Source organism: Pelmatolapia mariae, linkage group LG10_11 (genome assembly GCF_036321145.2).
Source record: "Pelmatolapia mariae isolate MD_Pm_ZW linkage group LG10_11, Pm_UMD_F_2, whole genome shotgun sequence".
Lineage (NCBI taxonomy): Eukaryota > Metazoa > Chordata > Actinopteri > Cichliformes > Cichlidae > Pelmatolapia > Pelmatolapia mariae.
In genome coordinates this window covers 48,091,895-48,162,293 of record NC_086236.1, presented here as the reverse complement: position 1 = coordinate 48,162,293, position 70,399 = coordinate 48,091,895, and the positions used below count along the sequence as shown (strand labels likewise).

General features: G+C 39.6%; 6 protein-coding genes across 7 annotated transcripts; 5 read left to right on the top strand and 1 right to left on the bottom strand.

The window, feature by feature from the left end:
* The first annotated feature begins 15,605 nt into the window (after positions 1 to 15,605).
* LOC134636691 (nuclear receptor coactivator 7-like) lies at positions 15,606 to 19,741 on the top strand. Of its 2 annotated transcripts, XM_063486794.1 has the most exons (7): positions 15,606 to 15,711; positions 16,523 to 16,715; positions 17,726 to 17,866; positions 18,010 to 18,162; positions 18,274 to 18,369; positions 18,497 to 18,570; positions 18,658 to 19,741. In XM_063486794.1, exons 1-7 carry the CDS (start codon positions 15,686 to 15,688, stop codon positions 18,794 to 18,796), a joined length of 822 nt encoding a protein of 273 aa, XP_063342864.1. In that variant the 5' UTR covers positions 15,606 to 15,685; the 3' UTR covers positions 18,797 to 19,741. The 2 variants fall into 2 exon arrangements, with proteins under 2 accessions (XP_063342864.1, XP_063342865.1); XM_063486795.1 differs by lacking the exons at positions 15,606 to 15,711; positions 16,523 to 16,715 and adding an exon at positions 17,084 to 17,442.
* Positions 19,742 to 24,902: 5,161 nt separating this feature from the next.
* On the top strand, positions 24,903 to 27,013 carry LOC134637346 (nuclear receptor coactivator 7-like). Its single transcript, XM_063487753.1, has 6 exons — positions 24,903 to 25,005; positions 25,283 to 25,435; positions 25,796 to 25,948; positions 26,060 to 26,155; positions 26,284 to 26,357; positions 26,445 to 27,013. The coding sequence occupies exons 1-6, from the start codon at positions 24,937 to 24,939 to the stop codon at positions 26,581 to 26,583; spliced, it is 684 nt and encodes a 227-aa protein (XP_063343823.1). The 5' UTR covers positions 24,903 to 24,936; the 3' UTR covers positions 26,584 to 27,013.
* A 10,562-nt stretch (positions 27,014 to 37,575) lies between these two features.
* On the top strand, positions 37,576 to 39,909 carry LOC134637501 (nuclear receptor coactivator 7-like). The gene is made up of 6 exons (XM_063487951.1): positions 37,576 to 37,678; positions 37,945 to 38,097; positions 38,435 to 38,587; positions 38,699 to 38,794; positions 38,923 to 38,996; positions 39,214 to 39,909. Exons 1-6 carry the CDS (start codon positions 37,610 to 37,612, stop codon positions 39,350 to 39,352), a joined length of 684 nt encoding a protein of 227 aa, XP_063344021.1. The 5' UTR covers positions 37,576 to 37,609; the 3' UTR covers positions 39,353 to 39,909.
* A 3,921-nt stretch (positions 39,910 to 43,830) lies between these two features.
* Positions 43,831 to 45,712, top strand: hint3 (histidine triad nucleotide binding protein 3). Its single transcript, XM_063488072.1, has 5 exons — positions 43,831 to 44,019; positions 44,466 to 44,583; positions 44,760 to 44,829; positions 45,146 to 45,272; positions 45,601 to 45,712. The coding sequence occupies exons 1-5, from the start codon at positions 43,879 to 43,881 to the stop codon at positions 45,646 to 45,648; spliced, it is 504 nt and encodes a 167-aa protein (XP_063344142.1). The 5' UTR covers positions 43,831 to 43,878; the 3' UTR covers positions 45,649 to 45,712.
* Positions 45,713 to 47,522: 1,810 nt separating this feature from the next.
* si:dkey-29b11.3 (actin-binding Rho-activating protein-like) lies at positions 47,523 to 48,521 on the bottom strand. The gene is made up of 2 exons (XM_063488073.2): positions 48,385 to 48,521; positions 47,523 to 48,028 (listed from the first exon to the last, which is right to left on the bottom strand). Exon 2 carries the CDS (start codon positions 48,018 to 48,020, stop codon positions 47,526 to 47,528), a length of 495 nt encoding a protein of 164 aa, XP_063344143.1. The 5' UTR covers positions 48,021 to 48,028; positions 48,385 to 48,521; the 3' UTR covers positions 47,523 to 47,525.
* A 456-nt stretch (positions 48,522 to 48,977) lies between these two features.
* Positions 48,978 to 62,806, top strand: trmt11 (tRNA methyltransferase 11 homolog). Its single transcript, XM_063486768.1, has 13 exons — positions 48,978 to 49,085; positions 49,455 to 49,520; positions 49,664 to 49,737; positions 49,866 to 49,947; positions 50,083 to 50,175; positions 50,261 to 50,395; positions 50,471 to 50,627; positions 50,716 to 50,796; positions 50,926 to 51,090; positions 51,540 to 51,612; positions 52,886 to 53,020; positions 58,206 to 58,326; positions 60,946 to 62,806. The coding sequence occupies exons 1-13, from the start codon at positions 49,008 to 49,010 to the stop codon at positions 61,084 to 61,086; spliced, it is 1,401 nt and encodes a 466-aa protein (XP_063342838.1). The 5' UTR covers positions 48,978 to 49,007; the 3' UTR covers positions 61,087 to 62,806.
* The last annotated feature ends 7,593 nt before the right edge of the window (positions 62,807 to 70,399 follow it).

The following is a 70,399-nucleotide window of genomic DNA, read 5'->3' as shown; positions in this document are numbered from 1 at the left end:
GAAAGCAGATCCTGACATGTGCTCCAGACAACTCCAGGGTGGCAACCTCAGTTTTAGATTCACTCATCTGCTTCCCTGCTCTCAACTCTTCCTTTTACCTGTGTCTGGGATGGATTCCTCAACCCTACTTGATTCACTGCTCCTGCCGAAATGACCATCGGGGCTGTTTTCCCGTTTTCCTTTTTTCATCCTAAATGACCTTGGGTCCAGTGAAGCCAGCAAATCTGTGTCTTTTTCAAATGATTTATTCCATATTAAACTGTTGGTCCTATCCTTGCCTATAAAGATTTCTGTGGATTGAGAAGTAAAATCAATGCACATTTGCATTCATTCACTGCAAACTGAAAAAATAGAAGCCATTCACGTTCAATGATTTTGCTATTATTTGTAGTTTTTCAAATTTTTCACACATCATTTATTAGTTATTCATTTAATTTTTTGGCATGTAAAATTTTCTAAAATTAATTTGCATTATTCGTTTTGATTTCCTGTGTAAAGGTGTTTCTTTATATCTCCTCTAGTTTATTTGTCATTTTATTTAATTTTTTTCAGGAAGCAGGAAGTTCTGTTGTGAGATGATAAGGACTTGTTCTTGACATAAGAATAGTTTTTCCAGTAGAACCAATCAAAAGCATGACTCAAACCTGTGGAATTTAACTTGTGTTATTTCCTCATCTTAATGACGGTTTTCACATGTGCTCAGCTCATACTCTGTTTCATCACCTCACTTATTATTTGTATTACAAACGACCGTCCTGTTTGTAATACAAATAGGAGCTCATGGCTGTCACACAGTGGCAGGTTGTTGATCACGAAATGCCTTTTGCTAGTCCTACACAGGGCTCTTTACTATTATTAATGCGGGATGCTACTCATTTACTCCAAGGAGAAACTACTACTTGTTACATTACTTTCACGTTTCTCTGTAAAATGACCTGAAACGCATTGTCTCATAATTACCAGTAAACAATATAAACCTGTAGGCATCAACCCAAATCCCTATGCTTATGAGGACACACATATGATTTTTCTCTTAGTACTTAAGTATAAACAAAAAGCTGAAAACAGAAAGCATAGATGAAAACCAGCACAAAGAAACAAAGCGATCCCCACAGTGATTCTGCTTTAGGGACATGAACAGGTCAAATCAGAGGCAGCAGTCTGACTGTTCATCTGTTTATTATCTTTTGTTCAGGGTCTGGCTGCTGGGCTGGGGTCGGCATTCACTCAGCTTTAACATCACTCTGGGTTCTTGGCTAGTTTAATGTTAGCATTCTGTATGTGTTAGCAATAAAATGAATGTGGAAAGTGTAATTCCTGCTTAAGGAATTCAGGGCAAATCTCATCCAACCCTCAGGCCCTGCCACCAAGGGGTTGTTTAATTTCCTCAGTGGCCTCATCTGTCGTAACGAGGGATCATGCTTCCTCTACAGGAGGTGTGTCAATGAGACTGAGGAGATTCTTGAATGACCGTCAGAAACCATTCCTGACCCAAAGGCACAGAGAGACAACCGTCTCATCCACCAGGCAACACCCAGACATACAGGCGGTCAGCCAAGACAATCTTTGAATCTTTTTCAAATATGCATGAAAGAGTAAAGCCAGTCACAATTTCATGGGCTCGCTGGTGCGTATAAGAATTGGACCCAAAAAGCCGACACGGGAGAAAAACAAAGTATAATAAAAAGTGAGCCTTTATTGTGGCTGAATATCACAAACAGAAAACAAGGGAAAAACAAGCTAAAACCCATACTGGGATAAATTAACATTATTCATGAAAACTGTGACAAAAACATGAATCTGGACAGGAGCAAGAAATAAACCTGAGACCTGGAGAAACATGAAGCAAGACAAACAGACGGCCTGACACTGAACAGAGGAAGACAGAGGACTTAAATACACAGAAGGGTAATTAGGGAAGTGTGAACACCTGGGGAGACACCGCTGACACAAATGAACATGACGCCACAGGGGGGAGTAAAACAAAACAAATTGAACGTGGAAACACTAGACTCTTCAAAATAAAACAGAAAACATGGAGAGGCGTAGACATGACAACACAAGCTTGACAATTAGAACATGAAACCAGGGGATAGACTAACGCACAGGCATACCTGAAAGTAAAACACCGAGGTTAAGACAGACTACGTGGAGGACAAGAAAAGACTTATAAATCCAGAGTTATAGATGAAACCAAAACTAGAATGAAACTCAACTAAATCCTAATGAATAATAACAACACAAGAACTAAACATATTTCCAATATAACATAAGGAATCAAAAATACAAAATAATCTCAAAATGCTGGGTCACAAAGAGCCGCTGATCCACACACTATCAGTGATAGTAGTGAAATCACCCTGTATTTGAAGACAAGTAGAAACACATGTTCTCAGTTTTGTATCAGAGGTTGAAGGATTGCTCACTACCAGAGATGGGCATTATACAGGATGGGCGTTATAACGCGTTACAACTAACGCATTACTGTAATCCGATTACTTTTTTCAGGTAACGAGTAAAGTAAGGGTTTTCTATCGCAAAAAAACTCATTAGATTACTGTTACTTTCCCGTAAGCACGCTAAACCGCGATTTTGTTTGTCAGGGTGGCTCATCAAGCATGGATAATATGGAGTGCGGGAGAGAGTACGACCAAACAGCGTTTAAAGCTTGAAAGTACTGACATTACTTTGAGTCTGATTCTGTAAAAAGTGACAAAAACATTAGCTGTACACTCTGCATGGGAATAAAACTGCTCTCTACAGCGATAAATTAAACTTCAAATCTGAGCAAGCACCTAGCATGCCTCCACAGGAATGTAAAATTTTCAGAGAAATCCCTGGATCCTCCCACTGACGTGACCGCTGCGGCTCCGACAGCCCCACTCCTGCTAAACAGGTGAAAATAGATTTAAGAGCGACAGGACTTAGTGCCGCTAAATCTTTGATTTTATTTATTTTTTGCTGTGTTACACTTGCATCCATTTGAAAGAATGAGTGTAAACACAAAAAAAATATTTAATTTTATATGCTGGAATATGCAGAAAATAGGTTTAAATGTTCAACAAATTTCTTCAAGTCAAAGACTGTTGCATATAATGTAATTTTTGCCTGATGCAATGTGCATAGAGTTAAAAGATTAAAACTCATAAAACAAGTTTTCAAAAGAGACTTTTTGATTCAATTTAATATGATGGATTATGCAGAAAAAACTAGAACTGGGCTGAAAGGTCTATTGCTTTATTATGTATTCAGGTTGTGTATCATTTTTTTTAAAGTAACTAAGCAATAAAGTAACTAATTACTTTTGAAAACAAGTAATCAGTAAAGTAACAGGATTCGTTTTTGGAGAAGTAATCTGTAATTAGTAACTAAATATTTTTTTCAAGTAACTTGACCAACACTGCCAACTACACAGAACATTATACTATATATGCTGTCCTTGGCGTTTGCATCTTCATAGTTCGACAGGAGCTTACACTATGCACTTTTCTTGACTTTACTGAAGCTCCCAAAAAGTAATTATCATCTTACTATAAGACTGCAAAAAAGCATAAACATATTGCAAACATCATTATTGACAATACTGTTTCTTCACTTGCCACAGACCAAATGCTTTGACTTGAATACAAAAGGAAACAGATTTACTACTGGCAGAGGTTCAGCAAGGTTCTGGAAACATTCCTCAGAGATTTTGCTCCATATTGACATGGTGGCATCACGTCCTTGCTGCAGATTTCTCAGCTGCCCGTCCAAATGGATGCAAGTTTTTTTTTTTTTTTTTGATGTGAATCACTTATCTCCCCAGTAGATGCCCTCATTGAGCTTCTAAACAGAATATTTGCGGCCTAGCACATATCTTCATACATTGATGTGCCGTGTATAATGGTACATAGTAAGGTACAGCTTTAGCCTGAATTTGTTAAATTATCTGAGCTAATTCAGCTTTGCTTTTGCTATTATTGCTCATTAGATGCTGATATCCCACTGCAGAGGACTTATTTGTATCTCATGTGTGCTGAATTTGTTTAAACTACAAAAGCAAAGCTGTTTTTTTTATGTAATATTCAAATTCCCTAAGTGACCTTATTTGTTTTGTGACAGGAAGTGACCTGATTTGGGGCTCCTATGGTTATACTAGCAATCTTTATTTTGAATATAACTTCTGAGAATCATGAATGTTACGTGCACACTCAGCTTCCAAAGTTTAGAATTTTTTTTTTCCCTCCTAAGTAATCCTAGATGTCATCTTATACACTTTCCTTACTGCCCCTTGGTCATAATGCTACTAGCACTGGTTCCAATAATGCTTAGATTTAAGCTTGATCCTTTTCAGTGTGGTCTTGTTGTTCTCTGCGAGCCCTGAGCATATTAATTCAGAAAACAAAAGCCTGGGAGGCTGTCCATGTGGCTTATTTACTGAAAAGCTGCAGAAAACCGGGGCTACGTCCACATTCCCTAAGCCTCTGTAGCAGGAAGGGCCACTCACTCTTTTTGAAAATGTTTTGTACATTTTTGTTGAAAGTCAGCTAACCCTCAATGTTAATGTTAAAGTCATAACTGCATTTTAGCCTTGTTGCATTTATCCATAAAAAGTGCTCACTGACAACACAACACTGGGCGGAAAGAGGTGATCACCAGTGTTCCCTTCACTGTCCTGCTCATATTTAACAGGTTTTGTCTGCAGGCAAACAAATCAGATAAAATCGCATAGCACTATTCCCTCCAAGAGTTTTATCCAGTTGGGTGTGGGATTAAACCTTATCTCAGAAACCATATCACCAATTTTTCATTAACCCCTTAATTCCTATTGTATCCTAGGAATTAAGGATACACAGTTTTTGTGAGTTTTTGAGACTTCAACATCATCAGTTTCTTCCCCCCTGAAAAACCTAAATACATTTTTAAAACAATGTCAGACAAATACAGGAAATGCAATACAAGTTAAAAGTCATATATGGAAATTAAAATGTAATTAATTTTTAAACAAATTTGTCAGATGGTTTAATAAACTCTCCATTTGCAAAAGACTAGAATTTTCTGGCAATTACTTCAAATTTCAGGCTTTAAGGGGTTAATAAGCTCAGACCCTGAACTTCCTCTGGCTCTGCCTCACCTTCTCCTCTGTGATGCGGCTGGCCTACACGTGGGACTAAATATTCATGCTAACAAGGAGTAAGAAAGCAAGCGCTGACCTATGACCTGTCCTAAGTATATGTTATTAGACTGGATCTGGGATTGAAAAACACAGAGCCAACCCATATGGAAAAGAAATAGTAAAAACGTATAAAAGACTTGCATAAGATGTGGCCTACTTCATATAGTGAATCATATAAGGCTTATATGATTTACTCATGAAAGTGGCCACTTTCTCATTACTTTCATATATTTTTTTAGTAAGTATCCAAAACACACAAGTTTCTTTTATATAATTTTTCAAGGGATCTTATATCTGTTTTTACTCTTGTATGCTTTTCATACAAGTTTCACACAAGACAGATATAAACTTTATAAGAGTTATATATATCTTTTCCATATGGGAAAGGACAAACTGTGTTGGTGTGTAAGTGACTCTCAGCCATGACTGAGCGAGAAATCAGTACTTAAGTGTTGGCCGAAATACATGTCCTGTTGTAGCATAGTCACTGACTGAAACTGTGATTGAATCCAAGCAAATATTTTTGATAACCATAATCAAACAAACCTTGTACCAAGAAATAAATTTATTTACAATAGATAATTGCCATTACGGGACGATCGTGGCTCAAGAGTTGGCAGTTTGTCTTGTAATCGGAAGGTTGAGCCCCGGCTCGGACAGTCTCGGTCGTTGTGTCCTTGGGCAAGACACTTCACCTACCGCCTACTGGTCATGGCCAGAGGGGCCGATAACGCGATATGGCAGCCTCGCTTCTGTCAGTCTGCCCCAGGCCAGCTGTGGCTACAACTGTAGCTTGCCTCCACCAGTGTGTGAATGAATAGTGGAATTGTAAAGCGCTTTGAGGGTCTTGAAAAGTGTTATATAAATGCAGTCCATTACTATTATTGTTACTCTGTGTATTTCCTGTAAAAAAACAGCACTTTTTTCAATCATAAAAAAATGGTCTGAACATGTTTTTGTGCTGTGGCTAAGAAAACCATCTAACATGAAATAGTTTTATAATATACAACATCATATTTCACTAAAATCTTCAACACTTCACTGTCCCAGTCCTGCATCCCGCCGTGCCTAAAGTCAGCCACAATTGTCCCACTGCCAAAGCGTACTAACATTAGCAGCCTCAATGACTACCGACCAGTTGCTCTAACACCTGTTATAATGAAGTGCTTCGAGAAACTGGTCCGACGTCACATCATGTCCTGCCTGCCACCCACACTTGACCCGCTCCAGTTCGCATACAGAGCGATCAACTGAAGATGCCATTGCTACAACGCTCCACACCACCATCTCTCACCTGGAAGTGCAGGGCCGTTACGCCAGGCTGCTCTTTGTTCACTTTAGCTCTGCTTTCAATACGATACTCCCGGACAGACTAATAGTTAAACTGCTGGAAATCGGACTTCCTTCTACCACCTGCCGCTGGATCAGATACTTCCTCTCAGACCGTGTACAAAGAGTTAGAGTGGGGCCTCATCTTTCCTCAGCCCTCAGCCTTAACACCGGCTCTCCACAAGGCTGTGTACTGAGTCCCCTACTGTAGACTCTGTACACACATGACTGTGTTAGTACCCACCCAGACAACTCAGTCATCAAGTTTGCAGATGATACCACCGTGGTGGGGCTCATCTCTGGGGGAGATGAGATGGCGTACAGAGCTGAAGTTCAGAGGCTGTCAGATTGGTGTGTAGATAACAACCTGGACCTCAATACCACCAAGACAAAAGAACTGGTAGTTGACTTCAGAAGGAGGAAGTCTGAGCTGCAGCCTGTCAGCATCAACGGGGAGTGTGTGGAAAGGGTCTCCAATTTCAAGTTTCTGGGTGTGCACATAGACGCAGACCTCCATGGAGCTCTAACATCTCTGCGGTTTTAAAGAAGGCCCAACAGCGTCTCCACTTTCTGAGAATCCTCAGAAAAATGGACCTGAAGAAGGAGCTGCTGACCGTCTTCTACCGCTGTTCCATTGAAAGTGTGCTGACATATTGCATTGGTGTGTGGTTCTCCAGCTGCACCACAGCACACAGAAAGGCACTCCAGAGGGTCATCAATATGGCCCAAAAAATCATTGGACATCCTCTTCCCTCCTTGAAGGACCTGTACAGCACTCGCTGTCTCAAGAGGGCACGCAGCATCCTACGGGACGGTACACACCCAGGACATCGGGTGTTTAAGCTGCTGCCGTCTGGCAGGAGGTTCAGGCTGCTGAGGTCCCGAACAAATAGACTCAAGGACAGCTTTTACAACAGGGCAATAGCCCTAATCAATGCAAATAGCTGACCTGACTGGCTACCTACCTGGACTTTTTGGGGGGGAGGTAACAACGGTAAAAACAGTAACAATAATAATATTTATATTTATAACAAGGTGCAATAACAATTAATGTGCAATAATAACAGTGTGCAATTCAAATACACTTATTCTTCTTTTTTATTACTAAGTTAATATACTGTGTTGTGTTGTTTGTGTTGTTTGTGTTGCGTTGTGATGTGTCGTATCGTGTCGTGTTGTGTTATATGTAGTGCCGACGGAGGACAGTTTTCCAATTTCATTGTACTATTGTACTATGTATGACTGTGCAATGACAATAAAGAGTTATCTCTATCTCTTATCTCTATATTATAGTACATAGAATCTACAGACATTGAATCAAAGAATCTATGTTATCAAGTAAGTGATGATTCTTTTAAACATATATTTTAAAGCCATCTCTCCATTTGTTAGTTTATGGTTATTTGATTGCAGACACATTTTAGATCCGTCTTGACCTTTTCAAACAACAGTGTTACTGCTCCCAGCACCACTGCTTCTCAGATAGGTGCCAGTACTTTACCAAATCCATTGATAAACCCAAAATGTGGAGCTTAGTTATGAAACAGCGTTTCTCCTTGTGTTCACTTTGTAATAATCTTAGTTGGTTTCTGGGTAAGTAGGCCCTGTTCTTAGCAGTGAGCAGAGATTTCATAATTGCTTCCTAATTGTTTAACTGTTATTAAAAATATACCTCCTCCGTGTATATATCTAAAATAATGAAATGCATAAAACTGTTTGATAAAACGTCTATATAGGAGATTTTAGTCAAACAACAAACTTATTGAAGATAAATGTAAACAATAGCATTGTCTTGTGAACTCCACATCCTATTTTAAAGAAAAAATTCAGGGAATATTACTTTTAGAGTTATTTAGGATAATAATATTTCCCAGACAGGAAATTATGCAACAGCTTTCAGAGGCTGGGAACTTCCAGTGGCCTGAAAAATAATCCTTGTTCAGCAAGAATTTACTGGGAATAGATGTGTCCCTAAAGCAACTTCACAGCAGATGGTGACCAGTATTTGCCAGTAGTTTCAGTCTCACATGTGTTTGAAAGGAATACCAACAAAACAGAGTTTTATTAGATGCTGGATTCAACATGCATATTTCATTCTTGCTTAAAATCTTTGAGGTGTATCTTTTCACTTTTCTGGCAAAACATATTGATTTGCAGTCATGCATCTGGATGAACACATCATACTTCTGGAAAGGCACTGTGCAGTACTGGAACTTAAGCAAGGATGATGCAAAAATGAACTTATGCAATGCAAGAAGACTTTCTCAGCTGTTTTTTTTTTCTACTCTACATAATGACACACTTTTCCTCTGATAAGCTTTTGTGAGTTTAAACTGAGTGCAATCACTGCAGCTACTGTATGTGAACTGCATGCAGTGATAGTGGAGCAGAATGAACTGGCAGGATAGTGAAGCACTGGCTTTTGACCTAGAGTGTGATACGGGGGATGTGTGTCCCCCACACAAAGAAGAATAAATTTCCAAAGTTTGTTCAGCTCTGAGTCAGCGTTACAGTAGGTCACTGACCCACACAGATTCCAGACCACATAATCCTACGACATATACCTTTACACTTTGAAAACATACTATAGATTTAATATCAATGTTTAAACAAATTAAAAACACAATTGCCCTGTTTATTAAACGTTTATATTTGAGAGGATGATTCTGTAGTTCTAGTTTCATATTACTGCTTTACTGGGCAAATGACTAAACAAGTACGCTCTTTAAATATTCATGCTGCACTTTATTCCTGCTGCATTTTAGTCATTAATGTATCTGGCCTTATGTGACATTGAAGGTGTTACTTAACCAAAAAAAAAAACCCTTTAGATTACCTAACTCACTTAACAATGTAAACTGATGCAGCATTTTTCCACTGGGTCATTTACTTGTAGAAAGACGTGTGTAGCTTTTATGGCTGTCTGTGGAAGACTGTACTGTGACAGCAAAAATTGACAGGGAGCACAGAGGTGGCCTTGGATTCTGCTAAGTAAAGTACAATCTGGTCTAAAGTGCAAAAAATGTTCACTCTGCTAAGTAAGTATTGGTTTTGGCAGGCCACCAGAACCTGTTAGCCTGAATGTAGGAAAAGAGCCAACTTTTGAAATGAACTCTAGCAGACTGTAGCACAGGCAGCACATTTCAATTCAATTCAATTCAATTCAATTCAATTCAATTTAATTCAATTATCAACAACAACAACAGTTGCCTCAGTGATTATTTGCAATTAATTTCTAACGAGATACAAAATGAAAAGTGCTGTGAGTGTGCATCCATAATGTTTCTGCACATTCATACAGGGATTATGCACATAATGGAGGAGACGATCACGTGTGCATGTCTAAGTACAATGTAAATACTATCTAAGTCTTTAGAAATAAGCCACGCGACAATGCCAAACAATTTAAAACAAAGGGTGCGACATGTCATCACAAGATGACATCAAGGTCCAATAAAGTAATGCAATAAAGTCATGATTCCCAATAAATTTATATAACAATAAAGATGTGGTTTGATAACTATTAGAATAGTCTGGGGTTTTTCCAACCCTGCTGCTCAGACAGAAACCACCCTCACTGATATCTCAGTTGTTTTGTTGTATAAGCACGGTATATATGAGAAAAATATGATATTTTTTTTATAACACATGTCATCTAATGTTTGTTTTGATATTTTAAAAAGTAAAATTACCGCAAAACAATTCACTTGAATTTTAGACAGGAAATACGCAAGAAATGACGCATATTTTCTCTCCTTTCTTTTTTTAACCACAAACATTTCCCATACATTGACGCCCCAACTGCAGAGGAAGTTTCACTTTGGTTTCTTCTGGTTCACTGTGCTCAGTCGCTGTAGACTGTAGCCTTTTTTAACCTCTGTGCCCACTAGAGTGGTTTTGCATGTAGGTCAGTGGAAGCTGTACTCATAGAAACATAACTGATTAACCTTGAGTTGGGACACCTAGACCCATTACACTGTCATCAGCCTTAAATCTGTCTTTTATCGCCTGTTACATCAGAGTGTCATTAAATGCAGTTAAAAGTAAAATGTCTCAGCTACTTAAAAGTGCTGAACAAGCACTTATCCTTGGAGTAGGTTAAGGCAGCGGTCCCCAACCCCCGGGCCTCGGACCGGTACCGGTCCGTGAGTTGTTTGGTACCGGGCCGCGAGAGTTGAGGCTCAGGTGTGAAATGTATGGTTTTCAGGGTTTTTATCGCTTTTCAGCGTTATTTTGTTATCGTTTTCATCGTTAACTCGGTTTTCCTGGGTCTTTTCACGTGTGTTATGAATAAATCTTCTTTTTTCCGGTACCGGTACTAGTTTTATTTTGTTTTATTTATCCGCGACACCTTAAAGGCCGGTCCGGGAAAATATTGTCGGGCATAAACCGGTCCGTGGCGCAAAAAAGGTTGGGGACCGCTGGGTTAAGGGGTTGTATGAGATGAAATATTGATGTCTTACAGTCACATAGGTTTATAAGGTAAAGGTATGGACTGTATATGTATATGCTGACGTTGTAGCTTCTGACAGAAACACATAATGAACACACTGACTAACAGTCTATGAACTAGTACAAACCAGTTTTTGTAAACTATCAGATTTGCTGCAGGAGAAAAAAAGAAACAAAAGCATGATTGCGTTAATCTGGTTATGTGTACTCAAAGTTCCCAGCAAGAAGATTTTGAGGAAAGGAAAATCAAAAACTCAAAAACAAAAAGGAAACCAGCTATGGACCGAACAAGATAAAATGATGTAAACCCTAAAACATGTATAATGTAGTTAAACTGTAGGTAACCTGATCATTCATAGACTTATAGACAAGATTGGATTAAAATCTTTAAAATTATTACAATTGTAATAAAAATGTACAATATATAGTCTAGTAGGACAACCAAACTGAAGTCACACACTTTCACCAAAACTGTGTGTAAACTGTCATTACACTTTCCACAATGAACTCACTTACACACACACACACACTGTGGGTTTACCTGCTTGTTCACCCACACACAAACCACTGCTGTATCATTTTTGTAATAAACTGACAAATCAGTTCTGTGCCGAAATTTCCCCGCAACCTACACATGAATCAGGATGTCTCTAAACTACACATGTCAGAGAGAGATCCTGTCTACAACAGCACATGCATACGCTTCATGACCATGAAGCGTATCCTGACCCTTAAACTGATTTCTGAATCAAATCAATCCTCATGTACAGTTCAAACTATGGGCACGACAGTTTTCTTATATACATATGACCTGATCGAATATGATTTCAGCACAGGTTTAAGTAATGACAAACTGTCAAAACATATTTTTACATTCTGTATAACTGTTTTAGGAAATATCTCTACAGGATGACATCAAAATGAAATCATCTACTGAACCTGGTCAAATTTAATGCTTAACCGGGAACAACATTCAGTTTTGAGTCTGGCTTGTTTGCAACAATTAAGATGCGTTAGAGGTTACACGTCCAGCAAGGCCCGACAGTGATAACTAAATAAGCCATCCCTTTCATCCCTTTTGAAGAAAAGAAAACCGTTACAGTGACTCGTAGATGTTTTTTTTAATGTCATGACAAATTCTTTTCAAAGAATGTATAATGTATCAGTCAGTTCTTCTGCAAACTGTGCATTGATTATATTGGTGTTGCGGCCTCCTTCTTCTTCACTGCCATTGTTGGTGTATTCAGATGGTTCTTTGTGTAATAACAAGTGCTCACGAGCAGAAAAGTGTAACATTTACAGCACTGACACACTGTTTTGCGAGTGTGTCCTGTTGTTGTGAGTCCTTCTGCATACGATGTCCCACACGCCATCAGACTGTTTAATTCCTCACTGGAGGGGAGAGGGAGGGGAAACAGGGGGACAAAGGAGGGCAGGAACAACTGAGCTGTAGTGCTTTTTTACACTGTTCAATATTCGCAATATTTTTTCTTATATTCGACTGTGCAATATACTCACTCAAATGTGCAATCCTTTTTATCCATATTATATATTCTGTATTTATATATGTGTATACATGGTATATTTATGCTTATATCCTTACTCTCATTCCCCTTTATTGTATCTGTAACATACAACTTCTGTCGGTGCTGTGCTACTAGAAACTTAATAAAGAAAAGGATTAATAAAGTTTCATCTAATCTAATCTCTAATCTAATCTAAAGGTCTACCTTCAGTCCATCTTCAACTTTTAGACAAGTTATCCTGAGATCTCTGAATAGATTAATTGAATCGTTGAGTCAGTGACTGCAGACCGACCATTTCCTCATCATGCTTTACAGTTAATATATGAGGCCCATTTCATTGAAAGCTACCTTTGGTCTGGTGTATATATATCTCTTTTTCACTCATCTGCACAGATAATTTGACAAAACTGAATTTTAATTTAGGGACGTGATGGGCTTTCCCCTATCACTTCTCATAAACAACAACTGGTGAACTAGTGAAACTGACTGTTCTGCACGAATACTTTTATTTCAGATAAACTCATAAAACGGCCTTTTAATATTTAGCCTACATGCACTTTAATGTCACTTCACATATCTTTATGCATACTGTACATTAATATAATACTGTGTACAGTGCAATCTACATGAAAAATCGTGCTCATTGTTTTTTTTTTTTACACCCATCATCACTCTAATGCTGCTCGTGCTCGAAAAACCGGTCGGTCACGGTCAGCACGTGCCAGTGTTGTGCCACAAACTCCCGTCTGTCTCCTGCCGTCTTTGTACCTTCAAGACAAATCGCTGTGAAGGACTGTTTACGTCTCAGCACTATTGTGAATGCAAACGACGTTTTCCGGCGTTTCTTACTTCAAGTTAAAAGCTTTGAAATGGTGATCCAGCTTGATGCTTTTATTGTGAAGGAATTATCGGAGACGCACATAGGTGTGTTTGCCGAACTTTAACAAGCCTTTCTTCTCTTTTGTGCTCAGCGCGGGTGAAAAACACGGGCTGCACGTAACCGAAGCTGCTCACTGCAAAGGTCGGTGCTGGTAACCAGACCACGGAGTCCCCCCCCCCCCCCCCCCTCCCCTGGCTGATACAACTTTTTTGTCGTCTAGTCGTCGCCAAAAACCAAAAAAACCATCTACAGCTAATACAAATCACTAAAATCATTTAAATCCTACACTCCTCTTGCAGGATTGAGGAAATAGTTCGTACGTGCATGCGTGCTTGGATGTTTTATGGTATTCGTGTCCTTGTATGTGAGGCTGCGTGTGCATGTGTGTGATGTGGACTCAGTAGGATTTTTTTTTTTTGTGGTTTTTTTGTATGTGTGGCTGGAATCGTGCAGGGAACAGACAGGGGAGAAGAAGAGGTGGAGCAAGAAATGTTCTAGACAGTACTGCCAAGAGCAACGTGTTCTTTCTTCTGAAAATCCAAACCTCGTCTTCCCAGGATGGCCTGTGCACACGGACAGCTGTTTTCAACTGTGATGAGCCCTGTCACTCCATTATCCTACTGTGCAAGACTAGTTTCTTGCACGTTAACTGCTGTAAACATGCACGTTTCAGTCAGCACAGAATAGAATAGAATAGAATAATCCTTTAATTGTCCCACAAGGGGAAATTTGGTTGTATCAGCAGCAAAAACACACATATACAAACAGAGCAGGACACAGAACAGAAGCACAATTTTTACATATTTACATCATGGACAATAGTTACCACAGGAGAACTACATTTAAAGCATCATCGGGAACATTATGAATCTCACATTAAAAATAAATCCAAATAGGTCCTCTTTGAGTCGATTATAACAAGCGATTTTCAGGAGTGTTCCTGCAGGTGTGTGCACGCGTGTCAAGCTGACATTGCTGACTGATGACTGCATCAGTTGTGTGTTTTTGACAATATGTGTGTGCATCTGCTTGTTTGCACGTGCATTTACTGTATATGCTCCTATCTGTCTGGGTAAATCTATGTTTATTGATCTGTGTTTGCTAATCAATCGTGCCGCTGCGTCACAGTGGACACTGTCTGAATTTTTATCTCTTTCGTCCTATTGGTTTTGTGTAAGAAAATCAAGGCTGATTGCTGACCCCAGAATATACCCATTGTAATCTTCTGACCTCTTTGGCTGAACATGAACAAACCTATGTCATTATTGCTGAAGAAAATTGTGGAAAAATCTGGTCAAGAAAGTGAAGTTATTTGGAAAGTACAAGCTCAACTCAGCTCTGAACAAATAGGATTACCGAATCAACAGCTCAGTGCGTTCAGATCATTTGGAGCCCTTGAAACATTTTTTTGTTAGTGTAAATGGTCAGCGCTGAAAACTCATCTTTTCTAAATGGTCAATACTACAGTTGAGGTACTTTTTGTTAAGACTTTATACAGTCTTATAAGAAATGGGAAGGATAAGATACCCCCCCCCTCAAATCATAGGTGCAGGCAGATGTATGTCATTGCAATCATCAAGTCATTCAATATAAAAATGTACTGAGGTAGCGTAAACCCAATAACCCTGTTCTAACTGTGTGTTTTCTACAGACCCCCTTCCTTTATGGCCTCATCCTTCCTGATTTGATGCCAAGCCGTTGACCATTTCCCCTTTTATATTGTTCAAAGGAAACCTGAGCGAGCCAGCTGCGAGAAAGTCCTTGTTCACTGTCATATTCTTTTATATAATTTCTTATATATAATATCTTAGATATAATGAAACTGTTTTAATGATGCATTTACACATAAGGAGCTTTTCAGTATATGGTGTTAACTTTGCTATGCATGATTCATTTTAATGTTCTGGATCATTTTGCACTAGTTCTTTAAAATCTTCATCTGTGAAGCTCTCATGAAGTGTAGCTGTAAGATGAATGTACTGGACTGAAAAGTGCAATAGTGGTGTCATTCACCACTCATCCAAATCTCAGCTTTGACACAGAACTCAGCTGTGCTCCTGCTAACCTTAATGGTAGAGCTGCAGAGCAGGTCAAGCTAATGTATCACTAGCTTTGGCTTTCAGGCGCTGTTGTGTAATCCCTGCATGAATACGTGCAGCCCGTGTAAGCTGTGTGAAGAGGGAGAGGGAGGGTTAATGTTCACTGAAGCTTGGCTCAGCAGTTGTCCTGTTCATATAAAAAGCGGGAATGGCAGAGACTCACAGTTCAAACGCTTCATCAGCGCTGAGAGTCCTGACTACTTCTTTAAGAGATTTTTATCTGGACATTCATCTCCATTCAGCCATGGGAGTTGCATATAGCGTTGGAGAGTAAGTAGAACAAATCAGTATATCTATGAGCATTGTTATGCTGGGTGCTGGGTGATTATGGTGGTGCTAACTGCATTTGAATCAGACACAGCTTTGGTTTGTTTCAGCTAATTCAAAGAAGTAAACGTGCACTTAAAACTGCAGAAACGTAAAAGATTTTGATTGCACGTCAGATTTTAAGTGCATGCAAAAAAGAAACTGTCATATGAAAATGCTGAGTGTTCTTTATGTTGGATGCGTACATTGTGACATACGTTGAACCAAAGGAAGCAGTCTTAGTCATTGAGTCACTGAGATTTCATTTCAAGAGTTTGCTGGCTTGCAGCAAAGAGTCTGGCATGGTAAACCAGAGAGGGATGGAAGAGACTAGAGGGGATTTCTGAACTGCCAGTCATGTCTGATTGAAACTGTAGACAAAGCAGACTCCAACATGGACAGCTGGAAATAGTGATTTCTCATTCCCACACATGTTCAAGGATTAACTCAAAGATGATAACTGCTCAAAAAGTTTAAAACAAGTTTAACTGTTATGCAGTTTATTTCCAGGTACATCTTAGATTGCAGAGGTTTTTTTTTTAGTTGTTATTATATTTTAACTTCTATGGAAAATGGAGAAAATGTAGCCTGTGTTGTTATTCAGTATGAGTAACTATTTAGTTTTCTGATGTTGTCATTGTGCTTCTTAGCATTTTACTTGATCTCAGGAACCCTTTAAACACTTTATGTAAGGTATAAGAAGTCAACCATCTACAGCTATATAAGTATGCTGGTAACCTAAAACCCCCCTAAATTTTATCAATTTTTTTTACAGGGTTGACCACCTCTACACATTCTTTGCGCAGTGGTCACCAGAGGTCTGCCACAAAGGCGACAAGAACCAGTGGAAACCGCATTACGTCATCAAAGACAAAAATCAGAACCACATTCTGGTTGTGGAGAAGGACATCGCAGCGATCAATAAGATCCTCAGCAAGCCCATCAACACCGCCGCTAAAAAGTGGGAGGTAAGATATACACAAAAACACACATTAGTATATCTCAAAGGTTAAACACACACCCTGCAGAACTCTCCAAGAATCAGCTCTCTGATGCTCAGGCGTTCTTACGGTGCTTAAAAATGTTTTTAAACCACCTTTCATTAAAACAAGAAAACCCAAATATTTTTGAATTTGAATATTCATGGATAGTTATACTTTAGCTTTAAAAAATATACATAATATTCATATTATGCATTATTCATTTGCACATACTGGTAGATTAACAATTACAGAAACATAAATCATGATTTTGTTAATTACCAATACTGTTAATTTAGTGTGGCTGTGGCATAAACCTTATAATGGGTGGTGGCCTGACAAATTTGTTGACAGTTATTGTTAAAAGTTGAAAGTGAGGCTGTGGGAATGCCCTCTGTCTATATATGGACATCCTCTTTCCTTCTACAAACCTAACCCAGATTTCGTTTTCCTGTTTAGTGAGAAAAGAAACTGTTCACTGTCAGAGTTGACCAATGAGCAAACGTCTGCTAAGATTTCCAACCAATAACACTTCAGAAATTGAAAGGGAAAGTAACCCAGTGTATATAAAAGCTGCTGGATGGCAGTTTGGTTAGCAGACATGTGGTACAGCAGAAAGCAGCGCTTGACAGAGAAATCAGGAGCTATGAAGCGCCTACCAGAAAATATTAAGGTGCTTTACATTGCCAGTGACTGTATGGAGCCTTATGTTGAGGTAAGATATTCTGCTGGATGTATTCGTGTTAGGAAGTGTAGTGAGGTTACTGTGGAGGTTCAAATGTTTTCTGTCACCATACTTTGCTGCTTTGTTGTCATCCAGTTATCGTGGTACTTGTGCTCAGTTTTAAATAAATCAAAACTTTCAATATGCAAGGCCCCTAAACTTTTCTTGAACAACAAAAATGCGACAGCAGTGAGTAGTACTGTGATAGTAAGCAGGGAGTGAATTTGTTTGATGACAATGAATATATCTTTGCAATTTTCTGCTTGCCTCACAGATCATCACTGTGAAAGACTCCAAACGCCGCCAGAGTCTGTGCAGCTCAGATGACTCTGAGGCAGAAGAGCCCAGTTACAACGATGTTCTCCCTGTCCTCAGCGACCACAGCCTTCTGCTAGATGACCACCACTTGGAAAAAGTTAGTAAAACTATCTTTCACATTAAACTAGCTGGACATTTGGTGCAGATCACAATCACCAGAGGTTTTTCTCTGAAAGTATTAAGAAAATTATTATTACTCTGTCAGGACATAATCTGATGAGCAACTCTTTTGTCAAACAGCTTGCTGCTCACATGCCAGCAAGGACCCAGGGTTATCCATGGCAGCTGGTCTACAGCACAGCCATCCATGGGAGCAGCCTGAAGACTCTGTACAGGAACATGGCTGAGGTGGACAGCCCTGTGCTGCTGGTGGTCAAAGACATGCACAAAAAGGTTTGTATCCTGCTCTTTAGTCTCCAGGACTTTTCTGTACCAAGAAAATTAAACTGCTTCCCCCATTACCAGCATCTCCTTTAACAAACTGGTGTCTTGGTGTATTTTCAGGTGTTTGGGGCTTTTTCTTCAGATCCATTCAGAGTCAGTAAATACTGCTACGGTACCGGAGAAACCTTCTTGTTCAGCTTCAATCCCGACTTCCAGGTAAGAGTTGAACTATTGTTAATGTTTTACCTCTAGTCTATTTACAGGATGATTTTTCATGAAATAATTTTACTTATTGTGGAAATCTGCACAGAGTTTAAGATGTTTTTATGTCTTTGTTATCTAGGTATACAAGTGGAGCGGGGTGAACTCGTACTTTGTGAGTGGAAACTGGAATTCATTGCAGCTCGGTGGAGGAGGGTAAGTTATACAGTTATTTATTTATTATCCTATCAATGAGTTTTCAAAGATCTGATATTAAAGTGCTATTGTTTTCTCTGTCTTTAGGAGTGGCTTTGCCCTGTGGCTGGATGCTGATCTGTACCGTGGTTCCAGCTTTTCCAGTCCAACTTTTCACAATGCACCTCTCTCCACAAATGAGGACTTTATTGTACAAGACCTGGAGGTCTGGACTGTGCAGAATTGACTGTGAACATCTAAAAAGCCGAGCTAAAAACAAAGCAGGACCTGTTGTTCTGTGTGGAGCTCCCACACTTCAAGGCGTGTGTGCCGTTTAGCCACTACTGTACGTATCCTGGTGGAGCGTCTGCTGTCGTCTGTGCACCTGGTTCAAAGTTCCTCTTGTACAGTATGAATCCAGCTGACGGGGCTCTCGGGCTTTCTGCCTGCTGGAGCTGTGCCTATTGAAGACGAGTGCCTCCCTGAAATCGTGTAGTTCAGGGTCATGCCACTTCAGCTACTGGCTGCTCACCAGCATCTCTGTGCTAAGCCCAGTCAGTAACTGGCACCTGAAGCTCAAAGACCTCCTAGACTTTCTCTCTGATTAAAGAGAGCAGCATTGAATGAAAAGTTTGCAGCTGCTGTAATGAGATTCAAGATTTAAGAAAGAATCTATTTTTATTTTATTTTTACATCAATGCATATTTATAAAAAGACGATTTTAAAAGGATTTTTTACAGTTTGCATCTTTGTTGAAGTGTCAGTGTGTTGTCATATTAAATTAAGTATTTAAGAGTAAAATCACTGTAACACTGGTAGGACCAAAAACAGCTGATCTGGTTTTAACATTTTCCATGTAAGTGAGGACCAAAATAGAAGCGTTGAAAATAATAAGGACAACATTGCACTACAAAAGCTGATTGTCTGCTAGATGTGCTGCTTGAGGAAGAAGGGACCTTAACTGAAAAATGGAAGTTCTGCTTTATGTAAATGAAGCAACCAGCCTGTGAAAAACACTTTGAATAAAACGTCAAACACATGGATTTGACGTCAAGTACACAGATGTTTATCATCTGTGTATTTAAATACGCTGTTCAGGAAATGGTAAAAAAATGGTATATGACTGTCAGGCAGTGCTGGCGCTGCCACTGTTTTCTTGTGAAATCACATTAAAAGTTTGTGTTTCCTGTTATACTCGAGTAGAGGTGTCATTTTTCACTACACGCACTTTCACCACATCACTGAGTTAGTTACTTGTTATGAGGAATACGAAGGGACTAAACCTTGTGTGTCATGTTTAGGTGATTTCCTTATTTTAATCAGAAGCTGAGCTTTCATGCAATATTATGAATGAATAAAAACAAGGAAATATTTCTGACTGAAGATGCCTAAATACATGTTTAAAATGTAAATCAAACTTGTAGTCTCACAGATATAAAAAACTTCAGATACTTAAGAAAGCTTATCAATCCAAAACATTTTGTACAGTTTTGTAGTACAATATATTTGTGGGAATTTTAGTCTCATTTCCAGCAACATCAAAATAGTTTCAAGCAACAGAGGAAGAAAGAGATATTGTGGTTTGACTGTTGAAAAAAAGGTAAAATCCACACTTGGCTCAGAGGGAGGAACTGTTTTTCAGATCTGTGGGCCAAAGCTAAACAAAGTGTGTATTATCATTATTACTGGAACATTAGCTAATATTTTAAAAGTCTCCCTTATCAAGTCTGTTTTATCAGCTGTGGTGTTGATGTCAGACGTCAGAGTGTTCACATACCCACTTATGATTCTCTAAGTTTGGCCAAGTCATCTCAGTCGATGAGATAATAGTCCCATATCAGTCTTTCCTTGTTATTCAGACTTATTTCACATAAGCAATCTTGATTGCCAAATGTTGGTTTTCCATTTACTCTTTTGTTTTCAGTTACCTGATCTTAGCTCAGCCGAGATCAGGGATGTCAATCAGCCGCCAACTAGAGCGCACTTTGATCTTAAGTAGGCCAGACCAGTAAAAATCCCCTTTTTGTCAGTGAAAATAAGTTTAGCTACACAGTCGATCCCTGTGATATATGAATATAAGAAAAGAAGTGCAATTTCAATAGCATGTCTCAGTTTTACTGCATGAAAGAAATCTGTCAGCATGACTCTTTGGGCTTCATTTGTAAACAATACATCTGTGAAATTACAGAAAAAGTTCTGATAGCTCAGTTCCCAGACTGCCTTGTAATCATAAAGGATTAATAGCCTATCTACCTTTCTATAAAGATGTTGATTTACTAACAAATCTTTTTACTAATCATTGTCTTTCTTTTTTAGACAATCAAAACCAGACTAGCTCCTATTTTAAAGTCGCCCACATGGATAATTGACAGCATTCCCTGTTTAAAGCGTTCCTGTCGGAAAATTGAGTAATTATGGAGGAAAACTCATTTACATCTTCATCTCCTTCATTTAAAGGAGCTTTTCGTTTTATTTAACACTTCAGTTCGAGATGCGAGGGCTGCCTATTTCTCAGACTTAGTTTGAAATAGCAGAGGTAACCCCAAAGTACTATTTGACACCGTTAGTGATATTGTTGCTCCTGCTCCACCTGTTGTCCCAATTTCATCGAATGAAGATTGTAAAAACGTTTCTTTCTTTGTTCGTTGAAAAAGTTAGTAATGTGAGGAACAGTATCTCTCCTTCTGTGTCTCTGTTGTCAGCTCCAACTGAAGCTAGGCCTGTTATTTTAGAAAGATTTTTACCTGTGTCCTCACCTGAGTTTGTTAATTCTTAGTTACTTCGATGAAAGCATCCTCTTGCTCTCTTTATATTTTAGCTGGATCTTTGTTTAAAAATGTCTTTCAGTCTATCGGCCCCTGTGTGCTTACAATTATCAATACTTCTTTGGTTTCTGGTCAGGTCCCTGTTTACTGTAAGCATGCTGACATTCACCCACAGTTTAAAAAAAACAAGCTTGACACGTCTCTTCTTAGCAGTTATAGACCAATTTCAAAACTACCATTCATCACTAAGACTTTAGAAAAGGTTGTGGCTAACCAGCTCATAGCTGTTCTGGATGACTACAGCATTCTGGATAAATTCCAATCTGGCTTTCGTACAGCTCACTTTACTGAAACTGTACTTCTTTGAGTCTCCAGTGACACGTTGATGAGATGTGATGCAGGAGAATGCTCTGTTCTGCTGATGTTGGACCTGAACTCTGCCTTTGATACTGTCAACCATCACATTTTGCTATAGGCTGAGACACTGGGTTGGTTTGATTGGTTCGCATCTTATTTGTGTGAACGATCCTTTTCTGTGGCCAGTTTAGGTCCTCTTCTACTTCTTTTGCCTATGCTGTGCCACAAGGTTCTGTATTGGGGCCTTTACTGTTTTTGTTGTATTTAGTCCCTCTTCAGCACCTTCTGAGCACTTTTAAGGACATTTCTTATCACTGCTATGCAGATGAAATTCAGTTGTATATCTCCTTTAAGCCCCAAGATTTTTCCAATTTACAGGTTTTGCGTAGGTGCACAGACTCTATCAGAGGTTGGATGGCTGACAACTTTCTTTAACTTAATGAGGAGAAAACCAAAGTCCTTGTATGTGCTCCTCATAAATGTTTGCCCAAGGTTATGGAAAATTTAGGTCCTCTTGCTACATTTTGCAATTCTTCTATTAGGAATCTTGGTGTAACTTTTGACTCAACTCTGACTTTGGATGCGCATGTTAAATCTCTGGTTTGCTCCTGTTTTTATCACTTCCCCAGCAGGTCCCTGAGGTCATGTGATCAGGGCTTGTTGGTTGTCCAGCACACAAGTCTGAAATCGAAAGGTGACAGAGCTTTTGGAACTGTGGCCCCCAGACTCTGGAACTCTTTTCCTTTGAGCTTGAGATCTGTAGACTCAGTGGTCTTCTTTACAAATCAGCTAAAAAGTCATCTTTTTAAACTTGCTTTGGTTAATTTTTGTTTTTATGTTTTAGCTTCTGTGAAGGACTTTGAGATTTTTATCTTGAAAGGTGCTATGCAAATAAAATTTTACTTACTTTATTGTGCTTCACACTGAACCTATATAACATATATAAAGTTATAAAGTGGTGTTACTGCAGGAGTAGATCTTTTTTTAATTTAAAAATGTTTTTAAGGACAAATAAACCAAAATGGAATGTAGTAATGTTGTGTTACAGCAGTATTATTGCCATATTATACAAAGTGAAGCTACTGTTGTATTAAGACTTTTAATTTTCATATCCATCAGTATGTACTGCAATGCGATTAACAGTATTTTGCAAATACAATAACATTTTCTGGATATTTTTAAAATGGTAAATCCATTTACTTTGTGTTTGAAAAATCCATCTTACAGCTGATTTAATCAAAAATAACAAGTTAACTCATGTAATTCCAAACTCATTTGCTAGTTTAGTGTTGCACACTTGGACAAATGACACTTCCAGGCGTGCATGAGTTCAGAATCGTTCTCTTTACTTGCTCATTTGCAACTGCAAATACAAAACACAAGCACTTCAGTTAGCGTAGCTGCACTCTGCAGGCTATCTGTGCAGTAGAACACACAGGACCCCTTTGCACATAACTACTGAACATGTGTTAACAAAGCACTCATTTACTCAGTATTTTCCTACCAATGTTCATATTACAATATTCTGCACACTCGCATGCTCCTTATTAATCATTTGCGATGTGACGTCCCGTTTAACACCAGTTCAGGTACATCATGTAAATCACAAACTCCGACATTGCGTTGTGTTCCATTAATGACAGTACCTTACTCTAATACATTTCTCATACGTCAACATCATTCTGTTTATCAATACATTACTTGTGCTCACCTGCAAATACAAAACACAAGCACTTCAGTTAGCGTAGCTGCACTCTGCAGGCTATCTGTGCAGTAGAACACACAGGACCCCAAAGCTGCCCGATTCAGTGCCTGCGTGAGCACCACCCGTGGGAATCATCATTGATCAGAATATCCTAGCTGGATTGCCAGTGAACACAGTATGTGTCAGAAATAGTAATAAAGAACTGAATGCATAACGTAACAATAATAAGAATGCATGAAATTATGGAGGGGGGGGGGCAATATCTATTACAATACTTCCATCCGTGTCCATCCATTACATGAGTCCCACACTCTCCCCTCCAAAAATGAATGTCGTCCCGACATTAGAGATTTCCCAGAATACACGTCTTCAACAGAAGGTTACAGCAGTAGCTTCACTGGGAGTCAGCCTCTAAAGATACTTTCTGTCCGGTAACAGTCTTTGGCATGACATACATCTCCCCCTTTATGTCATGTACCAGCAGCAGACACTACTGGCCAGGCAATGTCTGTAAAGTCTCTCCGCCACTCAGGCGTGCTCTGTATCAGACTGAAGGTGTAGACCTAACACTCTACCATGTAACCTTTTAAACAGACACACATTTACTGCTGTATATCTCACACACAAGCCAGTATCTCTCTATGTGTAGCTAGTCTGGTTCTGGTACTCCCTGTTTAACTCATGTGAACTATTAAACTAATGCAGTTGTTGCTCTGTCAAATTTGCTCTTTTTAACATTTGCTACTGTGAACACTTCCCTTTCTGTTTAAACTGTCACCACAGTAAACTCAACATGTGACAATGAACTTAGTTTTTTTCTTAGCTGTGGACATCATTTGTGTCTGTTTATGACTGACGGCTGACCTAAGGTGTCATACGTGAGTGTCTTGGGTGATCAGAATATCCTAGCTGGATTGCCAGTGAACACAGTATGTGTCAGAAATAGTAATAAAGAACTGAATGCATAACGTAACAATGATAAGAATGCATGAAATTATGGAGGGGGGGGGGGGGGGGGGGGGGGCAATATCTATTACAATACTTCCATCCGTGTCCATCCATTACATGAGTCCCATATTAGCAAAAATTTTTTTGGACATTTTTTAAAATGTATTTCATATTTGTCCTGGTCTGGCAGTGTTATGTTTTGTTATGTTTTTCCATGTCCCGGTCCCCTGCTTCTTCTTCTTCTTCAGGCCAGAAGGAATTCCCGTACTGAAGCCAGCCGCGTTTTTACATGGCAAGCCCTCCTTAGTGACTTACAGTAAGCGCAATCACAGAGCTTGGCGATTATCCCTGAGGGTGTAGGGTCTATATATGGACATCCTCTTTCCCTCTACATCCCAGAACCAGACGTCACTTTCCTGTTTAGTGAGAAAAGAAACAGTTCAATGTCAGAGCTGACCAATCAGCAGACATCTACTCGAATGTCTGACCAATAAGCCTGCAGACGTAGAAAGGAAAAGTAACCCAGTGTATATAAGAACTGCCTTCATGGCAGTTTGGTTAGCAGACATGTGGTACAGCAGAGAGCAGCGCTTGACAGAGAAATCAGGAGCTATGAAGTGGTTGGCAGAAAATATTAAGGTGCTTTACATTGCCAGTGACTGTATGGAGCCTTATGTTGAGGTAAGATTACTCTGCTGAATGTATTCATGTTAGGAGGTGTAGTGAGGTTACTGTGGAGGTTACTGTGTTTTCTGTCACCATGCATTGCAGTTTTGTTGCCATCCAGTAGGTCTGGTTTTGTGGTTTATGTACTCAGTTTTTACATTAATTACAACCTTTGTACTTGAGGCCATTAAACTTATATCTGTAATGCAGTAAAAACTTCCCAAATAACAAAAAAGGAGAGCAGTGAATAGCGGTGTAACATGATGACACGTTTTCTGCTTGCCTCTTTCAGATCATCACAGTGAAAGAGTCCAAACGCTGCCAGAGTCTGTGCAGCTCAGAGGCCTCTGAGGCAGAAGAGCCTGAGTACCAGCTGGAAGTTGATGATGATCTCCCTGTCCTCACTGACCAGAGTCATCTGCTAGATGACTATCACCTAGAAAAAGTAAGTAACACTCATTTATATATATATGTGTGTGGATCACAGCTATCAAAAGTTTTTCTCCTGAAGAACTGAGAAAATTATGATTAGGGTAATTCCTCTCAAATCGTCCAATTGTTTAGAAGATTTTCCGTTTCACCATCTCCAAATTTACAGCTAACATTTCACAATGATTTCATTTCAAAATCATTTCAATGATTATTTATGAAAAAAGTGGCAGCAATGCCCGGAAGCTGTGCTCACACCGTAAAATGTTTATGCAAATTGTAGACAGTCAAGCAGAAGAACTGTGTTGATTTTAGATGGAATGACGTATTAGTTTTGTCAGGACATGATTTGATGAGCAACTCTTTTGTCAAACAGCTTGCTGCTCACATGCCAGCAAGGACCCAGGGTTATCAATGGCAGCTGGTCTACAGCACAGCCGTCCATGGGAGCAGTCTGAAGACTCTGTACAGGAACATGGCTGAGGTGGACAGCCCTGTGCTGCTGGTGGTCAAAGACATGCACAAAAAGGTTTGTATCCTGCTCTTTAGTCTCCAGGACTTTTCTGTACCAAGAAAATTAAACTGCTTCCCCCATTACCAGCATCTCCTTTAACAAACTGGTGTCTTGGTGTATTTTCAGGTGTTTGGGGCTTTTTCTTCAGATCCATTCAGAGTCAGTAAATACTGCTACGGTACCGGAGAAACCTTCTTGTTCAGCTTCAATCCCGACTTCCAGGTAAGAGTTGAATCATTATTAATGTTTTACTTCTAGTCTGTTTACATGATGATTTTTTCATGAAATAATTTCACTTATTGTAGAAATCTGCACAGAGTTTAGTATGTTTTTATGTCTTTGTTATCTAGGTATACAAGTGGAGTGGGGTGAACTCGTACTTTGTGAGTGGAAACTGGGATTCATTGCATCTTGGTGGAGGAGGGTAAGTTATACAGTTATTTATTTATTATCCTATCAATGAGTTTTCAAAGATCTGATATTAAAGTGCTATTGTTTTCTCTGTCTTTAGGAGTGGCTTTGCCCTGTGGCTGGATGCTGATCTGTACCGTGGTTCCAGCTTTTCCAGTCCGACTTTTCACAATGCACCTCTCTCCACAAATGAGGACTTTATTGTACAAGACCTGGAGGTCTGGACTGTGCAGAATTGACTGTGAACATCTAAAAAGCCGAGCGAAAAACAAAGCAGGACCTGTTGTTCTGTGTGGAGCTCCCACACTTCAAGGCGTGTGGGTCGTTTAGCCACTACTGTACGTATCCTGGTGGAGCGTCTGCTGTCGTCTGTGCACCTGGTTCAGTTTTTTCTTGCACAGTATGAATCCCGCTGACGGGGCAGCCACTCTAATGGGATTCAAGAAAGAGTCTATTTTTATTTTATTTTTACATCAAAGCGAGGCGTGTGTGCCGTTTAGTCACTCAGATGTGCAGATGGAGCATTTACAGGTTTTAAAAAACAGCGTTCAATGATAAGTCTACAGGTACTGTAATGACACTCAGGGTTCAAGAAAACGTTAATTTATTTTATTTTTATATCAATGCATATTGACAAAAAGATTTTTTACAGTGTGCATCTTTGGTTAAGTGAGTGTGTGTTGTCAAATTATATTAACCAGTTATTGTTAAAATCACTATAACACTGTTAGGACAAACAATTTTAACTGGTTTTAATGTTTTCCATTTAAATCTGTGGCTGCGAGTAAGGACCAAACTAGGAAAGTTGAAAATAATATAAGGACAACATTGCACTACAACAGCTGCTGGATAAGCTAGATGTGCTGCTTGAGGAACAAGGGGACTCAAGTGTAAAATGAAAAAATGTGTTTTTTGTCAATGAAGCACCAGCTTGTCTATTTGGAGAGAAAAATACTTTGACTAAAGCATCAAATACACACACATGCCCAGTTGTTTATTATCTGTCTTTTTAAATACACTGTTCAGGAAATGGTGAAGGTTTTTCTATGACTGCCAGGCAGTGCTGGCACTGCCACTTTTTTCTTGTGAAATCACATTAGGTTTATGTTTCCTGTTGAAAATGAGTAGAGGTGTCATTTTTCACTACATGTTACATCAGCAAGATATTTAATAAGAAGCACGCGTTACGAGAAACAAGTTGAGAATGCCACACATCACATCTGGGTAATTTACGTTTCAAGCAAGGTTTTAAGCCATGTTTCTGTGTAATACTATGAAAGAATAGAGAAATATTGAGAAATACTCGCAATGTTAAAAATATATATATATCAAATCAGAAGTACCTGACTCCGTGGTATAACTCTCAAACACGTAGCCTAAAGCAGATAACTCGTAAGCTGGAGAGGAAATGGCGTGTCACAAATTTAGAGGATCATCATTTAGCCTGGAGAAATAGTTTGTTGCTTTATAAGAAAGCCCTCCGCAAAGCCAGAACATCTTACTATTCGTCACTGATTGAAGAAAATAAGAACAACCCCAGGTTTCTCTTCAGCACTGTAGCCAGGCTGACAAAAAGTCAGAGCTCTACTGAGCCAACCATCCCTTTAACGTTAACTAGTAATGACTTCATGAACTTCTTCAGAAATAAAATTTTTATCATTAGAGAAAAAATTACCAATAATCATCCCACAGATGTAATATTATCTACAGCTGCTTTTAGTACCATTGATGTTAAGTTAGACTCTTTTTCTCCAATCGATCTTTCTGAGTTAACTTCAATAATTAATTCCTCCAAACCATCAACGTGTCTTTTAGACCCCATTCCTACAACACTGCTTAAAGAAGTCCTGCCATTAATTAATTCTTCAATCTTAAATATAATCAACCTATCTCTAATAATTGGCTATGTACCACAGGCCTTCAAGGTGGCTGTAGTTAAACCCTTACTTAAAAAGCAATCTCTAGACCCAGCTGTCTTAGCTAATTATAGGCCAATCTCCAACCTTCTTTCATTTCAAAAATCCTTGAAAGAGTAGTTGTCAAACAGCTAACAGATCATCTGCAGAGGAATGGCTTATTTGAAGAGTTTCAGTCAGGTTTCAGAGCTCATCACAGCACAGAAACAGCTTTAGTGAAGGTTACAAATGATCTTCTTATGGCCTCTGACAGTGGACTCATCTCTGTGCTTGTCCTGCTAGACCTTAGTGCAGAGTTCGATACTGTTGACCATAATATCCTATTAGAGCAATTGGAACATGCTGTAGGTATTACAGGTACTGCGCTGCAGTGGTTTGTATCATATCTATCTAATAGACTCCAATTTGTTCAAGTAAATGAAGAGTCCTCTTCACACACTAAGGTCTATTATGGTGTTCCTCAGGGTTCAGTGCTAGGACCAATTCTATTTACATTATACATGCTTCCCCTAGGCAGTATCATTAGAAGACATAGCATAAATTTTCACTGCTATGCAGATGATACGCAGCTCTATCTATCCATGAAGCCAGATAACACACACCAATTAGTTAAACTGCAGGAATGTCTTAAAGACATAAAGACCTGGATGGCCGCTAACTTTCTGCTTCTTAATTCAGATAAAACTGAGGTTATTGTACTCGGCCCTGAAAATCTTAGAAATATGGTATCTAACCAGATTCTTACTCTGGATGGCATTACCTTGGCCTCCAGTAACACTGTGAGGAACCTTGGAGTCATTTTTGACCAGGATATGTCCTTCAACGCACATATTAAACAAATATGTAAGACTGCTTTCTTCCATTTGCGCAACATCTCTAAAATTAGAAATATCCTGTCTCAGAGTGACGCTGAAAAACTAGTTCATGCCTTCATTACTTCCAGGCTGGACTACTGTAATTCTTTATTATCAGGATGTCCTAAAAACTCGCTGAAAAGTCTTCAGCTAATCCAAAATGCTGCAGCAAGAGTACTGACAGGGACTAGAAAGAGAGAGCATATTTCTCCTGTTTTGGCTTCCCTTCATTGGCTTCCTGTTAAATCCAGAATTGAATTCAAAATCCTGCTCCTCACTTACAAGGTCTTAAATAATCAGGCCCCATCTTATCTTAATGACCTTGTAGTACCATATCACCCTATTAGAGCACTTTGCTCTCGCACTGCAGGCCTACTTGTTGTCCCTAGGGTATTTAAAAGTAGAATGGGAGGGAGAGCCTTCAGTTTTCAGGCCCCTCTTCTGTGGAACCAGCTTCCAGTTTGGATTCGGGAGACAGACACTATCTCTACTTTCAAGATTAGGCTTAAAACTTTCCTTTTTGCTAAAGCATATAGTTAGGGCTGGACCAGGTGACCCTGAATCCTCCCTTAGTTATGCTGCAATAGACGTAGACTGCCGGGGATTCCCATGATGCATTGAGTTTTTCCTTTCCAGTCACCTTCTCACTCACTATGTGTTAATAGACCTCTCTGCATCGAATCATATCTGTTATTAATCTCTGTCTCTCTTCCACAGCATGTCTTTATCCTGTTTTCCTTCTTTCACCCCAACCGGTCGCAGCAGATGGCCGCCCCTCCCTGAGCCTGGTTCTGTCGAGGTTTCTTCCTGTTAAAAGGGAGTTTTTCCTTCCCACTGTCGCCAAAGTGCTTGCTCATAGGGGGTCATATGATATGATTGTTGGGTTTTTCTCTGTATTTAATATTGTGCTATCTACTGTACAATATAAAGCGCCTTGAGGCGACTTTTGTTGTGATTTGGCGCTATATAAATAAAATTGAATTGAATTGAATATACTTATAAAAACCTGCAGTCTCCCAGACATTAAACAGTTCAGTTATTCAAGAAAAGTCATCCATCCAAAAGTTTTTGTCCATTTTGAAGCTTCACAGGTTTGAGATGATGCTGCTCAATGACCTGCACTCTTCAGCAGGAATCAAAATAAAAATCCTGAGACAAGAAAAAGAAAAAACAACAACATTATTCTGTATATTTGTGGGAGATATCGTCTTATTTCCAGCAACATCAAAATAGTTTCAAGCAACCAAGGATAAAAAAAAGTTGTGGGTTGACTGTGGAAAGGAAAAAGGTGACACAGAGTGATACGGAGGGAGGCGGCTGTGTTTCATATCTGTGGGCCAAAACAAAAGAAGGGTTACATTACTGTTACTTTAACATAAGCAAAAAAAAAAGAAAGTCAAATTATTCCAGTCATTCAGTTCATTTTCTTGCTATCATTTGCAGTGTTGACTTAGCCTTGTAACACCAAGTGTGGCATATTTGATTCATGAGTTTTTGTGAGTTTTTGAGACCTCTACATCATGTGTGTCTCACACTCTCTCTATCCTCTCCGTGCTATCTTGCCATCTTTCTCCGTTTTCCCTGTCCTTGTTCGCTATCTTGCCTCTCTACTATTGCTGCGTGTGTGTGCCGGTTTCTATGTCTTAGTGGGACTCATGCCAGGTTCATGCCTTCCTGATTCCTCTCAAAGCCACTACTTAAGGGAATGGCTGAGATTCAGTCTGTGCGGGAATGTTGAATGACTAACAGTTACTAAAACCCCAGCTCTGGTGCTTATTGGGTTGCTTCATTTACTTGTGTGGAAAACCTACCTGTATTTTCTGTGTGTAGATTCCAGTGGAGAGAACCTTTGAATGACAATTGTGAGCAAACAGGGCTCTGGAGAAAGGGTATCTGGGAACAAACAATCAAGGAGATTCACAAGCACTTTGAAACCAGGACTGTCACTATAAAGGGCTTTGTGTTGAACTGTTTCGCACTTTTTGCACAGATCCAATCCCAGTTCCTTCCAAGAGTCTCTGTGCATTGTGTACCCCTTCTGTTCGAAAAAGCAAGGCATGAAATTCTCCAATGGCAAGTGTCCAAACTTAATGATTCTAAGCAAGCAAAATCATAGCTGTTCAACCCGCCTGGTAAATAATTCAAAAGCAAACACACTATATTAAACTAATAAAAGTTGAGATCAAAAATGTCAAGATTCAACTTTCGGAATTAACTCAAAATGAATCTCTATCAATACTTGATAAGAAATTAATCAAACAAAAATAAGATTCAATTTAAGGAATTGACTCACTTAATTGACTCACTTAATTGAATATATATTAAACAGATAAGAGTCAATCAAAGAAAATCATATGGCTATAAACAGAATCGCAGTTAATTTGAAAACTGTTAACGGTTATCAGTCTGACAAAAATCAATTATGAGATCAAGCTTAGATTAAATGTAAAAGCAAGACTATTAACTTGTCATCAATCAATAACAGAAATTAATCTAAGATCAACTGCTCAATTAATAAGATCAATAAAAACAAATAGCAATTACTCTAAAAGTGTTAACTGATAGCTCGATTAAAAGATCAAGATACAAAGATCAGATGCAAGAAAAAATAGCAGTTAACCCTGAGAGTGCATCAACCGATAACAGAAATCAATGTCACGATCAAATGCAAGGATCAGAAACAAATACAGTTAAATCTATAGCTGTCAGTTGATTACTGACTGATAACAAAATCAATTAAACCAATCAAATTTCCAAAACAGGCACAAAAACAAAAAAACAGTTAACTTTTAGCTGTTTCCTGTCCAGAATCAGAATACAAAACCAATTAGTGGTTAACTCGATAGCTGTAACTGATATCAGAAATCAGCTCAAAGGAAACTCAGAATACAAAACCAATTATCAGTTAACTTCTAAAGGTATTAACTGATAACAACTGATAGCAAATCAATAGAAGAATCAGAATGTAAAATGAACATAAAACAAATACCAGTTAGTTCTATAGCTACCAACTGATAACAGAAAACAACAATTTAATGGAAACTCAGAGTACAAAGCCAAATAGCAGTTAACTCTGTATGTATTAAATGACAACAACTGATAACAAATCATACCCATGCTCTCCCTTAGCAGAAAAAAACTACACTGAGAGCTCTCACACCCACACACACACAAACACACGCACACACACCCACACACACACACACACCCACCCACCCACCCACCCCCCCCCACACACACACACACACACACACACACACACACACAGGAGTATTGATCACAACCTCCTTGCGATTTGCAACTGGTTTTAATCCTGTTATTCACCTTTATTTTATCTAATTTAACCTGCTAGCAAAAGGTTAAAACTTAACCTTTGACCTAATTCAAACTGGTTACATTTCTCATTAATTCATACTCTTGATTTATTTCCTTGTTTAGTCTATTATTTCCTTATCCTTATTTAATCTCTATTTAACCGTTTAACCTGTTTTAATCTGGCCTTTGACCTATTAACTTTTAACTTAACCGTACCCTTGTTTTGACTTTTGACTTATTTTTTCCTTGTAACCAAAATAACGCCTTTTTCTTATATTTTCATTTCATTACATGCTTGTAATTTTCTTATTTATCTTAATCCTTAATTTAACCTTTGACCTATTTCCTTAACTGTAATAAAACCTCGTTTATCTATTTCCTTGTTAACCATAACCTAAACTTGTAATTCCAACTTTATGCATTAAACATGTATCATATCATATAAACACTTTATCAATTTGACTGAGACAACTTCAACAACTCACCGCTCACATTTAAATTTGGTATATATCCAATTTTGTGAATTTCGATAGAAACAGGCTCTGCTTACCTTTATTTTGAAGGCCTTCTCTTAGTGTGACCAGAATCAGTTGTCTCTTGAGTTCTAGCTAGAGTTGGATGTCTCAAGACCGGTCTTGGTCTCGAGACTGGTTTTGAGACCACTTTTATGTGGTCTTGGTCTTGTCTTGGTCTCGACGGACTTTGGTCTTGGTCTCGGATCCCTCGGTCTTGTCTTGGTCTCGCTGTCTCGGTCTTGCTGTCTCAGATCGACATAGTGGTCGGGAGATTTGGAGTCAACAGTATCCATAACACACAACGTAATATTCGATAATGTGTCATGCTCAAAAGCATCAGCTCTAAGAGCCGTGCTTAGAGAGTGAATTGTAGTGAATCAGAAGAGTCGACTCCCATCGAGCGAGAACCGGCTCCTCACTTAATTTCCTTTTGCTGCTCAGCTCTCACACAGTGGCTCAGCTATGCTCCAATCCCTCCATATTGTGGCCAATCACATGCGAGGATATAGGATAATATCATTATGTGAAAAACAGAGAGGGTGAGAGACGCGACACTCAAGTGGAGCGTGCGTCTGTCCTCTCAGTAAGTGAGTGAGACAGTAGACAGCGGTGAAGAGGGCTGTGCGAGTGCATCGCAAAAGTACATAAATATGCTTGACACCCGTAAACGAAGCAGCATCTGGCTGCAGTTTAAAGACTTTTTTGTCTCGGTCTCGGTCTTGGTCTCTTCTCGACTTTGTCTTGGTCTTGACTCGGTCTGTCTTGGTCTTGGTCTTGTCTTGGTCTTGATACCCTCTGGTCTTGGTATTGTTTTGGTCTTGGTTTAGGCGGTCTTGACTACAAGTCTAGTTCTAGCGTCTGATAGCAACTCCGTCAGCCTTCCCAATTGTCCTTTTCTCCTTTCCAACTGAAAAAATCCAATCGTTGTCACCAGTTTGTCGTGTTCAGATTTTTTCACAAGGAAGTACAGGAGAAATATCTGTCGTTTAAAGGATTTAATTTCCTTTGGCAGTTGAAATTACAATTTACAGCGCTGGACCTCTGTGTGAAATCAAGCATCTGTCTTCACTTAAAGGATGACCCTCATCGGGCTGTGCAGTTTTTATACTGCGACAATAGCAAATTATTATTATGGCTATCTTCTTCCAGAAGCAACGTGGCAGTCCTGCCGTCTCCTTACAAATCCTCTCCATTCACGTCTGCTACTTGTCGACCTTCTATCTTCTCCTTTTTCCTGGAATCAGAAAGAAAGACACAAAAACACTCCCTGCCTAGCCTTGATTATTTAATATCACTGATTCTAATATCTAGTTCAGGACATTCGTTTGGACTCCCTTGGCCCAAAGAATATCCTTCTAACAATTACCAAGTGTGATGTGTAAGCATGCTGCAAATCCCTCTGCGCTACTGCGTCAACCCCCAATATTTCAGCCCAGTCATAGCGCTAGACGAAGCGTTTGACCCTAAAGACAGGGAGCACCAACACATTTATGAAAACACACATTGTGTATACAAAAAATAAAAAAAAATAAAAACAGCTTTTTAAAATCATTTTCAACCCTAACAAAATACAAAGTAATTTTACCCCTTCAAAAACAAAACTTTTGAGTGCACTTTGTAGTCGAAAGCTGGACGTTGTGTTTTTTTCATGACATATATACCTGTATACACTGGACATATACTCACATATATACTATATAATCATATATACTCGTATACACCATATATACCTACACTGGAGTGTTTTATATAATGGAATCACTGAGATAAGCATTTAACCTACACGACCGAATCACAAGACCCACGTATTTAGGTCAAATATTATCTACAATTATAATAATGAAGCTTGTGCCACTTGTTGTATAAGCACATGTTGATTAATACTGTTTGAAATTAGTAAGAGATTAATAAGTAACCTTTGATGGTGTTATGGCCAACGGTGACAAGTCCAAACATAGGTTTAAATAAACTTGGTCCTGCTACAGATGCACCTGGGAGCCTGTCTGCCCGTCTTTGCTGCCAGAAAGTTGTGAACCACACTTCTTTAACAAATATAGTAAACAAACCTGAGAATGTACCTGGGACTCTTGTTGCCCGTCTCTGCCGTTGTGAAAAACCCTTCCTTAAAGCTTAACTTTTATACTAGCCTATCCCTGGCAGCAAACCCGACAAAGTTGGATTAATTGTGTTTGCCCTGCGGTCGGTTTGATGTTTGTAGTTTTGGACTCTGGCCATGAAACTGTCAATGGGACCCAATTAAAAATGATGGCTGCTGGGAATAGCGCTTGGAAAGTTGTGTAACACAAGTGTCGGAAATTAAAAACGAAACTAAGTGCGAATTGACAACTGATTGGGAAAAATTATTGAGAAACATATTACATCGATAATTGGGGTAATATTGACATTTGTATAGTTGAGAAAATACTAGATTATACTGGAATTTGGACGCGGAAATCAACTTTCTTCTAACCTGAGCGGTGCTTGGACAATCTTTCAAAATTTGCGACTCGACAACTTACTACCTCACATTTTCAACCAGTGTTCACACTTTAGGAAGCAGAGGGCAGGATAAGGCAGAAACAATTTTATTCAGAACTGTGAAAGCGGAGTCAGTTTTAATGCTGTCGGGGGATGAGATGGAGGACGGTCAGACCTCTGAGCTTTCTCAGAGGAGGACAGTTTTTGAGGACTCTGTGTGACAGCACCTAACATCCATAAGAAGAAGAACTGTCTAATATAGGAGACAGAAGATTGTAGCCATTACAATATCATCTAGACGGAGATAAAAGAACCTTTTCAGTTGAATACACACAGTTTGATTCCTTTTTTATCCAGTTGATTTATACATTATGTAAATGTAGATGTCTCCTGTCTTTATCAGTTTACTTTCAACTATAATGAAATTGCGTTGATATTTTTCTAGGATGAAACATAAAAACAGGACAGGTGATCATCTGATTACATTAAACAGAAAACAGGCAACCAGGTTTTTAGAAAAAACAACAACCCCAAAACAGCACACAAACCAGAGGGAGAAGCTCATTTTTCGGGGTAGCATCGGAATTGAAAATCAGGGGAATAAAGCCCCTTCAAAAGTGAGAACTCTTAAACAGAATGCATGTTGCAGGATGCCATGGATAGGAAATCTCCTTTTCCCCTCACAGGCTGGTGTCCAGTATGGCATCTGAAAAAAAAATCCCACAACTTCACAGCTCTAACGTATACAATACCTCTTGTCCATAATGGACTTTGGGTGTTATCGTTTTGCCTCTGATCAGGCTACTCAAAACCTGGTATGTCCTTCATCTGAACTCTCACCTTCTTGCTTTGATATCTGGCCCTCCTCCACCTCATCTCCTGGCAGCTCTAAGTGTGAGTCCACTTCCACACTTCTGAGTAAAAGTCCTTCTACCTGACTCAGCCAGCATATCATTCTGTGATAAGACAAGACCTAATGTCCACCTCAAGGGACAGAAGATAAAAAAAAGAATAACAATTAAAAAAAACCAATAATGCAACATGTTTCTTTGAAATACAATACTTAGATTATCTTAAAAAAATTTAACTATCATAACATTTTTTCAGTTGAATACAAAAACTGAGGGTTTAAATAAACCAAGGCTGATTAGGAAAAGAGGAACAGAAAGCAGGTGTAACCAATGAGCAAGCAAGTAAAGCAAACGTGAGACACAAATTAGAAAAAAAACTACCAAACTAAAGCAAGAACATGAGAACAACAGAAAAAGACACTGAAGGAGAAACACAAGGGAGGCATAAAATACAAAATGTAAACAAAACTATAAGCAGGAACTAAGAGCTTGAGGCTAATTATAAAAAGGAGAATACACAAAGAAAATAGAAACACTAAGCAAACTAAGACTCATCAGAATATACTGACATGAACCAAAACTTGAACAGAGAAAAACACTGAATCAAAGACTCAGAACAATCAGGCAGTTATTGACTGTAAAGGATTTTCATCCAAGTATTTATAAAAAATAATTAGATTCAGTGTGACGTTCGTTTGTACAATTACTTTTGAGCCTCTTGAAATGACTTTTGCACCTTTTGCAATGCAAAGTTGACCACCTCTACATTATCTTTGTGCAGTGGTTAACAGAAGTGCAAACCACATTATATCATTAAAAAGAAAATCAGAGCAAAATACTGGTTCTGGAACACCACATTGCAACAAACAACAAGCTCCTCAACAAGCCTTTCAACCCCACCTTTAAAAGCTGGGAAGTAAGATTTGCACCAACCCGCTCAGCTAAATGTGGAAAGAATAATCAAAGGTCTTCCAAAGTTCATATTCTCAAGCTCTCTTACACTCAGGCATTTTACATGGCAAGCCCTCCTTAGTGACTTACAGTAAGTGCAATCACAGAGCTTGGCGGTTATCCCTGAGGATGTAGGGTCTATATATGGACATCCTCTTTCCCTCTACATCCCAGAACATGGCTTCAGCTTCCTATTTAGTGAGAAAAGAAACTACGCTGTCAGAGCTGACCAATCAGCAGACATCTACTCAAATGTCTGACCAATAAGCCTGCAAACATAGAAAGGGAAAGTAACCCAGTGTATATAAGAACTGCCTTCATGGCAGTTTGGTTAGCAGACATGTGGTACAGCAGAGAGCAGCGCTTGACAGAGAAATCAGGAGCTATGAAGTGGTTGGCAGAAAATATTAAGGTGCTTTACATTGCCAGTGACTGTATGGAGCCTTATGTTGAGGTAAGATTACTCTGCTGAATGTATTCATGTTAGGAAGTACAGTGAGGTTACTGTGGAGGTTCAAATGTTTTCTGTCACCATGCATTGTAGTTTTGTTGCCATCCAGTAGGTCTGGTTTTGTGGTTAAAATGAATTACAACCTTTGTACTTGAGGCCATTAAACTTATATCTGTAATGCAGTAAACATTTCCCAAATAACAAAAAAAAAAGGAGAGCAGTGAATAGCGGTGTAACATGATGACACGTTTTCTGCTTGCCTCTTTCAGATCATCACAGTGAAAGAGTCCAAACGCTGCCAGAGTCTGTGCAGCTCAGAGGCCTCTGAGGCAGAAGAGCCAGAGTACCAGCTGGAAGTTGATGATGATCTCCCTGTCCTCACTGACCAGAGTCATCTGCTAGATGACTATCACCTAGAAAAAGTAAGTAACACTCATTTATATATATGTGTGTGTGGATCACAGCTATCAAAAGTTTTTCTCCTGAAGAACTGAGAAAATTATGATTAGGGTAATTCATCTCAAATCGTCCAATTGCTTAGATGATTTTCTGCTTCACCATCTCCAATTTTCAGCTAAAATTTTACAACAGCCATTATTTATGACATAAGTGGCAGCAATGCCCGGAAGTTGTGCTCACACCGTAAAATGTTTATGCAAATTGTAGACAGTCAAGCAGAAGAACAGTATTGATTTTAGATGGAATGACGTATTAGTTTTGTCAGGACATGATTTGATGAGCAACTCTTTTGTCAAACAGCTTGCTGCTCACATGCCAGCAAGGACCCAGGGTTATCAATGGCAGCTGGTCTACAGCACAGCCGTCCATGGGAGCAGTCTGAAGACTCTGTACAGGAACATGGCTGAGGTGGACAGCCCTGTGCTGCTGGTGGTCAAAGACATGCACAAAAAGGTTTGTATCCTGCTCTTTAGTCTCCAGGACTTTTCTGTACCAAGAAAATTAAACTGATTCCCCCATTACCAGCATCTCCTTTAACAAACTGGCGTCTTGGTGTATTTTCAGGTGTTTGGGGCTTTTTCTTCAGATCCATTCAGAGTCAGTAAATACTGCTACGGTACCGGAGAAACCTTCTTGTTCAGCTTCAATCCCGACTTCCAGGTAAGAGTTGAATCATTATTAATGTTTTACCTCTAGTCTATTTACAGGATGATTTTTTCATGAAATAATTTCACTTATTGTGAAAATCTGCACAGAGTTTAAGATGTTTTTATGTCTTTGTTATCTAGGTATACAAGTGGAGTGGGGTGAACTCGTACTTTGTGAGTGGAAACTGGGATTCATTGCAGCTCGGTGGAGGAGGGTAAGTTATACAGTTATTTATTTATTGTCTTATAAAATACATTCACATAACTAAAACGCAGCTGTTGTTGCTGTAAAGTATTAAAAAGCAAGAGTATAAAATAATCACTTCAGCAGCTCCATGTGACATATTTAGGTTTACAGTGTGACTTATGTATAAGTAACAATGAGTTTTCAAAGATCTGATATTAAAGTGCTATTGTTTTCTCTGTCTTTAGGAGTGGCTTTGCCCTGTGGCTGGATGCTGATCTGTACCGTGGTTCCAGCTTTTCCAGTCCGACTTTTCACAATGCACCTCTCTCCACAAATGAGGACTTTATTGTACAAGACCTGGAGGTCTGGACTGTGCAGAATTGACTGTGAACATCTAAAAAGCCGAGCTAAAAACAAAGCAGGACCTGTTGTTCTGTGTGGAGCTCCCACACTTCAAGGCGTGTGGGTCGTTTAGCCACTACTGTACGTATCCTGGTGGAGCGTCTGCTGTCGTCTGTGCACCTGGTTCAGTTTTTTCTTGCACAGTATGAAGCCTGCTGATGGGGCAGCCACTCTAATGGGATTCAAGATTCAAGAAAGAGTCTATTTTTATGTTATTTTTACATCAATGCATATTTATAAAATGACAATTTTAAAAGGATTTTTTAAAGTTTACATCTGTGTTTAAGTGTCAGTGTGTTTTCATATTATATTAACTATTTAATAGTAAAATCACTGTAACACTGGTAGGACCAAAAACCGCTGATCTGAACTGGTTTTAACATGTTCCATGTAAGTGAGGATCAAAATAGGAGCGCTGAATATAATATAAGGACAACGTTGGACTACAAAAGTTGATTGTTTGCTGCTTGAGGAAGAAGACCTTAACTGAAAAATATAAGTTCTGCTTTATGTAAGTGAAACACCAGCCTGCCTGTGTGGAGAGAAAAACACTTTGAATAAAATGTCAAATACATTGCCTAGTTGTTGGTTATTTGTTTATTTAAATACACTTACAGGAAATTGTAAAAGTTTATATATGACTGCCAGGCGGTGCAGGTGCTACTTTTTTCTTGTGAAAAAGTTTCCTGTTGATACTGTCGCTGTCATTTCTTAGTATAAGAACTTTTACCAAGTCACTGAGGTAGTCAGCAGTTATTACGAATAACATCAAAATACCATGTTACTGATAGTCTGATACTGCCTCTGTTCCTTTGTTAATTGTTCTTTCTTTTGAAGAACTACATTAAAGTTTATTTCTTCCTTCTTGCAGTTGCTTTCATATTTTGCTGTAACAACTTTCACCATATCACTGAGATACAACGGGTAAACAAGTAAAAAAGTATTGAACACATCACCAATTTTCTCATTAAATATATTTGTAAAGGTGCTATTCACACAAAACCCATCCAATCCACACGTTATGTGTAATAATGGGGAAAAGTATTGAACACGCTTACAAAAATCTATTCAATACTTTGTACTTTGCATGGTTGGTGACTACAGCTTCAAAATGCCTCCTATATGAAGAGAAACTAGTCGCATACATTGGCTAGGTGTGATTTTGTCCCATTCTTCCACACAAACAGTCCTGATGGTTCAGTGGACCCCTTCTGTGACCTTTAGTTCTTTCCATAGAATTTCATTTGGATTCAGGTCAGCTGATTGGCTGGATCACTTTAGCAGCTTTATTTTATTCCTCTGAAACCTCCTTGGCTGTGTGTTCGAGATCATTGTCTTGATGAAACATCCACCCTCGTTTCATTATCATCATCATCCTGGCAGCAGAGACATTTTTTCATTCATCCTTCCTTCAGTTATATGAAGCATGCCAGTGTTGTATGCTGATACGGATGTTGACGTAGTTACCGACATCTGGTTAGAATTTCATGTCAATAAAATTCTAAGAAACATATTTACTTAGAAAACTGTTGACGTGTATTTATTTTACCTGCTGTAAATACCGAAAGAAAGCACTTCAGATATTTAAACAGAGAATCCATACAGGAAGAAAATTGGTTCAATGGCCTGCACTCTACAGTTTTGAAAAAACTAAACAAAAAAACCCAGAAGAAATTAACTGTAAAAAATTGTGGACTTTGAAAACTGACTAAACTAAAATAAAAATATAAGGGAAATATCCTTAACTTTATAATCTGTTAATTTAGTAAAATGTATTTCCAACTTGCCTGATGAGGCACTGCTAGGCTTGATTATTGAGACTCAGGATGTCTACAAGCCTGTGAGTCAACTGTTTTCAAGAATGCATGTGTTTTTTGTAATACCTGTACTTGTTTGACTAAATTTTTCCTCTGACATAAAACTTCCATATAGTAATATTTGAAAAAAGAAAAAAAAGAAGCTAAAACTGGTACTGAAACTAATAAAAACTAAAAAAAAACAAAAACCTAAACATTTTTAAACAATAAAAAGTAAAGTTGAAAATAAAATGAACCAAAAAAAATGTCAGTATGAAATTAAAAAAAAAAGTACTTGGAAAATACAAAATCATAATAACTGTAATAATTGTCAGTCTGTCGCAGGGCTAGCACATTGAGATAGACAACAATTCACACTTACAACCAGTTTAAATTCACTAAACAGAGAACACACACACACACACACACACACACACGCACACACACACACACACACACATGTCTGGTTTGCTATCCTCGTGGGGACATCCCATTGACATAATGCTTTCCCTAGCCCCTTACCCTAACCCTAACCATTAAAAATGAATGCCTAACCCTAACCCTTACCCTAAACCTAACCATAACCTAATTGTAACCCTGACAGTAAAACCGCATTTTGAGTGTGAAAATTGCTTTCAACCCCGAGGGGACCTGGATTTTGGTCCCCACGGTGCAGAAAGTCCCCACCAGGATAGTAAAAGTCAGATTTTGGTCCCCACCAGGATAGTACGAACCCGTACACACACACACACACACACACACACACACACACACAGAGGCCCGAGCCTGGCTTTGAGCCCAGAACCTGTGCTGATCACCACGCTACAATCATCAGCTGCTTCTGTTCCAAAGAAACTAAACAAAAGCATTGTGATGAGAAGCCACGATTAAAAGGTACATACAGTAATGACTAATGATTTTATTTTGTTATTGTGTTGCACAGAATACATCAAGCCCAGCCCAAACAGGCTTTCAACACCCCCCGCAACCAGAAATCACAGCCAGAGTAGCACCACGACTGACAACTACTAAACAAATAGCCGCCATCTAAGTCATTAACACCAAAATGATTAATCAACCACTGCATTCTGCCACCATAGGTGCACAAATGCTGTTCGATTTTTAACAGACATTCTATTGACATCAGATACGCTTCAGTTATCATAGCAAGGATGTTATAAAGGAAACTGTAAACATTTTCCTATTCACATATTCAAACAACCTCCTGTGTGTTTTTAAAACGGCCAACTTCAAAACTACGTCAAAACAATCAAAACAGCCCTGACCCATGAAGCCAAAGACTCCTCTAGACTCCTGAAGGTGTTCTGTCGTACCTGCGCCAAGATGGTAACTGAAGTCCTGTAAGCTATGAGGTGGGGCCTCCGTGGATCAGAACGAGTTGTCCAGCAAGTGGACTGAGATCTGGGGGATTTGGGGGGCCAAGTCAACGTTTCAAACTCACTGTTGTGCTCTTCAAACCATCCCTGAACCATTTCTGCTTTGTGGCAGATTGTGGGAAGGCCCTGCTGAAAGAGGCCACAGCAATCAGGGAATGTCGTTTCCTGGAAAGGGTCTGCAACAATGATTAAATAGGTGGAAGGTGTCAAAGTAACATTCACATGGACCTAAGTTTTCCCAGCAGAACATTGCTCAACACTGTAAAAGAAAAGAGTCAGACCAGGTCACATTCTTCCATTGCCAGTATGGATGTAATATATCCCACCCACTAACAGGTGCCGTGATGCGGAGATGATCAACATTATGCACCTGTTATGATATTAAGCCTGATCGGTGCATAATAGTATCATGGGGTGCTACAGCTCACTATGTGATTTAGTCCAAAGAAATACTTTTTTTCTGCAAAATTCACATTTTTGCCTGACTGCTCAAGAAATCCATCTCATATCACCTTGAACACCTTCAACTACAGTCTTTATCCTTGCAGCATAGTTTAATGCAGAGGAGGCGCACTTGTTTGCAAACACCTAACAACAGACCATAACGTATATGTACCCATTGCATGTGTCACAGGGGAAAGGAACTAAGAAAGACCAACAGTAAAGGAAAACCACGGCTAACCACACTGAGTAAATGCAGGGGCGGGTTGGTAGGTGGTTAGTTTTGTTTAAGTTACATAGTGGAGCAGTTTCACTGCAGCCTTGACTAACAATACAGCATCACTTAACGTCTATCTCAGTTATGCTTTGTGCTGTTGACTTTAGACCTCAGAGTCTTTAATGAAACACTTCCACTTTAATATTCTCTAGCCTGAGCAAATTAACCCTTAGTTATCCCTTTCTATTTGGATCATATAGTAAGATAACTGTCTGGTTTTGTTCTCTGACAGTAAGTGTTGAGTTTATTTTTATTTATTTATTTATTTCTGTGAGACAACCATCCACAGAACAATAAATTCCTACTGCAGTGTGGCAGTGTTGACTATTCAGAGAGTGCTGAAAATACGACTTATATAAAAAGTTATATATGAGGGCCCTTCTGGTTTCATCAGAGAACATGAAAGGTGCGTTTGAGACAATTGTTAGTGTGTGACAGATTCGGTCACCAGGGAAAGTAGAAGATATGTCGCCATCTTCTGACAATTCTGTTCCCTGACATCTGCAATAAGGATCGACGAACGATCGAGCTTGATGCGTTCGATGTTCTCTTGGATCGACGCAGCATGCCTGATTGTTGACAGCTCCGTACACCACAATGGCCGAAATCCAGGATACACAACCTGCTCGGGTTGATATTTCCAAAAGCAACAGCAATGTGCCAGCCGAAGGATATGATAAGAAATGTATTTTCTGCAGGATTGTAAACAATGAAATGGGCACAGAGCTTCTTCACTGTGTAAGAATATTGTAATAAATAATTATGAATGCGTTGCTAGCTAGCCTAAGACACTTTAATTGTCAATACCTGCGTTTACGAGTAGTAAAAGCTCTGAAACTAGTCCTTCAGAGACTTTTAATTTCACTGTAAACGAGTGTAATTGAGTGGTATTGTAGCTAGTTAGTCCCATAGCTGTGGAGTTATTGATTTACTGTGCTGAAAGGTGTGGCTCACCCCCGACATATACCGAAGGCTGGTTGGTTAAACCGTAGCATCAGTTCATATTAAAAATACAGAGAATAATAAGCACATATTTATACATATACATATACATAAATCAGACTCCAATAAATTACATTATATTCAGTATACTAATTGCATTTGGCACCAATGCTAGAGGCATTCTGTAATGTCGTTCACGTTTAAAGTGTAAATGTGTGTGTTATGTTCTGTTATTACTGCAGGATGAAGAGATCTCATGTTTCAGAGACATCAAACCTGGAGCCCCCCATCACTACCTTGTTGTCCCAACCAAACATGTAGGAAACTGTAAATCCCTAACTAAAGAGCACCTACCATTGGGTAAAGTTTAATCTGCATACTTTTTAAGTAATGCTTATGGATTTTCATTTTATATCAGCTCAGACAATATTGCTGACATATTACTGACTAATGCTGTGGATGGTTGGAAACTATTTTTAAAAAAAGTAACTGCAAATGTTTAAAATGGATCATCTGTTTTTGTTTTTTATGTCCAGTGAAGCGGATGGTCGACAAAGGGAAGGAGATCCTGGAAAAAAACAACATAACGGACCTCAGTGATGTCAGGTGGGTTTCATTTTGGTTCTTCACAGCTCTCCATGGTAATTTGCATTAGTGGGTTATGAATGTATGAGCTTCAGACAGTTTTAGTAATTCATCTTTTGTTGCCAGACAACCAAATATTCACAGTTTTGGGGTCAGTTTTGTTTTTTAGTTACCAATTGAACATTAGCACTTAATCTAGTCAGAATTATAGTAGATCATTTGTAATGCAGTTTAATTGCTTAACCTTAGTAACAGTTTGCTTTGTTGTTGTATCAGCTAAAATGAGTTAAAAAACAAAAAATAAGTAGTATCTCTAAACCCTTTTCTTTTCCTGCAGATTTGGTTTCCACTGGCCTCCATTCTGTTCTGTCACACACCTCCACCTTCACGTCCTGGCACCTGCCAGTCAAATGGGCTTTATGTCACGTCTCTTCTACAGACTCAACTCCTACTGGTTCATCACAGTAAGCGCCGTACTTCAGTACTACAAGTTACTGCGTAGAAATTTTATTTTAACTTTCTGTGTGGAAGTGGAAATTTCAAATGAAAAAATGTAGACCAGTGTCAGTCTCTACCTTGTTCTGTATAAGGACATTGCTGTGTAAACCTGGTTTTAAGTAACTTGATTGCATCAGTGAACTGCCCTCTAGATTTGCATTGTCAACACATTAATATATTCAGTTCAGTAACTCCTAGTGATATCATCTTAGTTCACCCAGGTGATGTTTTAGTCACAGTAAGACTGCTGACAGTCTGACTTCTGTTCTGTCTGCCTTTGTTAATGTTTTGCAGGCAGACCAGCTGATTGAGCTTCTCAACTCTAAAGGCGAGACAAACTGATCACTTGGATCTTGCCATATGTGACTGACTGCACTGAGGTGACTTGCAATCAGGCGTCTTGCAGATATCATATTGGAAACTACTTTGCTGACTGTTTGGCTACAACTAATGACAGTATTTTAAACAGGTGATATACCTGCGTGAGATTTTGTATCCTAAGTAGTATGAGACTTAAAGCCTTAAAGCCTCTTTTAAAATGCCTAACAAGTGCTGTAAGGAACACTGGAGTTTTGACAAGATAGGTAAATTTCTTTAAATCTGCTCTAATAAAATTGTATTGCTTTTAGGGTCCAATGAGCAATCAACTTTGAATTCCTATAAAATAGAACTGTGTTTATTATCATCCTGTTACAGAAACACTTCAGTACGCTTTGCTTCCTACTTCCTTTGTAGATTACTGTATAGTGAGCTCAGTTAGACAAAAACACTTGGGACACTACTTGTTTTTGCACTATTTAAAGGTACTAGATTGTTGGCTAAATATAAATACTGACATGAATGTTTGTGATAAGTCCATATTATACCAAGCATATCTCAGCAAATTAATGAAACGTCTTTCTCTCTTTCTTTTAAACTGGCTGTAAATTTCCCTTTGACACAGTGCAAGATATTATACAATGTGGGTAATGGCCAGTGGTAGTGTGCTACTTTCTGTGAGGCATTATGGGCTTCTTAGAGTGCCCTATACACACTGACACAGAGAGAGCACAGAGAGATACAGTGTAAAACCCACTGTATAGTGCGTGTTCTGGGATTTCAGATGTCTCACAGGCCGTTTGATTTCCTGTCTTGCACAACTGCTTTCATGCCTTGTATGTCTGCTCTATAACATGAAACTGCAGAAACTCAGTTATATTGTAAATTTTTCAAGAAAACACCCTCGAAAGTTTGCATTATTGATCATATTAATCATATATAAACTGATAATCTTGGCTATGCGTTCTTACATCAAGCTTGCAATTTGTGACAACCACTCAGTAATCCTCTGACGCTGATAGTAATGTTAATTTATTTTGTTCTTCATGACCTCATCAAGCAGTGAAGTACAATGGGGGGGGGGGGGGTGTTCGATGTCATGTGGAAAGATGAATGAAAGTATGTGCTGTGAAATGATGCTATACTTTACAATGGTAATTGGAATAAAACCAACAACAACAAAATGTACTGTACAAAAGGTTTGCACTTTAAGAATGGCTTTAATTTAGAATAAACAGTATTCTGTTGCTTCTCAGTGCCTTTGTAGTGTCTCAGTGTGGTTTACATACAGACCCTTTTTCAGTTTCACTCTTAACTCACCTGCAATAACACTTTAACACACAAGACATTGTTTCTTATCTTTATTATGATACAATTAGGAGACAGTGTTAATCTATTAATGCTGTATGTTTAAAAAAAAAAAAATTATTGCTTTACTTTCAATAAGAGCTGGTACGCAATCTATAGTTTCTTATGATGTGGTTCTTATTGCTTTAAAGCTGCACTATTAGTTTCAAAATTTGGAACTGTAGCAATATTGTGTCATTGCAAAGCACACTTAAAATAAATACATGTTGAAGCAGTCAGGCCAAGTCGGGTCAAGTTCATCCTATAGCACCATTATGTCTGTCACAGGCAGCCTCATGTTCTCTTTGGCTTCAGTTCAGTCTCATTAGCGAATCTGATGTCATCTCATCTGCTCACTGCTCCACTTTCACCTCGTCAACAAGCTGCTGGAGGGAAAAAAAATGCTCAGGTCTGAACAGTTAAGTTTTCTCATTTTGACTGACATTTAGTGGTTTCCCCATGTTCTTTGTCTGCACAAGCTGCCGCATCAAGTGCCTGTGTACCTGCGTGTACTGCACGCACAGTGAATCAAGGCATCTAATCAACATTTCTGGTCACTGCAACAAAGTGATAACTACGTGATCATCCTTCCCCTGCCACAGCATCTCCCCCTCGAAGTCAACCAGTCTCTGTTTCCTCGCTCGCAGAAGAATCCCAACCAGTTTATTCGAGATAGTCACATAATGCTCAAACAGCTTTCCAAATCTTACAGTAATCACTTTCCCATCGCTGCCCCCCGACTCCCCAATGCTCCTTATGACCTCACACAGCTCCTGAACCTCTCTGCTGATGTGTGTGTGAGCGTCCTTCCCACGTTGCTCTGTCAGGGAACCCTGCAGGGGTTTCCCATACTCATCCCCTCCCCTTTGAGGGACCATCACGCTCGGTCTGGTGTTGTGACTGAAGGGATTGTGCTTCTGGTACTCCTGGTGTTCGCTGGACCACTTCTGCCAGTTTTCCTTCAAGCCTTTCACAGAAACGATGCACGCCGCAGGAGTTTGGGCGTTCTCCTCTGTTTCCATGGTGGCACTCTGGCTGTTTGTTCCCATGTTTGACTCTGTTCAAGACAAATTTAAATATCCAATCATTTCTCAACAGAGAAATACAGCATCTTAATGTTTCTAATGTTACTTTATTGTTTCCAAATTCTTTAAGTCTCACCTACTTATTTTTCACACAACTGTTCTTGTGATCCAGCTGTGTGTATGACTCTGGTATTATGGCACATCAGTTATGACTGGCAGCCGCAATCTTAAATCGTAAATTCAGCTGACAGCGTATTAAAACGAAATTACTTATTTCCCACAGTTAATATAATCTCATTATCAAAACAACAACGAGTGAACATTTAGCTTTGTAAAGTAACCTGGAAGTTCAGATTCTCGTAGTAAATATAAATAGTGACACACTGACCTGATCCTCCCTTCACCTGCAGTTACGCTTCATTGCGACCAAAGAGCGAGAATCCTGGTTACACTGTTACTAAATAATACAACTTAACAACACTGCAGCAGTGCTGACAGAAGCAAGAGTGTGGATGGATGCCTTTTTGTCACCAGACAAAACCACTGTGATGGACATCAACTTCAGCCAGTGACACGGCAGAGACAACCCGGACAGCCAATCAGTAGGAGGGGCGGGCTTACAAGACGGCTCTGATGTAAAGCAGATTACAGACTTTATCCACACATGTATGACCAGAATAGTAAAGCATGCCGATGTGTACTGATAACAAAAATTTGCTTACATGTGACATTAAAAAGACACATACACACAGGTTTATGAAAAAAGCAATAAGGAGTTTTTTAATGCAAATAAAGGTTGCAAAATAACATTAAAAACGAAGTATTCACCTGTGCTTATGTATGATAATGTTAGCATAAAACGGCGGCAGTGCAAAACTTATTACGAGTGTATCATAGCTAAATGAAACACAGTAACTAATTTTTCTGCCATTTATAGAAATACAGTCCCCAAGCGGTACTTTGTGTCAGAGCTCGGTTTCAAGCCGGACGTATTTTTAAATTGCGACAACAATGGCTGCCTTCAGTAGTCGATCATGCCTCCAGTATTTATTGCATCTTGCCCAGGATAATCTAGACTTCAGGTTACCGGTAACAAGCATCAGATATTGTCGGTTTCTCTTTGGTTCAGAGTGATTAACTGTTCGTGTAAAAAGCGATAATTTGCAGACTGGAGTCTCCTCTGACTCTCGGTTTGTTATGGGCTCATTCAAAGTATGAGCCCATAGCAAACAAAAAAGTAACCTTCTTTTGGAGACGAGATGTCTACAATTTGATCACAGCAATACTTCAAAATTGAGAAATGGTCTGGCAGATAGAGCATATTGCGTTGTTTTATGGCATTATTGTATGCCTATATCACATAGAACCAGTTTGTAATCATTTAATTTAATATTTCATATGTGATTCTTCTGTTTTGTGTAACATTAGTATTCACGCTTTATATGCCGTCTTATGCAGGAAATAAAAGCTCTGCTGGCTCTCAGAGGGAAACCATTTCGTCCCTGTGAAAACTTCAGAGAAAAGGTTTGCATGTTGAGGGGCTTATTCTAATCTGACTCTCTATTCTAATCTAAAACATTGATTACTGGCAGCAGAATGGTGATGTTTCTCTTTAGTAGATCCCACATTTCCCTGCAGTCACTCCACATTTCTCTTCTTCTCCGTAGTCTCCTTTCTGGTGCCTGGATGGTTTGTCTGAGGAAGATGTCCGCAGCATCATGGCCAGATCTGTGTGTGCAAAGTAAGTGTTTAAGCTTTGCAGTTAGGAAGGTGATGGAGCCACATCTCTGCTGATGGAATAACTGTATGCTGCACAGATTCAAGACTGGTTGAGATGTGGCTTTAGTTCATGTTAGATTGTCCTTCTAGGTCTGCTTTTGAACTGTGGGGCCACGGGCAAACACACAGTGAACTCAGAACATCCCTTCTGAACTTCCCCTCAGACATCATGGTTTGTTGCTTAGAGTTTGTATCATACTATTATGCTGGAAAGACAGATTTCTGCAAGTGTATGAAATTTAATTTCAAATGTTTACGTTGCACAATAACACGTTTCATTTCTGTTTGTGCTCTTCATTCCCTGCAGAGTCCATTCATGCACAAAGACTCCACATACCGGATAAACGTCTACACTTTCAACAAAACTTTGCTGTTTACAGACAGAATCAAAAGGATCGATGTAAGTATTTAGATGTGCGAGTGCATGTAAAAACATATAAATATGCACATAAAATAATAATAATAGTGAAATGCAATCTCACCAGGCCTTGGAGTATCTTCCCTTTGAGGGTACAGTTAGCCTTAAGAATCCCCAGCACATCTTCTGCTTATTAGAGGATTACGGCACAGACCCCAACAATATCCCCGAGCATCCCAACTACATCTACTTTGGCAGATGGGTAAGATGCATTTTGCTACTTGTGTACATTAAATGAATGTGGAGTGATCTACAGCTGAACTCTTCCATTTTACAGATAGCAGACGGTCAGCGTGATCTGATTCGCTCCCACAGTGTGAAGAACAGACACTTCATAGGAAACACCAGCATGGACGCTGGCCTCTCATTCATCATGGCCAACCATGCCAGGGTCAAACAGGATGACCTGGTTTTTGACCCATTTGTAGGCACAGGTAAGTTAATCCAGTCGTTGCTTCCCCCCGCAGACAGCTATAGACGGCAAAGTAAATACTTTCTTTAATGTGAGGCAATGTGTTTTAGGGAGCCTGCTGGTTGCGTGTTCTCATTTTGGAGCTTATGTATGTGGAACTGACATTGATTACAACACTATTCATGGGAAAGGTAAGCTCTACTCATTAGAGATTACACGCTGCAGCAATTGTAGTCTTACAGGTTAAGGATTGCTGTTTTTATATTTGAATCAGATCAATCCCCTGTTCAGATTTGCTGTTGGTGCCTTTTGTCTTTTAGGTCGGTCAAGCCGTAAAAACCAAAAGTGGCGAGGGCCTGACGAGAACATCAGAGCCAACCTGCGGCAGTACGGGACACAGAAGATGTACGTGGACGTGATGGTGTCTGATGCTTCCAAGCCTGTGTGGAGGGATGCTGCTCTGTTTGATGCTATCATTACTGACCGTAGGTCCTTTAGTTCACCCTAACCAGATCACAAAGGATTTGACATCTCCTTTCATTAAATATCTCTGTTATTCTTTAGATTTGATTGTTTCTTTGAGCTGTTACAAATAAATAAAAAATGTTCTGAAAATATGCAGTTATCAGGATTCTGACAGTGAGTGAAAAGCTTTAGCTATGGTTCAGACTGTAATTGAAAATTATGTGCTGCTCATTAGTGTCTGTTGAACACATTATTTCTGCCTGTTTCATGGATCGTCTTTTTATGTTTTGTGTGGCTCTTCAGCCTACGGACACTGCAAGATTTTTGATGTTTCTTTAGAATTTGAATAGCAGTACTGCAGCTAGCATGTTCCTCAGCTACATCTGTTCTGTCTGTATTCTTCTTAAACAGGAAGAAATCTCTTCTTGTTTTATTTTTTTGATACTCACTGTGTGACTTTTCTTGTTAGCGCCATACGGTATCCGGGAAGCCACGAGGAGAACAGGCTCCCACAAGGACATTGCTAAACCCGCTGAAGGCGTGTAAGTTCATCACATATTATATCAACATCTATCTATCTATACATCCATCCATCCATCCATCCATCCATATATATATATATATATATATATATTAGAGATGTGCAAAGCAGCCGGTATTTGTTTGGGGGGAGTATTTGTATTCGAGTAAAATTCAAAATAGCCGTAAAATTCCAGGTTTTTTGCGTTACATTTCTAATTAACATTATAGCGTAAGTATACTTTAGTAGTGGTGCTGGTGGGGGGGATTGGTGCTTATGGGGGGGTTGGCAGACAGTACCAGGAATAAGATGCTTTAAGTGCATGTGATTATGCATAACAGATGTTGACAGATGTTTGATATAACTGCCTCTGCTGATCTGACTTTTGCACACATTACATATCAGTTTGGTTTCATCTGCAGCACTGAGTGTAAAATGCTTCCACACAGAACTTGATCAAGTTGTTTTGGCTGGTGCAGGACCAAGAGGTGGCTCAGCAGCAGCAACACTCTTTTCTGTTTGGTTGACCACGGACCGGTTTATGTCCGACAATATTTTTACGGACCGGCCTTTAAGGTGTCGCGGATAAATACAACAAAATAGAACGAGTACCGGTACCAAAAATAAGTAAATAAAATGTATTCATAGCACACGAGAAAAGACACAGGGAAACTGAGATAACGATAAAAACAATAAATATTAACTATAAAACGAAAAAAACCCCAAACCTGTAAACCATAAATTTCACACCTGAACCTCAACACTCGTGGCCTGGTACCAAACGACTCACGGACCGGTACCGGTGCATGGCCCGGGGATTGTGGACCGCTGGTTTAAATTACCGCGCTAACAGAGCTACGTAAACAGAGCGAACAAGAGAGCACCCGACTGCAGATGTCAATAATGCAGCGTAATTGATTAATCTCCCGATCCTCGCTAAAGTTATAAACTGCCTCCGGAACCCAGTTAAGGTACAAAAAAATCTATTCAACAAAAATAGTGATGCAGTTCAGTCTTTTATCGCTCAGCCGAGCCGTCTCTGTTGCAGCAGCCTGTGTCATTCACCTTTTACACATCACTCACTCACTCATCCGGGCATGCACTGAGGTCTAATAAGGAAACTCAGCTTTTTGATATATATATATATATATATATACACATATATAAATAACTGGGGAATTAGTCCAGTGTTTAGTCCTGAGGAAACTAGTACATGAAACGGCAAATAAAACCACAGAGTTTTGCCATCGCTGCTCTGTTCTAAATGTTGTATTTCATTTCAATCTTCTGTACAGCTTTGAAGAGTCTCACGTCCCAGTCTCACAGGCATACCACCTGAGTGACATCTTCACAGATCTGTTAAACTTCTCTGCCCACCACCTGGTCACGGGAGGGAGGCTCGTCTACTGGCTGCCTGTCTACAGGCCAGAGTGAGTAAACAGACTTGGCATCATCACCTAGTTATAAACATTTTCAGAGTGATGATAAATCTGTTCAGTGTTGGAGGTAACTTACCAGTTAACTTGTCAGTACTTAAATTTGTAGAACTTTGTTATTGTTAGCATTTTGGGGTGGCGTCAGGAAGACATCTGATGCCAATTTCTGAATAAGAGGCGAGCTGAAAGCTTCTGCTTTTTCAATGCATTCAAAGCAAATATAATATAAAGCAGTGTTTCTGGGTCATTTTCACATATCTTTGCTTCTTTGCATGATAGAGCTTTAACCTGCATTTATGGATGGCACAGCTGACTGTGTTTACACATAATGTTTTTAATGCAGTGTCACCTGAGGGCATCGACAAGCTAATGTTTTTTTTGAAATAGTAATAACTAACTAATAAGCATAATTTTTGCTTCTTGTTTATGCCCTGTCCTGTCATGAATATGTCCTTACAACTTGTTATGTGTATTTGGATTGACATATATACATATCCATACACATGTGCAAACACAAAGTGTATAAATAGTGGGTCAAAGCCCTAACTTCTCGCTATACCTTGTAAAAATCATATTTTTGTACCTCTTTGACTTAAACTGAGTCACGCTGACACGTTACTTCAGTTCAGCAGCTCCTTTACTTTCCCCACAACAAAAAATATTTGTGTTCTTTGCAAGTAATACTAATTTTAATACATCATATATCTTACAAATAACATTTATGTAAATAATGATCATGTGTGGAGCCAATACAGAACCCTGGAGGAAACCACATACAGAGTCCAAGCAGTTACAGGAGTATTCACCCAACTTCACAACAAACATGTATTAATTAAATGGTTTTTTTTACCCAGTGCAATATAACCCTCCTGACCCCAAAAGGTTCCAATTAATATGTCATGACTGATTGTATCAAATGTTTTTTAAGACCTTGAAGTCCTCCAATTGCATACTGTTTCTAAACTACAGCATCTGTAATCTCTTCGATTGATGCAGTTAATGATGGTGATGTTGATCTGAATCCATATTGACTGTCGGGGAGTAATTTAAGTATATCGAAGAATTTGTCGAATTGGTTATTGAACAGTTTTTCTAGAAGCTTGGAGAATTGTGGGAGTTTAGAAACATGCCTATAATCTTTGAAGTGGTGTCTATCCTCAGCTTTATACAGCGACACAATTTAAACTATTTTCATATTGTGTGGACTTTTAGCGGCTCTGAGATGCTTTTATAACCTTCTTAGCAATCTTCATATCAGTATCATTGCAGTCAGTGGATACTTTGTAATTACACTTATTTACAACATTAGTAATTTCTTTTTCCTTTATTCCCCTTTTCACTGCTGTAAAGAACACTGAGTTAGGATTTCAGGATTCAGTGCAACTTTCTTGTACTATAACAAGTTATAAGGAAACACCGGGGCTGTGTAAGGTGAGTTGGTGCGTCACTGCCAAGATAAGATGGCAACTGCATGTTTAGTTATTGTTGATTACCAACAACAGTTTTGAATTCGGAATCCAGATTTTAAGCTCAAACCTCATTATCTCTTAAAGCTGCCTTTCTTTAAATAGTGATCTGTACAATAGGGGGCAGGCTTACGCCATAAACCAGAAGTGCACAATGCAGGCCTGTTGTAAGCACAACTGACAAGGTTTAAATTTGTTTTTGGCCTAATTAATTACCCAAATAACTAAACAATATGAAGCAAAGACGGAATACATAGCAGACACTATTACATTTTATAAAAATGACTGATTTCTGTCTATAATTAAAACTGGCTTTGTGATTTTTATTAAGGGAAAAGTGAACCCGAGAGACAGAAGACAGTGTTTTACTGAATTTGTACACTAACAAAGGACCTTCTGCTATCTTAGGGTATTTCCCTTTATTCTGATTCCCGTGTCTAACCACCTGCGTGGATTACAGTAAGGTTCAGGTGTGCCGAGGCTTTCTTGCCCATACAGCTGGGCCACGGCAAACCACAACTGACAGCAGTGTGCACTTTATATCCTGCTCATCAGAGACAAAGTTGTGTATTGTTAAAGGTTCTGTGCGTTTGCAGAAAGCAAAGTGCTGACTCTCTGTGCAGGTGTTCATTTGTGAAGGTATGAACCACAACAAACTAAGGCAGAAACGGACGTTAGGTGAGGAAAAGCGCCACGGGGCTCAAACTCTTTCTGGTCACTCATTAAAAGACCAGGAAGCAGATGGGATAATCACGGATCCAGTCACCGGGCTATTATTGTATCCTTGTGACTGAGAGACATCAGTTTGCAACCCTTTGACTTTTATCCATTTAGCCGCTTTGTGTTTCTGCACGCATCGAAACATATGCACGAATGTGTGTGTGTGGTCCCGTGTACGAGCACGTGCACACGCTTGTGTCACCATGTTCACACATTTGTCTTTGCTACTCATCTCATCGGTGCTTGACCCGGTGCCTGTCAGAGCGCCGTGCCAAAATAAACATCTGAGGCCAGGCAAGTCACATGTATGAACTATGTCTCTATGGTGTGCAGGCTGATCTGCGAGTGTGTGTGTTTGTGTTGTTGGATATGTGTGTCTGTGTGTATAAACCCAGACGCAGCCTGTCTCCTGGGTCTAATCTGGGGCTCTACAGGGGAGATATCAGGTTTCCAATACCCCCACATACATGTGTGTGTGTATCTGTGGCAGTGGCTGTGATAGAAACAGTGGGGACTGTGTGTGTGTCCGTCTGCCTCGTGAAAATGGGGGGCTGTGTGCGTGTGATGACAGGGGACACAAAGTCCTGTCAGCAAAAGACAGAGCCTAGACCAGGTCAGACCGCTTAAACTCTCTTCCTTTTCTGCCCTCGAAAAATAAATGAAGAAAAAGTATCGAGACGGATGATGTGTTATCCATCATCAAAGCCATAAAGTGAGCTAATTACAACATAAATAAGGGAAGTAAAGATATGAATCAGCTGCATAGTCAGAAGTAATATTAGATGAATAAATGAGTAGTGGTGACATTTTCAGATTGTAATTTCTTGATTGTAAGAAGTTTCCAGAGAAATCGTATAGCAATAATTAAGCTTTTGCATGCTTCTACATTATGAAAGCAGTGTGATGCAACAGTACGGTTGTAATTTTTAGTTAAACTGTTGAACTTAAACAGCAAGTCTTCTCTGTCAGTTACAGTAAAGTAAACACTTGGAAGCGATACCTGTAGTCAGCGTCATGTCACCTATTTGTTTGTGAAGAGCGCTTGGGATCGGACTGAGAAACAAATGGTGGTGACTTGTCAATCTCAGGGTAGCCACGGCTGCTTTATTATTTGCTTTACTCTAAACGGGCAACACTAGTTAAAATGGCCATAGTTGCCATGATGTGAACTGTTGCTTTGTTTTGAAGCTTTGAAATGAACTTTTTTCTTGGGGTTTTGGATCAGGATGTGATGAGCGAGGTAAAATGGTTTAAGGCACTTCCGGCTTAGCTTTTCATACCCAGAAGCTGTGACTGACCTGTGACCTGTCTATTGGCAACGTGAACATCAGTCTGTAAACAAGAAAGACTTGCAACTAGCAACTCAGACCTTGGTGATAGATTAAGGGTGCAGCACTGAAACGGGGCAGAATAATGTGTCAGTGCAAACCCCATATAGCTCTCATAGGTGTGGTTAGTTTTCTGGTTGATTTACAGAAGTTGCGCTGTTTTCTAAGCACAGGCACGGTCGGGTCATTTCAAAACCAAGCGCAAATAATAAGACGTGTTTTTTTTCTGTTTATAATTAGTAATAAATTCTGTTTTGCAAACATTAGTAAATAAGTTTGCGCACTTGGTGCAACACGGTCCGTCGCAAAAATCTGAGTTTCCACCATTTAAATGCAATTTTGTCTTTATAAATACCAACACTACTTTTTCTTCTTCTCTTCTTTTTTTGTTCATGCTGGTGGAGTGTTAGTAAATCTGGCCCCGGAAGTCTACAGCTATCATTTATATACAGACTGTGTTTGGACTGTCCATTTGTTCACTCTGTGGTGCTCTTTATAGTGAGTGAGCCAAATTGTGATACTGTTTAAATCTATTGATTTTTTTTAAATAATCTTTTTGTTTATTTACTAATTTATTACAGTTTCCCATTAGAAATGTGGGAAATCTTAATGTTGATAAGTCTCGAACCAGTCTTACTGTGAATGTTAAATACCTGTCCAGACAAAACAAGAATGTCAGACACACAAAAATGGGCTCGCATCCATGATGAAAGTTAAAAAAATTGATGTGAAAGGGGAAAAAAAGAGCTAGGGCAGGAGATCAAAGCCATCTCATCTTTTGAATCTCAATAATTAAGAAGAAGTAATTTAAAGGAAACAAGTCGTTAAATAAAATAGGCTGTTAGTAACATGGCACGTTGTAATTACAATTTGTAAGAGAAATAGTGATGGAAAAACAAGAAACTCATCCTTGTCATGATGCAGTTCATTTGTGCGGTAGAAATACTGAGCACCTGATTGGCAGCTCAGAATTGCTGCCTGACTGCATCACTGCCTAGTCACCATGACAACCAAACATCCCATTACCCCAGAGCCCCAACTGCCGCCATGGCAACAAGGCAAACAGTCATGCACAAATCAGACTGAGTCGGGACTGGTACTGGCGTGACGGTAGTTCGGAGAAAGTGCTACTGACACAAATATGCAAACACATACATCAGCTGCCGTTAATACGCCCTAACCCAGCCTGGCTGGCGATGACAGAGCCAGCAGCCAACCCGACAGGTCACATTCACTTTTTCCACCTTCATCTTCGCACAAAACGAGCTACCTTAGCCTCGCCAGCCGTGGTGGCACCGAACCTCTTGAATGTTTCGTGTTTATTTGAGAAACAGAAAGAAGCACACACAGAGCAAAGAAAGACATTAGAGCGCGCTGAAAAACCCCCCCAAAGAGCTGGCAAAAGTTAGGTAGTAATCTTGACAGAATTACTCTGTCCTGGCAGCCTTTTAATGGCCTCCAGATGAAATCTGTAGCGCATTGTTATCACAAGGGACTTACACTTCCTCTCATTCAGACTTTTGATGCATACAATCAAAATTTATTAGAGTCAGATGATGGATATTGGTTTAGCTTTATATTTCTGTCTCTTTGTTTCCTCCTCATTTAAACTGATCTGTAGCATGTGTGTGTGTGTATCTGTGTGTTTGTGGGGCGTCTTTCCAGGTACTGTGAGGAGATGGTTCCTCTTCATCCATGTCTCCAGCTCATCAGCAACTGTGAGCAGACACTCTCAAGCCACACGTCACGGCGTCTGATCGCCATGGAAAAGATCAAAGAACCAGAGGTGTGTCCATGTGGGCGTTTGTGTAAGAGATGAAACAAAATGAATCAGTTGCCTAATTTACAGAGAAGGAAAATATTTTCCAGTTCCAGTGCTGGGACATGCTGTTTGTCGTCACATGATAGCAAATGCAGTAAATCAGGCTGCGTTGGATGCTGATTAGAAGAATTAAATAGATGGCATTTGTCATTATTTTTCATTCTGTTAGCTGTTTGCTTCAGGTGATGTCATTCGTCCAGTTACTGTCCAGATGAAGCCAAGGGATTTCAAAGTGCACATTTTCATCACAACTAGCTAAATATGTTGTTTTTAGGTTATCTATTGTGGTTGCATCATTACAAATGACCTCATATCTTCACAGCAGACCAAATTTGTGTGCGTGGTGCAGAATTTGTTTATGTGTGTGCATGAAACACACATAAACTGATATAACTTCTTTTTCTTCTAGTAAAATGAGAACATGTGTTCGCCTGCCTTTTCCTCCATGCATTTAATGTTTTTTCATGGAGTTTTTTTTTTCTTGTCATGAACGCACGCGTCATGAGCACGGATGTAGTATGTGCGTATGTGTGTTCTTTTACATGTCTCCCGCTGGAAGTGATGGTGTCTCTCTGTCTGTCTCGGGTAAATCCTCACCATCTGGCTGTGATTGGCTCATTTCTTTTATACTGGAACCCTAAAAGGCATAATCACACATTGTATGGAAAACAATCCATCTTTGGATCTGACATCCATTCCGCTTCAAAACCCCAAATTGCTCCCATAAAGCGCCCGGTATGACACGCACACACCGAGACACGTTGTGTGAGGTTATCTGACTGGTATCTATAGCTCAGAGTTTTTTTGTTTTGTTTTGTAGTTTTTTTTTTTCAAATTGCCCTCTGTCTGCACCTATCTGCACGCGCTCGTCAGGATTCGCAGCCTGATGTGTGTCAACACTTAAAAGCTTTTCTATGCGTGTGTCCGCAGTTTCCCGGTTTTGACAGTGAAGAAGTTGGCCTAATTGTTTTGAATGTTTCCTGTAAAGCTCCATAAAGAAACCTCACCTCTTCTTATTTATGAGGTGTTAGAAAATTTGTTTGGTTACCAAGACCGCTTGTCATTCACCTGATTTTTACATTCAGTATATGTAACTCTCCACCTGAAAGAGTAAAGAACCACTGTTTTCTCCTGTGCCAGTTTTGTAGTCACGTCTTTTTATCCTCATCACTCTGGGGTCGTGCTTATGTTGTCAGTCTTTTTACCTTTTAAACCTGAATCTTTTCCTCAGAATGGCAATAAAAAACGTTTCCAGGTTGCTTGGCAGCATCGGCAAGCAAAGAGGAGGTGTCTTTGACAAATTACAGGCCCCAGGATTGGAGTCATCATTTCTTAACTCACCTCATTATTTCTCCACCCTTGATTAGCAGTTACCTTAATAGTGGAGGTAAAACTGAGATTCACAACAGCTGATTTTCAGCTGCGTAACAGATAAATGGTCTTGTGTGCTTGTGAAGCACTACTGGAGGGATCAGCCATTTTTCCCAATCCTATTCCCTCAGTTGGTGTTTTGATGATGGTGGTGGAGAGTTGTGTCCTACGGGTGTTGAGTTGGGTTGAGATTTGGTGGCTGCAAAGGCCACAACATATGATACACATTATTTTCATACTTAAACCACATTCAGTGCTCTCTCTCTTTTGCTGCATGGATGGGGACATTCTCATCAAGGGAGAGACCACTGCAATCAGGACGGAAATGTTTCATTTATGTGATAAAGACGATCACTCAAAACAAACTTGGGATGATTGATGTCATGGTAGCGTAACAGAATCCCTCATTTTCAGAGTTGAGCAGCATTTCGGGGCTGTTTATGATACTCATGCACTTCTCAGCAGTATGTTTAAGGATGCCTCACAGGCCGTCAGCACTTTTTCCACATGCAGCTTCTTTTCTTCTGACAATAATATCTAATGTCATTAATGCACAAGCATCACAAAGCCATAATTTGTTACCCACTATGTACTCTTTCCTGTAGATCTAAAGCCACATACCACTTTAGTCAATGTTCCTGTTAAAACACTGCCCACCTGAGAAGCCTTTGAGACTGGCACGCTTGCCATCTGCAGCTTAGAAAAATCCAATTTTCCAGAAGCATTTAAGTATTTTCCTTCTCCCATCCATACAAAACCTGGAACACCTGCTCAGCATTATTATACGTGCCACGAGGCGTCTTTTGCGTTGAGTTTTCCACATCTCCTTAGGTTTTTCCTTTATTTCATCACCTGTGTGTGTATTATTAATATACGCATAACCCTTCCTATTCTATAAACATGCCAGACATGTGCACACCTTGTGAGAGAGTACTGTGTTGATTTGTAGGAGGAATTTAGCAAAGCAAAAATAAAAGCTGCCTTTTATTCAGGTGTTTCTGATTTTGTCCATTTATTTATTTACTTCATTTCTTTGTTTTCAAGATGTAATATATGTTATTCATAATGAAAACTTTATTAGCAAGATGTCATGTTGGTTGGAGCAGCAAGAATATTTTAGTAAACTGAATAATTAGTTTTAATATCTGTGGGAAACTTGTAGATTTTTAAGTTAAGCAGGTTCAGCACAGTAACCTCTGCGTCTCTTTCCAGGAATTTGATAGCCTGGCCCATCTGTCAGATCCACGCTTCAGCGCCTACCAGGGTCACAATGCCTTCAGAGAGAAGTACTTCAGTGGACTTAACAAAAAGTCCACCAAGGAGAACAACAAATCTGATGTCAGCGGGGACTGAACGCATCAATGGGATGAAGATCACCAAATTTCCTCAGTGTCTTATCAAAAAAGATGAAACTTTTTAATCAGCGCATTGTTGTCAGTGCTCTCAAAAGAAAAACAAGTTATCCCATTTTTTAAAAATCTATTTGTTTTTTATTTCTTTGCAAATAAACCAAAAATGTGCGTGTTCTTTCTGAGTGGTACTTTTGAGAGTCTGAAATTAGGTAAGAGAAAGGGAAATGAAGTGCATCTCTATAACAGATATTTTCTAATGTAACATTTATAATTTAGCTGTTAATTGTAGAATGTGGTAATTAAGAATTGACCAGACTCCCCAAACATGGATCCATGGTTCCATAATGCAGGTTGTGCATAGTTCATAATGTGGAACTTTCTACCTGGAAGACACCAGTGTCTATGTATGTATGTCACATGCTCAGATACTAAAAACCCAAATATAAGATTGCTGATGTCATTGTCATAACACAGCTCTGCCATAACCACACTCCAAAAGTGTTTTCACACTCTCTGTTACCTAGCAACTGGTCTTTATGTGTAAAATTGATAAGAGTCTATATTTTCTCATATTTACTATAATTTTACCCCCATGATGCCAGTGCACCTTATACAGATGAGGTCAAAATGATTACCCGCCCTATAAAATTGAAATTTTCTGTCAAAATTTTTTATCAAAAAAGTGTTTTTTTTTTAGCATAGCATTCCTAAACATGCTGATTTTCCCCATGAAATATTAATTATTTTAGAGAATAATTCAGAACAAACAAAATTGACCAGGATCAAAGTTATTAGCCCCCTGAGAAACTGACCATTTCACTGAGCCATAGTACAACCCCCCGCTGTGTCTAGAAAATCCAAAATTAAACTGGGATGTTTGGAAAACCTGTCTTAAAAATGACTTGCTCTGTTTAACAGCGCTTTGGAAATCCTTAAACAAAAAATTTCAATTTCATAGGGGTGCTAATAATTCTGTCCTCATCTTTACATTAGCTCTGTCAGTTTAACCGACTTTAACTCTGTCATAGAGCCCACATATTGAACAAAACAGAATGGACATTTATATCCACGGTTCTGCTTTGGCTCAGAGTAAGAGAGCATGTTTAGGTGGCCTCCCTGTGCAGGAAAGATCCCAAATCACAGGGCGTCCCCACTTCTCCACCACTACAGTTAGTCAGCAGCTTTTGTTGTTTTCTGACCACAGTTTACATGCAGCCTGGCTCATTATTTATCTCCTGAGAGCGACGTAGCAGGCCCTCATGTGCAGTACCCCTTTGCTGTGTTTATCAGTTGGGCCTCTGCCTTTCCACCACACTTCCCCTTCGCCCTGCTTCACAGGGAGAGTTCCTGGCACCATCACATGATACCCGGCTCACCATCGTTTGCGGTGCGTGTTGTTTACAGTTCCCACAGCGACCTTTTGTTGTCCATCATCATCAAGCGAAATCAAATTATTCCACAAGACAGAGACCTCGGCTTTCCTTACTTTTCACTTCTGCCCTCTCGCTCTTGGTATTTTCCTTCCCATATTCACCACAACAGAAGAACACTGTTAGTTGGAGATGGTAGTTTTAATGCACATGCTGTCTATTACTGTGTGTGTGTGCTTCCATAATACAGTGATAAAACAAGTTCTCAGGAGCCCTCAGACTCCAGTGATGCAGACTATAATTAGGGAGAGAGAGGGAGGGTATGTGGGGGGGGGGGTTCCTCTCTACACACCACGTAATGCTGTCCAGACGCTGAGGAAATTCTGTTTGTGCCCATGTTTATACATGTGTGTACTTGCGAGATCTGGTTTTGTTTTATGTTGGATGCTAACTGCAGCAGAGCAGTTTCCTGATGTCGGTCTGTGATAATAAAATGATTCGAGACCTAACTTGTAAATATAATCATACTCCAAACACTGGTTGGATTGATAATTACAGAGATGCCTCCTTTACTTTCTCCTTTTGTAGTGATATACATATTATTTAATGGGGTTTTAAGCAATGGTTCTCTTCCTGCTCCATTAATCTCTTTATACTAAATCTTTTATCCCTCCCTTTTGACCTGTAGCAGTTCTTCTCTTCAGCTCCTCATTTGGTCACCTCTGCCCCTTTCCTCCTCTCTTTTGTTTCTCAGAGGGGAACCCCCTGAAGGAGTGGAGGTCCACTGTTTTGGAACAATGACTCCTGATTAAACTCCCTTCAGTCTGAAAGTGACCTTCAGCCTGCTGAATCAGTGACAACAAACGGCACACTTAGGACACTTGCATGCAATCGATGACTTAAATCTAATTATTAGCATCAGAACAAACTGACTCCCAGGTTCTCCACACAAAAACAATTTAGAAAGCAAATTTTGAATCCAAAGGAGAAGGTGAATGCAACTGGAACTGAACAAAAAAGTTATTTAACTCATTATTGCTATCACTATTATTATTGGGATATTTTTTTTGTATGCATGGCAATAATGTCATTGATTGTGGAATTAAAATCTGATGCCTTTGCAGCCCCTAAGTGGGACACAGTAAAAATGAGACATTTCAGTCAAACTCTGGGCCACAGCAAGATGACTACATGAAATGGCAGATTCTATTCGTGACCCCAAAAATACACTAGTTTGTAGCTAGTTGTCTGTCTAAAAAATATGAATTAACAAAATGTTTTGTTGTACTGTACCACAGCGTAAGACTTGAATCTTTGTAGAGCCTACAACATAATCTATGTAAGTGGCCCACATTTTCGCTCGCATTCATGGTTGTGCGGGTGCTTTATGTGTTAATTACCATGTGGGTTGCTTTCCGATAGGAATTTGCTGACATTTGTGAGTCCTTGTGTTGATGCTATCAAAATGCTTCCTTATATTTAGACAATTATTTTATCCTCTCACTGATAAATTCAAAAACTGCAACGAAAAGTAGCCAGAAATGCACAGGAGGAATCGATGGTGCTAAACAGACCAGTCCACAACATGATGGATAGCTAGAATTATAGAGAAATGAATGTCAGGTAACACTGTAAGTTGCAGGATAAGGTTTCAGAGGGGTTTGCAGTTAAGGACTGGTAGCTCCAGCATAGATTTCCTGCTGAAGCAGGAAATTCCAGCACATAGCAATGACATTTCCTTTTTACCCATTTTTTTTATCCACTGAGCAAAGGCGTTCTAAAATGTTAATAAGAGACATCTAAAGTGTGGCTGGAGGGCTTAATTGTGTTAGCTTTGTTCTTTTCACTTTGTTCCCTCGTTGTTTCAACGTCTTCCCATTCCTCCTGATCCCTGGTCAGAGGTCACAGTATTGTCTCATGATGTCCTCATCAGATCTGACTTGAAGATGCCACGCATTTGTTTGCTAGTGACAGATAGCAAGTGATTATACACCTACTGACCCATGACACGAGCTAATACGTTGGCCTTTTTTCACAGAAATGTGTGGAGCACCTGATGCATGAGGGCTTCAGTATGTATGTAAATCCTGTGTGGGTGTGTGCGCTTCAGAAGGAATGGGTGATGAATGTGTGAAGGCGAGAAACTTCATAGTGCACAGCTGGTGTACAGGATTGCCCAAGCTAACACACATGCACACACACACTAACATATGTGCTGCAGGTGCTGTGCACCTGTCCATAGCCAGGGGAGTTTGAACACCTGCAAGTCCTCCACCCTTTCTTGTCTTGCATCACCCACCCTCAGGTCAACTTGGTGCCCTCATCCACCCCGTGAAACCAGGCTTTGCTCTTGTAGGTAATGATCAAGGTAAGGTGAGAACTGTCATCTTAATGTCTGGGAGGAGAAGCAAAGCAGAGGAAGAGCCATTATAGTGCTACAAATCACCACCAGTCCCATCTCACACAGATGTGTGAAACTCAAACCATGCTCAGAAAAAAAGCACACAGAAAAAAAACAGAGGAAAGAGGGCAGGAGGATAACATCGTGTGATTAAAGATACGCCATTATTTTGCAATCAGCGATACAGCACATGCTGTGTATTTTCCTTCTCACACTGACTGAACATGGTGCCACTAGATGACAGCCTTGAGCAGAGAAAGTGAAAACGATGGCCACAGTTCCTGTGTGTTATATATGTACTGTACTCTAGAATGCGAACTAATTCTGTACAATCAATGGTCTGAAGCTTGTAAACAAGCAGTTCAGAGGCGTTTGAAGTGATAGAGCTGTGGTTGAGAAAGTGCAGAGCAGCTCTGAACACATAACATCCTCTTTAAGACAATCGCATGGAAGTGATGAGGGTTGTCGACCCAGGAAATAAAGGGGGTGACTGAACGTCTTGTCACACAACTTCCTCGTCCTTCTTTCACCTTTCCAGAGTTCACTGTCAGCAACCACATCCGACTGTGACATCACGATCATCTGCGGTTCTATCACACACTAAAGCTCACTGAAGCTATACTCCAAAAACTCATGCTTAACTTAGAAAAACCAACAGAAATTCCAGTTTGTGGTTTGGGTAACCCCTTGTTTTCCTACATGTGAGCCTCTAAGTTCTTAAGAGGACTTCACACATGCATTGTTGTTTTTGCAAAATGACTTGTTTTTCTTTGCGTGCACTTTTACAGTGGTCTGAAAAAGTGTTTGCCCAGATTGTGTTTTCCTATTTTTTGTATGTTTGTCATACTTAAATGTGTCAGATCAAACCAATGTACTTATTAGACAAAGATGAACTAAAGATAACAAACGTGTGAAAAAGTGAATGCCACCTTAACCTAATAACTGGTTGGGCCACGCTCAGCAGCAACAACTCCAATCAAGCATTTGGCATAACTGGTAATGACTCTTTTACAGCACTGTGGAGGAATTTCGGCCCACTCATCTTTGTGGAATTGTTGTAATTCAGCCACATTAGTGGGTTCTCAAGCACAAACCTCCTTTTTAAGGTCATGACTTTGACTAGGCCACTCCAAAGTCTTCATTTTGTTTTTCTTAAGCCATTCAGAGGTGGACTTGACTTACTGGTGTGTTTTGGATCATTGTTCTGCTGCAGAAACCAAGTGCACTTCAGCTTGAGGTCATGAACAGGTGGTCGGACATTCTCCTTCAGGATGTTTTGGTAGTCGGCAGAATTCATGGTTCCATTTACCACAGCAAGTCTTCCAGGTTCTGAGGCAGCAAAACAGCCCCAAGACCATCACACTGCCACCACCATATTTTACTGATGGTATGATGTTCCTTTTCTGAAATGCTGTCATTTTTACGCCAGATGTAATGGAGAGACACCTTTCAAAAAGTTCAGCTTTTGTCTTGTCATTTCACACAGTATTTTCCCAAAAGTCTTGGGGATCATCAAGATGTTTTCTGGCAAAACTGAGACGAACCTTTATGAACCTTTTGCTCAGCAGTGGTTTTCGTCTTGGAACTCTGCCATGCAGGCCGTTTTTTGCCCAGTCTCTTTCTAATGGTGGACTCACGAACACTGACTTTAACTGAGGCAAGTGACGCCTGCAGTTCTTTGGCTGTTTTTCTGGGGTCTTTTGTGACCTCTTGGATGAGTCATTGCTGCACTCTTAAGAAAATTTAGGTCGGCTGGCCACTCCTGGTAAGGTTCACCACTGTTCCATGTTTTCGACATTTGTGGATAATGGCTCTCACTGTGGTTCGCTGGAATCTCACAGTTTTAGAAAGGGCTTTATAACCTTTTCCAAAATGAGAGATCTCAGTTACTTTGTTTCTCATTTGTTCCTGAATTTCCTTGGATCCCTGTGTGATGTCTGGCTTTTCGGGATCTTTTGGTTTACTCCACTTTGTCAGGTTGATCCTATTTAGGTGATATCTTGATTGAGAACAGGTGTGGCAGTAATCAGGCCTAGGTGTGGGCAGATAAACTCAGGTTTCTTAAGATGTGTTACACCACAGTTAGTGTAGTGTTAAAAAATGCAAACTTCCTATACAAAAAATATGAAATCAGAAAGGCAGCAAACATTTTTTTATTACCGCTAAATGTGTTTGTGGAGGGCATCACACTTATTACCACCAAAAATGAGAAGGGAGGGGAAAAAACGTGTTTGTACCAAAGAGCAGCAGGGAGCAAAGGGAGCTAAAGACAAACAGGCAGTGGTTATGTGTGTGTTCTTGTGTTTGTCAGTGCTGTTCTTCATTAATGACAAGTAACCACTCAATGGCTCCCTAACGCCCTTTTTTAATGACTCTTAACAGCCAAGTGGGTACTCACACAGACACACACACACACTCGCATTCCCACACACACACATGCAGCCAAGATGGCAAACAGGGTGGCTGTGACACATTTCCTCTTCTACTCTTGCAAGGATTATAAAGCCATAATGTTGTGAAGCAAGCCTAATACAAGACACCAGTGAGGATGTATCATGAGAGCATTTTTATATCCATTCATACAATTTCCATTGATAACTAGAGATTCTCTGAGCCAAAACCAGCATGTACCAAGGCTCAACGCATGGAAACAACCTGGACAGGAGACTAATCTGCCGTAAAATAAATACAACCACACACCCACTCACTGACATTCCCACTAACGAGCAAATTTGCGTCTTCGGCCTCAGCAGACCTGCATGTATTAGCAAAGTGAGAGGAAATGGACTGGCCAAAGGAAATATGTGCAAACACAGCGATAATTCCACGGAGAGGAAATATTAACGTTTTCTGCTTTATGTGATTTGCAGGTGTTTTAAAATCTGCATTTTAAAATGCACTCTGTGACTCCTGCTAGAACACCTCTAATTGCACTTTTAACTGCTGCATTTTCAGACTTTATCAACCACACGCTGATTAGGAAAAAGACCCAGTACATGCCCATTCCTCCATGTTGTTCCTTAAGGTCCCTTCTTTATCTCTCTTCCACCTCCAGCCTACTTTGCACGGTCCCTGCATCCCCCACATCATCTCTCTCCCTTAGAAATTACATCTTTCAGGATGAGCTGCTCTGCCTCTCAGCAGTGAAGTGCTGTCTAAGCAGGGCTTGAATTTCAACGATGCACCTCAGTGCCTCTAGGGAGGGTCTGATTGAGGTGTAGGGGTACTCTGTGTATGTGTGTGTGTGTGTATATCGGCAGGTTGTGTGTCTGAGAGCATCCCTTGCCGCGTATACACTTTGCCGAAGTCACTGACAGCTCTCATGGCTGTTTAGCTGAGCGGAATTTGTTATCCATGGGGGTGTGCGTTAGTCGATGCCAGGATACAGGCATGACGCTCAGATGTTTTCTCCTGTGGGGCTATCACACCCGTATGCCTGCTGGGTACATTCGTGAGGTGCCTCCTGGCTGCCAACACACTCACACCTGTCCTTTCTGCACAGGTGAGCTGGCTAAGCTTAATTACGTGCCTGCTGGTCTGGCTGTGTGTCTATGCGAGTCAGTGAATGTCTGTTTGTGTGTCTGTTTTGTTTTGTCTTTGTCTGGCTGCACTTTCTGTCACTCTGCTTTTGTTCTCTTAAACTGCTGGAGGAATAAACTGGAGCCACTTGGCAATATTTATTAATTCACACAAAAAATAAAGTGCCTAAAGATGTGGAGCATCTTTAATAAGTCAGGCCAAAGTAAAGATAAGGAATAGAACAGCATCCCCTGGAATCTAAGCACCAGTTTTCATGGAAGACATCCAGCGGATGTATAAGAGAAACTTTCACCTGCAAGTCCCAGGATGGAGGGAATATGGGGGCAGGGAGGAGCTGGGTTTTAATGAATTTAAGAGCAGAAAACAGCCAATACCTGTCTCAGAGAACATGCGCAGAAAGATCATAGATCATGTTTTAATTGTAAATAGTGGCATTTTAAAAATGTGGGAAAGTAGCATGACAGACAAGCAGAAAAGCAGCAAATATAAAAAAAAAAATCACCAACAGAGGAATGAAGGAAGAACACGAGGAACTGGATCTTTGCTCATCTGTCACCAAAGGTCACAGCTATATGTTCATAGAAATAAGAAATGTACTTCAAAATTATTTTACCAGATATCAGACTATTTCATCTAAATGCCAAATGTAAGTGCATTGGGAAATGCTTCCAGGGGTTATTGGAAATTATTCATGAAGTTAATCATATTTTTATTGTATTAAACAAATAAATGCTACAAATTTATAGATGGAAGCCACAACCAATACCTTACTGTACTTATATAATACTGTCCTTATTTTCAGTGCAAACAACTTAATTGGAGATAATTTATGTGAAATTCAGGAACAAGACCATACCTCACACACTCCCCTTCTGGTTTCCTTTGTCTTTATATACCGTCCTGTGCTCCAAGCTGTTTGCTCTCATTTTCGTACCCTTGTCCTTTTTCAGTTCATTCACCTCTCATTAGTACATGGGGATCTGCCTGGCCCGGGAGCTGCTGCCGGTCCTCACTGAGGCCTTCCCCAAACCGCAGCCTCAATTCATGCTTACTCCGTTTGTCACTAACTAATAGAAATGCTGTTAAATCAATATGGGGACGTGGCCTCAGCTGTTGATTGTCTTCTTTTGTTGCTATCACCTTTTTGATCTGACAAAAAGTACACATGAAAGCAGTTGGGTGAAGCGCTTCTCCAGCGTCATTTTCCCTTTAGCTGTGCTGTAGGGCCAAAACCTCCTTGCCAGTATACGGACAGTGTGGAACTCAAACCAAACAAACCTGGTAGATTTGACTTAGTGCTTGCTCTTGTTGTTACAGCTTTTCAGCTTGGCGCAGGGCAGTACCCAACACGGACTCTCATCCGTGTAGCGTTGAGAGCTGCCCGCAGCTGTAACTACTTTATTATATTTTGCAATACGGCAAGAAAAACTTCAATAGTCTGAAAGATATATCCTTGTTGCTAAACCCAAACATGATAAATAAAAATCTCAAGGCATCTCAAGCCTTAATTGACTGTAAAAAGAAATTTAAAGGGACTGATACAACTTGGTCTGTCAGGCATAATGCTGGAGGTTTAAATAGCTGATACTGAATTAAATGTTATGGGCGGATTAACATAAGCACATCGCGTTCTCCAGCAAACCACAAGAAATGCTGTTTATTTTTCTTCCTTTCTTATGATTTTTAAACAATGTTGCTATGCTACTTTGTCTTGCTGTAACACCATAAACAATTTGCAGACCGCACAAGACCCTGCTGGTGGCTGAGGGCTTACTTGTTTGGTTGCCAGGTTGCTGGGATATCCAGTACATATAAAATACAGTGTCATATAAAAAGATTTTGTTGTTTTTGCCCTTCGATATTCCTATAATTCTTTTCCTACACACTGACTGGAGTGATGTCGAGGCCAAAGAACTACAGGAAACCTTGAAAGAGCCCATTAAAAAAACGCCCTTGATGTTGAATGTTGGGTGCATATTACAATCTACATATAGTGTATATAC

What these genes read in the sequence shown, in the direction of transcription:
- LOC134636691 (XM_063486794.1), top strand. Translation starts at nt 15,686, where the DNA reads ATGGGAGTTGCATATAGCGTTGGAGA. An exon ending in CCGCCGCTAAAAAGTGGGAG is followed by an intron (nt 16,716 to 17,725) that starts GTAAGATATACA and finishes CTTGCCTCACAG; the next exon opens with ATCATCACTGTGAAAGACTC. An exon ending in TTGCAGCTCGGTGGAGGAGG is followed by an intron (nt 18,571 to 18,657) that starts GTAAGTTATACA and finishes CTCTGTCTTTAG; the next exon opens with GAGTGGCTTTGCCCTGTGGC.
- LOC134637346 (XM_063487753.1), top strand. Translation starts at nt 24,937, where the DNA reads ATGAAGTGGTTGGCAGAAAATATTAAGGTGCTTTACATTGCCAGTGAC. An exon ending in GTATGGAGCCTTATGTTGAG is followed by an intron (nt 25,006 to 25,282) that starts GTAAGATTACTC and finishes TGCCTCTTTCAG; the next exon opens with ATCATCACAGTGAAAGAGTC. An exon ending in GCTTCAATCCCGACTTCCAG is followed by an intron (nt 26,156 to 26,283) that starts GTAAGAGTTGAA and finishes TTTGTTATCTAG; the next exon opens with GTATACAAGTGGAGTGGGGT.
- LOC134637501 (XM_063487951.1), top strand. Translation starts at nt 37,610, where the DNA reads ATGAAGTGGTTGGCAGAAAATATTAAGGTGCTTTACATTGCCAGTGAC. An exon ending in TCAAAGACATGCACAAAAAG is followed by an intron (nt 38,588 to 38,698) that starts GTTTGTATCCTG and finishes GTGTATTTTCAG; the next exon opens with GTGTTTGGGGCTTTTTCTTC. An exon ending in GCTTCAATCCCGACTTCCAG is followed by an intron (nt 38,795 to 38,922) that starts GTAAGAGTTGAA and finishes TTTGTTATCTAG; the next exon opens with GTATACAAGTGGAGTGGGGT.
- hint3 (XM_063488072.1), top strand. Translation starts at nt 43,879, where the DNA reads ATGGCCGAAATCCAGGATACACAACCTGCTCGGGTTGATATTTCCAAA. An exon ending in TAAAGAGCACCTACCATTGG is followed by an intron (nt 44,584 to 44,759) that starts GTAAAGTTTAAT and finishes TTTTATGTCCAG; the next exon opens with TGAAGCGGATGGTCGACAAA. An exon ending in ACTCCTACTGGTTCATCACA is followed by an intron (nt 45,273 to 45,600) that starts GTAAGCGCCGTA and finishes AATGTTTTGCAG; the next exon opens with GCAGACCAGCTGATTGAGCT.
- si:dkey-29b11.3 (XM_063488073.2), bottom strand. Translation starts at nt 48,020, where the DNA reads ATGGGAACAAACAGCCAGAGTGCCACCATGGAAACAGAGGAGAACGCC.
- trmt11 (XM_063486768.1), top strand. Translation starts at nt 49,008, where the DNA reads ATGGCTGCCTTCAGTAGTCGATCATGCCTCCAGTATTTATTGCATCTT. An exon ending in ACTTCCCCTCAGACATCATG is followed by an intron (nt 49,948 to 50,082) that starts GTTTGTTGCTTA and finishes CATTCCCTGCAG; the next exon opens with AGTCCATTCATGCACAAAGA. An exon ending in CTGCCTGTCTACAGGCCAGA is followed by an intron (nt 53,021 to 58,205) that starts GTGAGTAAACAG and finishes GCGTCTTTCCAG; the next exon opens with GTACTGTGAGGAGATGGTTC.